A 72,089-nucleotide genomic window follows, 5' to 3' on the forward strand; every position below is an offset into this window, starting at 1 on the left:
TTTTTACATCTGTTGTTATTTTTATCATATATTTTAAGCAAACCTACAATTTATACTTGCTAGTTAAATTTATTTAGAGGCTAATGCCAGTTCAAGACTATTTTCTGTATAACATATGCCAGTATTTAGGGATTAAGTCTAACACACCTAGATTCCTAGAATTACTAACATGTGACAAATTTATAGTTCTGTCTATTTGAAATATTTTAACTATTTTTAAGAAAATGCGAATCACTCTAATGTGGGTGAGCAAGGGGTCGGAAAGGCAACTCAGATTCGTCCCCAACTGATTGATGGCTACATTCGTCCAGGTTACTATACATTTACCGTAACATAGTTTATTAAGTAAAGATCCCTTATTTATTTTGTGTGTACTTTGATTTTGTATTATGACTTCAATTGCTTTATTTTTAATTAGTTTTCTAAAACACTAGTAGAAGTGGCACCTGTTATATGTTGTGTGTATATAACATAACTATATTTGTTTTATGTTTTTTAAATCTTGTAGTAATTATTGTTACAAAATGCCTGCTGATATGTTAAATATATTGCTAGGCAGAGAAAGATATATTAAAACTTGTCAAAAACATAGCGATTCCTTTCCATAAAAACAATCCTTTCACATAATTACAACAAAATACCTGTCTTTTAAAAGTTGCCTAATTGATATCCAAATTACTTAAGGTAATGTTTTAATTTTAGCTTAGCATTTTGCTGAATTGACAAATTGAAGGTGTATTAAATACAAGGAAATTTTGTCTGACCCTAACAAACCTTACTGGTTTATATGTTGTTTTGCAGGATGTGCTCTCATTTTGACACTAATTCAGACCTAAATCTTTGTTTTTACTGTATATATTATGAAACTTTATTTTACTTTTGCTTGAACCATGAAAGTACAAGTAATTTCTTAATTTTCACTGTGACAACTTCAGAATGATACCTTGGAATCTTGGAATCTTGTGATTAAAGTTTAAATTAAACAATCTATATATTAAATTGTTAAACACGCTTATATGGCTACATATTAATAAGTATATATATTATTAGTTTTAAAAAAAATTCTTTATTTGTTTGTACAATTCTATTCTAGGTGATCCTCTGAATGTTCGCTTGTCTTTCAAGCAAGCTGAAGATTATCCTGTTGACCTGTATTATTTGCTTGATTTATCCAAATCAATGGAAAATGATTTGCAGTCATTGCGTGATTTGGGTCAGAAGCTTGGTGACAGCATGAAAAACATCACCCGGGACTTCCGCTTGGGCTTTGGATCTTTCATTGACAAAACTGTGATGCCATTTATTTCTACTGTACCCTCCAAGTAAGTGGTGAAAACTTGGTAATTAATTTTCGATAGAGCTAGGGAGTCGTTTTGGTACCACTTATGTCTAATTACGGCCTAGAAAATGTGCTATTTTGCAGACTCCAGCCACATAAACTCACTTCGTCCAGTCCTGAGTAGTAAGTATGTCGCCAGCCAAATAAACCAACTTTGTTGAACCTACATTTATATTAATAAATGAAACATTGTAGTAAACCTGTATTTAAAAAAATACTGGTAATATACACCACATGTGGGCAACTCGTATACCCATAATACATGGTTGGTAAAAAGTCACGGCGTCACACTATGTTATTTCACCTAATAATGATGTACAGTGTGTGCCTTTGTGGTTCTAAACTTGCTACCCAATTTTTATGTCTGACTCCAGCGGAATAAACTGTGTCTAATTCTGGCTGGCATCCCTGATTTTGATTATTGATTTTAATAATATTTGATTGCAGGTACTAATTAAATTATCAAAGAATTTAGCAGCTTTATATATTACACTTTTATTTTTTTTCAACTTTTTGTGAATGTTGAACCCTTGCATTATATATCATAATCTAATGTAAATTATAGGGAGATAAAATACTGTTGTGAGTTTTTATTTTACCTTGATACATAGCTTATTGAGCTGCAAAACAAAAAATATGTTTTTAGTTTTTCTTTAGACGTTTCTTTTAGATTTGATCTCATAAAACTTTTAAGATATGCAACTATTAAGCCTATGTAATGCAAACTAGCAGGCACTTAAAAAATACTGATACACCCAACAATATTCTAGCTTCCTTCTCTTGTGCTATGATTTTATAGAGGTCTACAGGTACACCCTGAGGTAAAAAAGATCCAAGAAATACTGGTTTAATATGATATAAAGCCCCAAAATAAAACTTTTGTATCTTCCTTAAATAAACCATAAATGTGGTATACAGCCTAGGGCTATTCCAAATTGTCTTTCATTTAAAAATGAGCATAAATACTGTTTGGCAAACCTTTATTGAAGTGAATTTTAAACAGCAATTCTTTGTAGAGTGAAAAACCCTTGTTCGGATCAGGCTCCATGTGTCCCAACATACAGTTTCCACAACGATTTGCCCCTCACCAGTCACATAAATGCCTTTGTTAACTCTGTCAAAAATGTGACCCACTCCTCTAACCTGGACAATCCTGAAGGTGGACTTGATGCAATGATGCAAGCTATTGTGTGCAAGGTAGAGATCTTATAATGTACAACACACAAATATGTTAAAATATCTATTTTAAACTTTCTAATAATATTTGAAAAATAAAAATAAAAATTGTTTTAGGCATCCTGTTTGTAATTGTTTACTAATAATATTCTTCAATTTGGTAAGTTGATGGCCGAACATCAATATGTTATAAACTTTTTGTGACATGATTGTTTTAAAATTTGTCAACAGAATGAAATAAATTGGAGGGATGATGCAACACATTTGCTCGTCTTCTCAACAGATGCTGGTTTTCACTACGCTGGTGATGGTAAACTAGGTGGCATTGTGCGTCCCAATGACGGCATGTGCTATCTGGATAATGCTGGCCGCTATACAATGGCTAATCAAATGGTAACTTTTACCAATGCTTTTAACTAACTCTAGAAAGTACTTTAATAATTTATCAGCATTTAAAATAAGAAAAAAATTTCCATTCTCATAAAAAAAGTTATTATTTATACTTAAAAATAAATTTCTTGCCTTTTTTCAATTACACTTATATATTGATACATATTGAAGCAGTTATACTAACTTTGTAAAATCTTAGGATTACCCATCTATTGGACATTTGGTAAAGAAAATTTCCGAGTACAACATTCAGCCTATCTTCGCTGTAACACAAAACGTTGTGGAAACATATGAGGTATTGCTTTATGATTGATTTACTTTTCAAATCTATGCTCTGTAGTTTCAGGTTAGAATAGTAATTTCATTTAGTTAAATAGCAAGACATAAACTTTATTTTTTGCCTGTTGAAACAGTTATATTTATTGAAAAAGAATATATTAGTTACAAGGTAGATATATCATAACGTTTTAATTCTTGAAATTCATTTGAAGCATGAAGGCCCGAAATTGCCAGCATTTTTTTGTTTTATTGACCTTCTCTAACGTTTATTATTACTAAGTACACATGCTTTTAGAATCTACAACGAATGATTCCAAAATCAGTTGTTGGAAATTTGACTTCCGATTCATCTAATATCATTGGTCTCATTCAAAATGCTTACAATGATCTTAAAGGCCAGGTAAAATAAATCTATAAATAATCTACTATAAGCTACTGTACAAACTAGTTCTATTATTTTTTGTCTCCATATTATGTAGTGATTTTGCATTTCTTGTGACGTTTGTGTTGTTTTTAGAAAAGTTTTGATGTATTTGTTTTCTCATGAGTAAGAGTAAGTTTTTTAACCACGCACAAGGATTAGCAAAATAAACAAATCGTAGAATACAAAACAAAACTGCACCCGGTCTAATAATTTCTTCAAGTCTGTTTGATGATACCAATTAAAATAGAAAACAAAGTAAAATTGAATAGTTAGTTATGTAGAGTTACTATTAGCTGATACCCATAATTAATAAGCACAACAGTCTGTTGATAACCAGGGACGAACTCCGGTTTATTGTTTCGGCTGACCATAAAACTATTCAAGAATGACGTCAAAAAGTTATGTCATACCGTGGCATCATTAAGAAATAATTCTAAAAAATTGCATTTGCTTGGGTAATATTAGATAAACTTAAATATTTAAGAATAATGTATGTGACGACATTGTCTAATTTAACAGAAATAGATAAAAAAACTAGACGGGGGTGCGGTTGTTGTTTATTTTGTCAGGGGGTATACTTTCAAGGTTTAGTGTTATTTTTTTTTAATTTTTAATTTTTTTTTTTTTTCAATTTTTTTTTTAATATTTTTGATTGACTTAATTATTTATTTTTATTTTTCAATATTTTTATTTTTTAATGTTTTTATTTTTATTATTTATTTGTTTTATTTAGTTTTTTTTGATTTTTGTTTTAATTTTTCATTTTTTATGTTTTATTTTTATTTTCATTTTTTTTTTATTTAATACTTTTTATTTTTTAATATTTTGCATTGTGTATTTTATATTATATATTTTGTTTTTCATTTTTCTTAACTTGTTTCTGCAAGCAAAAACAGATATGGGCCGAAAAATTCCCCACTTAAGCCTTTAAATTCCCCACTTAAGCCAGAGAGGCGTACACTGCCTTAAGATTTCGCATTTAAATTTGCAGCGGACACTTGATTATTAGGCGAAGCTTATCGCAAAGTAATTGGTCGCCCGAAAAAATGCTGACGCTGCATTTAAAGCAAGCATTATAAATGTGTCGCCGATATTCTGCTTTGAACATCTCTACTCGCTTTGAACATCTCTACTCGCAATGCTTCCCTCCGTTAATTGTACGCTGGGTGAAACTTTATTCACGGCCTCACCTCTTTGTGTATTACCGCGACAATACGATGAAATACGTATATATTTTGTATTGTGTACTTTATATTATATATTTTGTTTTTCATTTTCCTTAACTTGTTTCTGCAAGCAAAAACAGATATGGGCCGAAAACGTCCCCACTTAAAATATGCCTTTGATGCGAAAGTGGTTCAAATATGGCGTAGAATTTGGGGAATGATCGAAACATATATTTGATAAATAGAATTTACTTAGATAATGCATATGGCTATTTTATTAAATTTTGACCAGCTTACGTGTTTGAAAATCAAATATTATCATTCTCTTAAAGACTAAAAATGGTTTAACGCCTATGGTTTGCTATACTTTTGCAAACTTTCACTAGGTAATTTTTTACCATAGCTTGGTCCGAGCAATCACTGTTAAAACAGGCTTTAAATCTGTCGTTTCAAACAATATGAAAAACACTATTACGTGCCTAATACGCAAACTATTAAATCGAAAGTTTTGCTAGATAAGTTTAGGCCTGATGTTGGTATGCTGGTTGGAGCAAGATGCACAACAGGTGCTAACAGAGAGGCGTAGACTGCCTTAAGATTTCGCATTTAAACTTGCGGCGGTAAATACACCCTATTGACACTTAATTATTAGGCGAAGCTTATCGCGAAGTAATTGGTCGCCCCAAAAAATGCTGACGCCGCATTTAAAGCAAGCATTATAAATGTGTCGCCGATATTCTGCCTTGAACATCCCTACTCGAAATGCTTCCCTCCGTTAATTGTACGGTGGGTGAAACTTTATTCACGGCCTTACCTCTTTGTGTATTACCGCGACAATACGATGAAATACGATTTGGAGAATATTGGAAACATCGTATTTGGAGAATATTTGCTATTTGCACCTGTTCTGTATGTTACTTCAATCCAACATATCTACACACAATTATAAGTTGTGTATAATAATATAATAACTTATGGCTTTGAAGCGAAGGGGGTTCAAATATGGCGTAGATTTTGGCAAATGATCGAAACATACATTTGATCAATAAAAATTTACGTAGATAATGCTTACGGCCATGTTATTACATTTTGGTCAGCTAGCATGTTTAAAAAGTCAATATTTTCATTCTCTCTAAATGATTTAACGTCTATGGTTTGCTATACTTTTTCCAACTTTTACTGTGTAAATTTTTACCATGCCTTGGTCTGAGCAATCACTGTTGAAACAGAGTTTAAATCTGTAGTTTTTAGCAATATGCAAACACGTTTATGTGCCTAATAAGCCACGTTTTATATTGAAAGTTTTGCCAATTTAAATCCAATAAACGCAAGATTTATTTATTTATGACGCCATGTTAGACGTAGCTTTGTAACGTCGTCGTTAAGAATGCGTTAAACTTAAGCTTTTTGTTGTTGCGGCCCTTGTATAATTATATTTGCTTAGACCTGGTGTTGATATGTTTGAATGGTGCAACAATTACAACATGTGCTAACAGAGATGTGTACACTGCCTGTAGGATTCGCATTTAAATTTGCGGTGGTAAAATATTTTGTGTTGTAAGAGCAATAAGTTTTTTTACTTAGAGAGGCCTCTTTATGAAAGGCAAGTCGCATGTGCATAGTTTTACTAGGCAAGCCACTTCCAACACAAATGTTGCACGCGCGGGACAATAGGGCGCAGCAGGGTTGCCAGCAGCCGCCTCGTCGCGACGCGAGCTGGACAAAGCAAGCGAATATGAACGAATTCTGTATGAAAGTTTTTCTGCTGCTAGATGGCTGTCGTTAGCTACAAAGTGCTAAAACGCAATATTTCAGGTTTTTACCCCCCAAGCAAAGGCCCCTGGGAGTGCAGCCTCATAAACTTTTACAAAGCACCTACATACCACTCTACGCCATGTCTGAAAATTTGAAGGTTCTACGATGTCTACTTTTTCTATAAAGCTTCGGACAAAACTCGGTCTGAAACAAACCATAGGAAACCATAGGAAACCATAGGAAACCATAGGAAACCAAAAAAGAATAACGGCAAAAACAAGATATGTCCCGAAAATAAATTTTCGGCCCATATAATTAATTGTACGGTGGGTGAAACTTTATTCACGGCCTTACCTCTTTGTGTATTACCGCGACAATACGATGAAATACGATTTGGAGAATATTGGAAACATCGTATTTGGAGAATATTTGCTATTTGCACCTGTTCTGTATGTTACTCCAATCCAACATATCAACACACAATTATAAGTTGTGTATAATAATATAATAACTTATGGCTTTGAAGCGAAGGGGGTTCAAATATGGCGTAGATTTTGGCAAATGATCGAAACATACATTTGATCAATAAAAATTTACGTAGATAATGCTTACGGCCATGTTATTACATTTTGGTCAGCTAGCATGTTTAAAAAGTCAATATTTTCATTCTCTCTAAATGATTTAACGTCTATGGTTTTCTATACTTTTTCCAACTTTTACTGTGTAAATTTTTACCATGCCTTGGTCTGAGCAATCACTGTTGAAACAGAGTTTAAATCTGTAGTTTTGAGCAATATGCAAACACGTTTATGTGCCTAATAAGCCACGTTTTATATTGAAAGTTTTGCCAATTTAAATCCAATAAACGCAAGATTTATTTATTTATGACGCCATGTTATGACGTAGCTTTGTAACGTCGTCGTTAAGAATGCGTTAAACTTAAGCTTTTTGTTGTTGCGGCCCTTGTATAATTATATTTGCTTAGACCTGGTGTTGATATGTTTGAATGGTGCAACAATTACAACATGTGCTAACAGAGATGTGTACACTGCCTGTAGGATTCGCATTTAAATTTGCGGTGGTAAAATATGTTGTGTTGTAAGAGCAATAGGTTTTTTTACTTAGAGAGGCCTCTTTATGAAAGGCAAGTCGCATGTGCATAGTTTTACTAGGCAAGCCACTTCCAACACAAATGTTGCACGCGCGGGACAATAGGGCGCAGCAGGGATGCCAGCAGCCGCCTCGTCGCGACGCGAGCTGGACAAAGCAAGCGAATATGAACGAATTCTGTATGAAAGTTTTTCTGCTGCTAGATGGCTGTCGTTAGCTACAAAGTGCTAAAACGCAATATTTCAGGTTTTTACCCCCCAAGCAAAGGCCCCTGGGAGTGCAGCCTCATAAACTTTTACAAAGCACCTTCATACCACTCTACGACATGTCTGAAAATTTGAAGGTTCTACGATGTCTACTTTTTCTATAAAGCTTCGGACAAAACTCGGTCTGAAACAAACCATAGGAAACCATAGGAAACCATAGGAAACCATAGGAAACCAAAAAAGAATAACGGCAAAAACAAGATATGTCCCGAAAATAAATTTTCGGCCCATATAATAAAACGTTTCAGCTCTGAGTACGCAATAAGTTTAACAAACAAGAGCGCGTATAAATATATTGCTAGGACTTTGTTTTCAGCAACATATTGATGTGCAGCTTAACATTTCCTCATCGCCCTTGTTATAAGTTCTATGGTGTCACATTTCAATTAGCCTCTAACATACTGTTCAGTTTAAAACGTTTAATCTAAAAAGGCTAAACCAAACTAAACTTATGCTTTTAATAAATCTTTTCAAAATAAAGATAGTTTTACAGATAATAATATTGATAATTGATATACTGGCCAACATAACTTAGACAGAAAAAGAGTATTCCTTAATTTTTACCTTTTTAGATTGTATTGCAAAGTCTACCCATAAGCCAACAAAAGTTAGCGTATAGTTTACACGGCGACCATTGTTCGACTATATAAATTTGTTTGTTTTAAGGTAATTTTGGAGGTCACTGCCCCACAAGAGGTTACCGTAAGCAACTTTACTGCCCACTGTAGTACGGGTACCGTCGATGGCCTTGAATGTGACGGACTCAAGCTCGGTGATGTGGTAAGTAGAATGTATGATGGTCGTTTATTTTCAGTGGTTAGCAGGATTTACTTAAAATATATTTATCAATAAATAAAAGTTGATACTCAAGGTAAATTGAATTTGCATGATACATAGAATTTCGCGTTAAAGTTTGAAATAGTAGTTTAATTAAAAAAAATAACATTTATAAAGAATGTTACCTATCTTGATCGTTGCAGACACTAATAACTTGCCGTTCAGAATGTTGTTAAACACCCTTAGTTTGTGTGTTTTAAAATAGGTCAACTTTACTCTGAGTATATCGACCGACACCTGTCTTAGCAAGCCGGTTACCGTTAAGGTTTCTCCATATGGGTACAACGAGGAGGTGATAATCCAACTCCAACCCCTTTGTGATTGCGAGTGTGAGATCAACAAGGCACCCAATAATTGTTCTGGTAAGAGACGAACGCCGAAAGGCACTATTGATCTAATGATACAAAGATAATCAGGTCAACTCCCGATCGCCAATTTCTATAATCAATTTTTAGTCTTCCTCCTAAAACGCGGGATTTAACAAAAGCATGAAATTCGGCGAAATTGTAACTAATTACATTGCACAGATTTTAATAAGAGAGATTTAACAAATCGTTTTTCAAACTGTCGCGTCAAGATGCAGTACGTACAGTATAGACTAGCGATTCTAAAATGTTTGTATTAATATATTGCATTTTTCCTTTTCTGTTAAATATATTATTAGGGCATGCGCCATCCTCTTTGTTTATATACACGAGTCGTTTCACCAGGCCTTTGCCTTATATAAGACTGCGCTAATTTTCCAGCTAAATACTATGTCGCCTTAAACTTGGAAAACGACTGACTTTGTCCCGGCGAGGTAAAGTAATTACCGTTGGAATATTAAGAATCCCATATGCCCATTTTCTTATACGTTTTTTGGTAAAGACTATGAATCTATGAATAATTAAATTTAGAATCATTTTGCAATCAAAATGTTTTATATTTTTAGTTATTTTTAATGTTGCCGCTTCAAAACAAAAATCTCATTCCCAGAGAGAGTGACAAACTGACACTTGACGCCTAAAAGCTTTACCTTCAAGAAAACTTAGTTTTTTGGCTTATAGTCCAATTTGGCGAAACAGTTCACTAACCTCGTATAAATGAAGCTTCCAGCAATGCTTCCCTTCGTTGTACGATGGGTGAAACTTGGCCATGTCTCTTCATTACCGCGACAATAAATTCAAATACGGCGAGGTATTTGGGGAATATTTAAAAAATATATACAAATAGAATTTACGTAGATAATGCGTACGGCCATGTTATTATATTTTGGACACCTAACATGTTTAAAAAGCAAATGTATTCATTCTCTTGAAATGGTTTAACGCCTATGGTTTGCTATACATTTTCCAACTTTTCCATTTTTTTGTCTTGATACGTTTATTGTAACAACATGCAAAACAGGTGCTAAGGTCTACATGACCACCAGATTTCGCGTTTTTATTCAGAAGTAAATTATGTTGTTTTGTTAGCAATAAGTTATTATACCAAGAGAAGCTTTCTAAAAGGCAAGTCGAACGCGCGGCTAAAAGCGCGAAGCATGAATCCGTTGCTTATCCAGCAGAACAAACAAGCGACTTACAAACAAATCTCGCATTGGAAATATTGCTCCCGCTGGATAGGAGTAGATAGCTGTAAATAATATAATAATGACATAACACTATTGGTTTAAGTCCCCCAATCAAAGGCCCCTAGCCCTAGGGGTACCGACTCTTAAACATACGCACCTACATACCATTCTACATCATGTCTGAAAGTTCTAACATTCTAACGATATCTGCTTTTTCTATAAAGCTTCGAACATAAAATCGGTCTGAATCATACCAAAGCAAACCAAAAAAGAATAACGGCAAAAACAAGATATTTCCCGAAAATATATTTTCGGCCCATAGTAATGCAATCTTTTTCAGAAATACAAAAAATTGGTAGCTTTGTCCATATTTTTCTTGTTGCTTTCCATGCTTATTGCTTATCGACTGTTTGCAAGAGAGTTTAAATACGTGTTAAAAAAGCGATTTTTTCTAACCAATAAAAAATATGGCGTTTGTTGTCCTCAGGTCATGGTCAGTACCAGTGCGGAGCGTGTGTGTGCGAGCCCGACTTTACTGGCCTGGACTGTTCGTGCAATCAGCAGGATGTCTCTAGCATTGAATCGTATTTGGTCAATTGTACCGATTCCAACACAGGCGTGGTCTGCAACGACCGAGGCTTGTGCCAGTGCGGCAAATGCCTCTGCCGGTACGTTTTCTTAGTTTTATGTTTTATTGCTAAAAATTGCGAAAGTTTTTAGGCCATTGATGTATCTAATAATATTCGTTATACTTCGTTTGTATTCGACTTTAATAGATCGATTTACGCATAGACAGTGTTTTTTTTAAGATGTTTTGGGGACTGAAACGGTCCCCCGCATTTCTCCAGCGGTTTCCCAAATTTTGGACTTGTGACTTTTTCGTATTTAAATGAAACACTTGCGGTCTCTTAAAACTACTTAGCGGTCACCCAAACCAAACCTTAAAAAAACCCTGCGCATAGATACTTTATTTCTGAGACAATTTATTGCTCCTTAAGCAGGTCAAAGCTATAGGAAAGTAATATGTAATTTTTGCCTAGAGTTTAGGGATGTCTGATACTCGGACATTTTATTTCAATACCGGTACCCCATAATCTAGACAAAATGTATGATGATCCTATCTTATAGCAAATGACGGCATTACGATTCTCAAACAAGCAATTGGCAAATTGAAACGTTTTAAAGTAATTTATTATTCCAGGGTATTAGGCCAAATGTTCTTTAGTGTTAAGAAGTTCTGTTGCAAATCTACTATTTTTTGACAAATTTACCTTTCAAGGTAGAAATCCCTATTTGGATCGCGAATTATGGTTGAAGTTCCCATATTATTTGGTATCGGATCGGCACTGATACCTCCTTAGTATTGGGCAAGTGCCGGTACTTCCACTTGACATCGGGTATCGGCTCCGATCCGATATTTTTGAACATACCTCGAGTTGAAAGGTGTGTAAAACACTAAAGCTTACAACAGTCTACATATTCTGGTTGGTCTGGTAGAATAATGTATTTTGATGATTTTTATTTGACCAGGTTATTGCAACAGCTGTGTGAACAGAAAGCTGCTTTGTTAACCCAAAACGATAAATAAGTTGTTTTTGTGAAAAAAACACATGATCAAACATATTTACAGACTTATCTAACGCTTTGTTTTTTTAGCCAACAACCCGGCCATAAGATCGACGGAAAGTTCTGCGAATGCGACAACACGACTTGTCCCAGAAACTTGGGAAAAGTATGCAACAGTAAGTTCACATTTTAATTCGATTGTGCAAGTAACATGGCTTGGATAATAACACCACTTAGCACTAAGTACGAATAAATCGGTCTGTAGGGCTAACCCTGGAAAATTACTTAGGGTGTGCTGTATCGCGCCGCATGTAGGCCAGGTTGTACACCGACTAGTAAAGATTATAGTGTTTGCTACGATCTTTCGCTTTAAATCTGTCTGTGTGAGTTGAGGTATGAATAGTTAGCGTATATAACATAACCCACCTAGTTCAGGGATGGCCTACCGGTCAGAGACTAACATCCACATTTCTTACTTGTTTTTTCTTACAATGTCCAAAAGCCACACCTTGAATATAGACCGAAATGAATTCACCCAATTTCCTTCCTCATACAAGCTACATTTATTCTAAATGCTGCACACTAACAATGTTGTGTAGGCTATACAGTTGACGATTTTTATTTCACACTACAGGACTTCTTGAGAAATGCTTAGTAGGAATGGGGCCGGTAATTTTGTTTGACGTGGCATGGTGAGAACGTCACACATAAAAAAGGTCCCGACTCTTGTTCGCAAACCTATACCGAAAATGCAGAATTTACAATACATGTACGCGGCGAAGCTTTCGCCCTCCGCCCTGTAAAATATAACAAACAGACATAAGATGCACGGCGATTTATTCTGACAAGATTTCTGAAAAGATGCTAAGGTATATCTGTATTAGAGTTTAACGCTAAGCGCGAATATTTTTTTGCTCTTGATATATAAAATAGGAAGAAAATTAACTACACGAAAATTGGCACTGGACAATGGACATCCCAAAAACTATAGTACAGCCTAAACATGAGAGCCTCGTAAAACAGTTTGGAAGAGTCGCAGTTTTGGTGAACTAGTTGATAAAATTAGCATTGAGCGTTTGGTAAACCCGTGGTTGGTAATGTGCCGCCAACCTTTATACGGTGAACATTTGGTTAGTTATATTACCCACCATTAATTCCAGGGGAAAAACGTGTTATTAAGTCGCCAGAGTGGAACGAGTAGGGGGTTTGTATTTGGTCGAATCCGCGAAACTTTTCCTAACTGGCTTCTTTTCTTATTTCTTTGTCCCCGATCAGACTTAGGTGAGTGCGACTGTGGCACCTGCCGATGCAAGGAGGGCTGGGAGGGAAGTAAGTGCGAGTGCCCTCTCGACCAAGCCCCCTGCTTCGACCCCTCTAACCAGGACAACAGCACCGGGGCGTGTAACGGCAATGGCGTATGCAAGTGCGGCAAGTGCGACTGCAAGACGAGCGTCACCGGCGCCAAGGTGAGTTGTGTGTTGAAGGTCGACTTATTTTTTGGAGAACCTACCCCCCACCCTTGTATTTTAAATGTGATGTGCATTATTTGCTTATTTTTGTCGCGGTTAGTGTTCTTAAAACTGTAGCCCAAAACACTCACCGAAAAGCATTGCTTAGCAAGTTTGTGAATTAGATCATGTTTTATTTGAATCGTGTAAAATTATGGTAAAAATAGTAATGAACGCAATGTTTAGACTTTCGCAAGTCCAGTTTTATCGACATGTTGACTCTCTCTTTAGTTTCGAGGAATCTTTTGTGAGACGAACCCGGGTGGCGCATGTAACCTTCACCGAGACTGTGTCCAGTGTAAGGCATTTGCGACTGGCACCTACAACACAACCGATCTATGCGACACCAACTGCGTCAAGTACAACGTCACTACGGTAAGCCCTTACGACCGCAAATGTCATTACTAATAGGAAAATAAAAATATTTTGTTATAATTTAGTATTTCTCGCAAGGAGGGTAATACAAGATAACTATTTAAACTAGCCTGTCTAACGTGGCTGATATTTACCCCCATACATGCTCCAACAATCAACATGTTAAATGCCAAAAATAACCATTTTAATAACAATGTAATTGTAAACTGAAGACATACAATTTTAATTATTGTTTTTTTATAACAATTTACCACTGTCAGGCTGGTAAAATCCCAGGCCCAGGTCATATGTGGCCAACAACATCTTAGTCTTAGGCTTGTGGAATATTGTTACGTTAAATGATTGCGAACTTTTTTTTATATGCGCATCGACTATATTTCAAATAAATCTCACAAAATTAAAATTAAATATTTAAAACGTTACCAAAGGTCAAAGGAATATCAACAAGGGGTTAAATACTATTTGATTCATGACGCTTATATGGCCTGCAAAGAGAAAGACAAAAATATTGTGACTAAAACAGTCTTGTTTACATACTTTTGTTGTTTTATAGCTGGACAACAACGAAGGAAGCGCTTATCTGCAGGAATGTCGTGTAACCGACTTGAGTGACGACTGCGCCTTTAACTTTTACTATGCGGAAGTGGGAGACGACAACGTGATCATGGTGGACGTCGACCCGAACAAAAGTAAGGCTTTTCTGTTTCGCGATTTATAATGCAAACGGTGAACAAAAAAATATTATTCTGCTAACTTTTCAATTTACCCACCTGTAATACGAAACTTTTTTCGGAAAACCATCGAGGCTACTTGACACATGTGTGTCGTTTTAACAATTGTGTAAAACATAAAGTTGCTACTGGATATGATTTACATTGATTTTTCCGAAATTTTTTTGACAAAAATAGGGATTAGGAACCTCCCGTAATTCAACAGATTACGATCTGTTTATTTTTCCTATTGTCGAAGTTTTTACTTCCATGTGCATGAATTTTTGGACTTGACATTAAAAACCGTTCAGAGCGCTTATCGTTAGCCTGTTCCACTTTCGAAATGTCTGATCCTATATAGTTGAACAATATACACTTTGTGACAAACTGATTTTCGTAAAAACACTACTTGGCGTTTCGATGTTCATGGTAATTTTGTAATGATTTATTTTCTGTTTAGTCTGCAAAGTGATTACCAATCCGATATATATCATCATCGGTATTATCGCCGCAATCGTTGGCATTGGTCTCGCCATTCTCCTCATTTGGAAGCTGCTCACGTCCATTAAGGACGCGAGGGAATATAGGAACTTCCAAAAAGAAGCGCAGGACCCCAAGTGGGAGGGAGTAAGTGTTTGTTTTCCAGTTTATTATAGCAATCGCCTTTAAACCTTGATCCCACTAATGAAAAGGCATTGACTCTCTTTTTTTAACCTAGATCTGAAATTTGGTTTAATAAACGCGAAGAAGATACTATATAGCCGCCGATTGCTTGCTTAAAAAACTAACTCTGGAGTAAAAAACCTAAAAATAAATGGTTAATAATAATTATCTAGGAAAAATGAAAGGCTGATGCTTTTAAAGCTTAAGGGGTGTCGTCGGTGGTATAACGTTTTTCTTGTTCTTTACAATGTTTTTTTGTATCATTTAGGGTGAGAATCCGATCTTTAAGAAGGCCACGTCTACCTTCCGCAACCCGATGTACACAGGCGGGAAGCCCAAGGCTAACTAGTATGCTCGAATCTTATTTTTGACAGGAAGGAAAATATAAGCTAACTTTCGCTTAGTCTATGGTTGCAAATAAAAAAATAGTTATATTTTAATGATTGCGTTTTGGCAACGTTTGCCATTTGTTTACACTTATCACTTCTTAATCATGATGCACAAGAAAGATTATGTTTACCACAAATTACGTTACAAAACTTTTTGAATATGATTAAAAGCCACTTCTTAATGCGTTTGCTATTGTGTCGACTTATAAATCGGATAAAACAAAAATTACCGAAATGTGTGATTTTTATGGTTTACAAGAACATTTACTTTTTCCGCATGTGGCTTGTCTAATGTGTTCGCATCCTGGCAGGAATTTCTTATTTCCTGTTGCACACCACTTAATACACTGCACTCCATGTAACGTTTTTCTTTTGTTAATTTTTTTGCCGCTGTATTTGCTTGCGTTTCTCTACTCTGTTTTCATTGTCGAGTTTTGTTTTACCGGTACAATTAGGTTTGCCAAGTTCTCCTCAAAACAAGATGCGTGTTTTCGTTTTGTGCATAAGTTTTTGTGTGCATAATTATTCCAAATGTAACAATCCTGTTTCTTGTCCTACTTGTTTATTGCTAACATCAAGCTAATATTTTGCGCCTGCATCATTTTATGACGTTATTCGTTTTGTGTTGCTGATAGATTAACATGATGACATCATAAAACTTGTAGCAACGCGACTGTACAATTCCATGTTTTAGTAGAAATTTAAATCTTTAATTACGATTTTTTTTTCAAGTTTTCAAAATCATCCCCACTTAAATTATTTGATTTTTTTCTAATCCATTTTATTTCTTATCCGTTTCCGTTTTTATACTGTTTCACTATGTACTTGTAATTGTTGCAAATCCGTAACAAAGGGTGCTCTTACTGCCTTTTCTGTTTAGTCCGTTATCCGCCTTTGGAGAGGTTTATGTGTCATGTAAGCTTTAAATTTTTGTTTGACAAAAAATGTTGCAAATCTGTTAGAGTCGTTTACTTTAGACAAGAAAGATTTTAAAGTAAGAAGTGCATATTCATGGGGCGGATAGGGAATCATACTTTCCCTTGTTCGGGCCTAGTTGTCCTACTATATACGTGTATATGTACGTGTATATGATGTTACCGTGGTTTTGCAGTCGCAATAAAATTGAACCTTAAAATTGTTCGACTCATACCAAACGTTTTTAATGAAGTAGAAGTAACCAGAATTCTAAGATTCGGTAGAAGTAACCACAATTCTAAGCAGAAAGTGTTGACATGCTGAAAAATAGTGAATAATATACAGTGGGGCAAACTTATGTCTGATTGCGATCAACTGAAATATTTTTTACATAATTCTCACCGGTAATGGTCGACAACGCTGAAAATAGTGTATAATATACAGTATAGCAAACATGTTTGATTGCGATTGACTGAAATATTTTTTAAGAGACTCTCGATCGAATGGTTCGATGAAAAAGTCACAAAAACTTTTTTACTTTTATGAAACATTTTGAGTGTTAATTGCATTCCAAGCCAGCGATGGAGGGTAGGCTAATTTATTACGTCAAAGAACACTTTATTCGGGTTGTCCAGACAACAATTGGTCATTTTAATGTTCCGCTTTTTCGCGACAGCTACTGTAATGATGTAAAACATATTCGACGCGATCGACGTGTTGGCTACCCCTGGTGTATAGCACAATATAAGGGGCTCGCTTAAAACCAAACTAATTTACGCCTTCTAGAAAACGAGACATCAATGGCAATTTAGCAAATCTATGGTGAGGGAAACTGAAATAATCATTTGTACGTCAATCAGGCATCGTTGGCTGTGCTTTTTTTACAGGGGTGGATCCATGGGAGTATGGTTGGGACAAAGCCACGCCTTGCGTCAACTATATTCTTTTAAAGTAAGGTTTTGCCAATGGAAACCATGTGTACGCAAGCATTTTAGCGCTTTTTGCGATTTACTATACTTCAATAACTTCAGTTGGACAACTGCAAAACAGATTTTCGATCACAGCACACACATCTCAAGATTGCTTGACTTATATATGATCCCACGGAATAAAGCAACTTGTGATGTCATAGGGGAATTGTTATGTTCTTTTTCTTTACCCTAACTAAGATTTTGGATCCTATTCCTGTTAAGCAATTCAAAATGTGACAGACATTTATTAAGGGTAGCACAAAGTCTAAACTAGTATTTTTAACCTTTTTTTACTTCGTGGCGTATCTGGCGAGCAAAAAGTGCGCGAATTGTAGTCTGCGTTTCTCTTAAAATGCTTGCAAGTTTCTTTAAATACACCTCGATGATGCATTAGTAGGCTACTGCACCCTGGGGTGCCGACAGATAGTCGAAAATCTTTAAGAATCTGATTTTTGCAACTTTTTGTGTAAAATTAGAGTGAAATAAATCATTTATAACTTCCTACGTTGTGTAGAGTTCGTGTGTGTTGTTCCATTTAAGTTTATTGTGACATTCTAGTGCAGGGATGTCCAACCTGCGGCCCGCGGGCCACATTGCGGCCCGCCTGAAATTTTTGTGCGGCCCGCTAGTCATTTTCACTCCCAAGTAGTATTTTAAACGTTCAATGTTAGCCTAATTAAAATGTACCAGTCAGCTTTTAGGGGCGCACTAATAGTATAATATGGGTAAAAAAATATACATATACCTCTAAAGGCCCGTTATAACTTTAAAGGCCAATACTTAATCTTGAAACTTGATAGGTTCTGCGGCCCATTAAATTATTTCAAGTGTTAATGCGGCCCACTATAATAAAATGTTGGACATCCCTGTTCTAGTGATTTACCTATGGAAAAATCTTGTAGAGGTGCCGCAATCTATTTATTATTTCTGAGGGATGCCGCAAGCCATATAAAGGATGAGAACTGAAGCATGCGTGTTGATTACAAGCCTCATTAAACTAATTTGCCTCGACCAATCAACCTCACTATTACTTCAAGGTATTGTTGTAGTCTGATTTCAAATCCACACAGTTTTTGTTGGCTGGTTTAGTAAGCCAGCCAGAAGCCGGCGAGCAACACAACCTTTCTGTATATTAACTGACACCAACTGGTTATATTGATATAAGCTTTCGCATATATAAGTTGAAAGTTTGCATAAAAGTTAATCTTGAAACTTGATAGGTTCTGCGGCCCATTAAATTATTTCAAGTGTTAATGCGGCCCACTATAATAAAATGTTGGACATCCCTGTTCTAGTGATTTACCTATGGAAAAATCTTGTAGAGGTGCCGCAATCTATTTATTATTTCTGAGGGATGCCGCAAGCCATATAAAGGATGAGAACTGAAGCATGCGTGTTGATTACAAGTCTCATTAAACTAATTTGCCTCGACCAATCAACCTCACTATTACTTCAAGGTATTGTTGTAGTCTGATTTCAAATCCACACAGTTTTTGTTGGCTGGTTTAGTAAGCCAGCCAGAAGCCGGCGAGCAACACAACCTTTCTGTATATTAACTGACACCAACTGGTTATATTGATATAAGCTTTCGCATATATAAGTTGAAAGTTTGCATAAAAGAGAAAAGGCAACACCAAAAAGCGGAAGTGATTTATAACCCGGAGCCTTTTTGGCAGCCGGGAACTTTAACAATAACGCGTTCACACAGATGAAATACTTTTATCTGTTACGGAAATATGTGTCACGATATAAGATTTATCATGTGTGAAACAGCCGAATGCTCTGTTCTCAGAATGACAGCGAGTGTTTGGTAAAAGGCGTGAAAAGGTGACAAATCATAAATCGTAACATATTTGATAAATACACAATACAATAAATTCCAAATTATCCACTAATTATTACTTATGACGCGACAGAACCACTACCGGTAACCTCGATCGGCGGAGAGACAAAATTGTAAAAAAATATGGTAGAGTACAGTTGTTGTACACATATGTGTGTGCATTTTCATTGAAAAATATATGCTTTCATATATTTTTTAATTGTCTCCGGTGTAGGCTACCTGTAAAACTTTCTTGGCGCACCGATTGGAAGGCACAAAGTGCTACGTTAAATTAGGGTGGTCATACGTCAGGATTTTGTTGACTGTCTCCTGACATTTGTAAGTCTGAAGGTGTATTAAAAATGTTCTTTAAATTATTAGATTTGTATTAACAACTAGCGTATACGTAGCTCGATCGACTATGTTTTAAGCCAGTATTGGCGAAGCTTTTTATCGCGCGAGTAACAAACACGACCTTAATCTTTACAAAATACACAAGTGGGTAATTTATTTAATTAGTGTAATATAGTCTGCGTTGGTAATTCCAGGTTTTTGAACGATTTCCAAATTCGGATTTCCACGCGCATTAGGAACATACAGTTAACAAATGCTGCAGCATTTTTTAAGGGATTACAGGAGTTCAGCAGGAAAGCTTTCAGATGGTTAAACCAGGGTTTTTAGAGTTTTTAGTGTGCCAGCTCAATTTCCCTTGGATCGCCACCCTTTACGTTTTACACTTACAGCGATAAACAAAATTATTTTAGTCATCTGGTTTTCTGTTCGCATTTGTTGAACAGCAGTTAACGTAGACCTAATCATCATCACTAAAACACTTGTGCAAGACCCGCAAATTAGGCAGCCTTGATTTAAACAGTAAAGTGCTATCTAACGGAGAATTGCATGTTTTGCATTTATCGTTTTCTGAAAATGATTGATACCATTTCGATATTTCTAGAGCAGTGTTTCCCAACCTTTTTGACACTAGTTTCCCCTTGGGCTCAATATTATTTCATATCGCCCCCCTCATATTGCTTTAGAGTAAAGTATTGTAATAATCGTTGCCTAACATCATATTGTCTTCACTTTCGTTTCGATAAGCTGTCAGTCTTATTTTAGGTTGTCTAACATACATTCACTATAGGAATTTATGGATACATTAATTCACCAGGTTATGTCATTACCAGGAAAAACTCAACTTTCTGTACCAATACTTTAAATCAGGGGTCGGCAACCTTTTTTTGTCACGGGAACCAATCAAACTCTGAAAGGTATCTGTGGGCCGCACAAAATGTTAACTAAGAATTGCGTTATTGGAATGTTAGAACAACTGTGAATTAGGCGGACCTCGGATTTTTTTCATTCATGCTATATGAAAAGTGTTATAAAACTAGTTTGAGGAAACGTGATAACCTTAGTGTTTATAGCTAGTGTAATTGAGTGTTTGTTAAGCTCTTTAAGTCCAGGTGAGCGAAGCGAGCGCGATTTTTTTGGTGTATACAAACATTTCTTTTAAGTTTCGTGCTAGTATTAACTACATTGCCGAAAAAATAATGAAATGTTAAAAAATATATGTCTCATATTTTTGAATACGTTTTCCGTTTGTTCACAACGGTAAAAAAGCGCTAATATATTACAAAGACAGCATCAAAACGTAAACAAACTGGACTTTGTAAGATCATTCGCGCGAAGCGCGAAAAATTTAAAAAGTATTTAAAATGGACTCGTGTCTAGTTGTCAAAGAGGTGGCGGGCCGTAAGTTGGCGACCCCCGCTTTAAATATACAAACATTTTGCCGCATATAAAACTGTGAACGCAACAACAACCAACAACTTTACATAAGAAAGTCAATTATTACGTAACAATGGTCGGAAAACTACTACAAGTTCGCAGTACGAAAATTGACATTTAAGGTTAAAAGTTACCTACAGTCCTGTTTGTTACTATTGTTATGTGAACTTTTTATAAAATTTAGCCTATAAGTACTTTTATGTAACGCCCCCTTATGTGCATTCAGCGCCCCCCAAATTAGAAACAGACCCAAAACGCCCCCCTGTAACTCGCCAACGCCCACAAGGGGGCGGTACCGCCCACGTTGGGAACCTCTGTTCTAGAGAGACCAGTGGGTCATTAGAAATCTATGGTGTCGTCACTTTGTGACCCGCGGGTCGCCATCCCTGTTTTAGGCCTATTACCAGGGTTGCCATACCGTGCTTTAAGAAACGTGCTTATTTTAGAGGTGTGTGTTTAGTTTGTCTTTTAGTTTCTAAAAGTGTTCTTTATCAATTCTTTTACAATTTTCATTAACGGAGAATGAAAGACTTTTTTATGGATATTTGCCAGGTTCTTTGACCCAGATTATAACAACAATGCATTAAATTACACAATCACACTGGATTTTTTTGCTTTAGCAATCAAGTAAACTTTCGGCTTGACGTGAGGACTGGCAATTTAGGTTAGGCATACGTATGTCAGTACTGACAAAATGTTATTAAGAGAATGAGTCAGCATAAGCATTTTTTTTGTGATAAACATGAAAACGAATTTTCTAATGTCAAATGAAGTCGAAAGGCAAATAGCTACGATGATTGCTGTTGTTGTGATTGCGAAATCAGCCGAGAGGCTATGGAAAACACAATAACAACAACAAAAATTGCTAGAAGCAAATTTTTATTTTATTACAAGCCAAACTCCGCCAAAACTAAACTTAACTACCAGGTAGCGTCGGCTGCAGGAGTTCCATGCTGCCATCATGCACCACGTTTTAAAAGGTGTTGGCCTACGTACATGTGCGCTCTGACACAAAAAAGTTAACAAAGCTTGCATTAAATAAGGGTGGTAAACTTGCCAATTTCAAGCAAATAAACGCATTTTTTCGTGCTTCGCGCGATTAAGCTATGTTTTGCGCATACAAAAAAAGGTGTTTTTAAGTTTTTATTTCATGACATTATTCCTAAAAGCTTGGATTTCACCTCCTCAATCCTGGATCTCCTCCTGGTCTTCAGTAGTGCGCTTTTTTGAGTCGCGTGCTTATTTTTTTGAGTAGCGTGCTTATTTTTTGGTTTGAGCAGATGGTAACCCGGCCTGCTTATTACTTTTTTGGTATGTTTGTTTACTCTCTTTAAGTCAGTTAAAAAGGTTGGATACCTAGTTTTGCCAAAAGACAAATTTTTGTCTAAAAGTTTAATATTAATTTGTTATAGCATTTCTAACATTAAAATCGCATCTCGAAGGATATACTCTTGTATATGCATGAGGCTGCTATAACTGATAAAAATAATTCAAATTATCATATTGCGTGGTAAATATATAGGCTACTTATTAAGGTACATTTAGGATAGGCCTATTGCCCCTTTCTGCAAATATTCTTAACAACATCCATTAACTATTAGGCCTATATGTAAACTAATAACTGTATGAAAGTTAAACTAATAACTGTATGAAAGTTATTTTAATTTTAACAACAAACCCTAAAATAAAAACCAACCTATGAGATTGAAATTTGCTTAACCCGCTTAGCAAGCGGTTAAAAACCTGGACTATACCTCTTAGGAACGTGCGGGCCGCCAGTCGAAATAGCGCAAAACCAGGTTGTCAAGATCCTGTTAGAGCTCAGTTTGACTCCGTGGTTTACTAGCCCAGTGGTCTCCCAACCTGTGGGTCGCCACCCCAAGTGGGGTCGCCTAAAATTTTTCTGCGGTCGCTATAACTCACCAAATTTCTGCTGTTTTAGTACGATTTATATATTTTGTTTTCTTTACAATGACGTCACGCTAATAAACGTGACTGAGTAGCAAAGATAGCTAACTTTGTTTCTTCTAAATCAGTGGTTCTCAACCTTTTTTCTTTCGTGGCCCATTTACGTTGCAAAAAAATTCTTTTGCCCAATACATTTTTATGAAAGAATAAAAACTGTATAATAGATTTAGAACAAAACACAGCAGAACATATTTCAAAACAGATTATTTGTTCAACCGTGCATCAGTAAGATACTTGCGGCTGAACAATAAATTTACATTTGTAGAAGCCATTTTGTCATATTGTGTTTACACAGAGAATTTTTGTTTTAATCGATGTGTCGTAACGGAAAATTTTCAGTAAAAATCTATGGCCTAAATTCTTTGTAACCATATGTAATGTTTACGTCACTCCTTGCAGCCAATGTGCAAACGATAAGCGGAAAGTTTTCGGTAAAATTCCGTTACGTAGATTTCTTGCAACGAATGCCTTGTTACACCAATTTTTATGCGTCAGAGCTGAATGTGATGTTACGTATATCCGTTTAATGTGAGCGCTTTGTTTTGAAATTCGCCTTATTGTCAACAATCCATTATTTTAGAATTGAACGCCAGTTACGTCACAATGTAGATCGAAGCGCTTTTGTTCAAGCCATATTTGGACAAAAATATTATTTCCGTCTATAAGAGTCGAGAGAAAAAGGTTTAGACCACGCCTTGTTGTCACGTGATTTATTATTGAAAATTGTAAGAATATCTACGTCAATATTTCCTGTGCATTTTAGAAATATTTTCGCCAATAAGTATAGTGACACAATCGAATAAAAAATAGTATCAACCAGTATCAACCAGTACTGCCTAGTGCAGGGAGAGGCTTTTACAGCTTTGACTGAAGACAGCAAAAATTGACTGTTCATGTATCTGAACTAAAGGAAAGAATTGGACCTGTCTGGCCTCACGAAGACAGGCCATCTCAAATCTTGTAGGAGTGTGGTCGATTCATCTTGGCAATTATATAAATGACGACTCATTAAACTAGACCCATACCCCTACAAATTGGTGCCCCGAGTGAGGAACGAACCACCTGCAAACTACTTTCCCAAGAAGACTGAAGAAACGAAGCTCAAAAAAAAAATATGTGCCTTAATCTGTATGGACCACCTACAAACGGCCGCCTAAAAACTGTCATGTTTGGAACTTGCAAGAAGCCAGCTTTAGAAGAAATTAATCTCATCGAAAGATACGTGAAGAGACGCTCCATAGCGTCAGCAAAGCATTTGCTTGGAATTCGAAACACGAAATACAAACAAGCGTTGCCGATAAAGACATCACCACCGTTTGGAATCATGGAAAACGAAACGGAATTATGGATTTCACAATAACTGATTCTGCCTAGTTTATCAGGTGAAAATCTTATACTTTTAATATATATATGTATAATTATTAAAATACCGACCGAAAGGTCTGTAAATTGTTTTAGTGCGACTTTTTATTAAACCATTATGTATCGCATTTCGCAAATTATGTATAGTCTATATCTATGAAGTCTAAGCTTAAACATCGATCGCACGATATTTTGATAAATGTTAAAAGAGCTTAATTTTTGTGCTTGGAGCTCAATAGTTTGAAATCAACGCGTTAAACTTGTCAATCACGATTTAATTTTGTTGTGCACGAAATAATTTTGTGTTAAATTTCCGAATTCTTTTAAACATTTGGTACGTTTTGGGTTTTTGTCTGTTTTTCTCTCATCACGCAGCCGCGTTTACACACGAGTTTAAACATCTCGTATCAAGCATAATGATTTATCCACACGCGAAACATTAGCTTTCAAATCACAACTTTAGGAACACCCCATTTCCTGCCTTTTGTTGAAAGCAATAGTGAATAAGCAACAACTTCAAAGCGTATTTTCTTGTGATGCGTCGTTATTTTAAAACTTACATTGAACGAATTGTGCAAACTAAAAAAAAATGCAAATTTTTAAGGAAATGTTGCTCAATGTTAAAAATCAATAGAATTTAATTTTGTATTGAATCGCAAAAGATGTAACGTGAGTAATTACAAATTGCAGTACTTAATTGTCTCAAACTTTAAGTGTAACCTGTCGCGCCTATATATATATATAAGTATAGAAAATATGTGTGTCTATAACCAAAATGTTAATAACCTAAGTTTGAAGTGTTGCAATAAAAATGTTCCAGACATACGAACACACATCTGCCGAAAAATATTTCGCATTTTTCAGAATACAAAAGCACGTTGGACAGCGAAAGGTCACAGCACAGCGCAGCGCACAATGAATGGCTTTCCGGTGACGTCAAAATTACAACGCACCAAACAGGGAGTTTCCCCTGCTGCCGCACAGATCGCCTGAAAAGCTCAATCCACAGCAATGCAATGGTGTGTCAAGCACACAACAATTTCGAGCAACTCAGCGAACGCTGACATCAAAGTCCTCGGTTGCTAATTCAGGCACCAAAGAGAAAACTTTCTCGAGGAATCAGGAATCTGACTAAAACAATTGCGCAAATGCGTTATGTGATCGAACAATTTTCGCGTCCACGTGTCCACACACATTTCACAAACAAATAACCAGCTTTTAATATGCAAGCTGTTCCAAAATCTAGCGTGGGAATATTTGTAGAAGCCATTTTGTCATATTGTGTTTACACAGAGAATTTTTGTTTTAATCGATGTGTCGTAACGGAAAATTTTCAGTAAAAATCTATGGCCTAAATTCTTTGTAACCATATGTAATGTTTACGTCACTCCTTGCAGCCAATGTGCAAACGATAAGCGGAAAGTTTTCGGTAAAATTCCGTTACGTAGATTTCTTGCAACGAATGCCTTGTTACACCAATTTTTATGCGTCAGAGCTGAATGTGATGTTACGTATATCCGTTTAATGTGAGCGCTTTGTTTTGAAATTCGCCTTATTGTCAACAATCCATTATTTTAGAATTGAACGCCAGTTACGTCACAATGTAGATCGAAGCGCTTTTGTTCAAGCCATATTTGGACAAAAATATTATTTCCGTCTATAAGAGTCGAGAGAAAAAGGTTTAGACCACGCCTTGTTGTCACGTGATTTATTATTGAAAATTGTAAGAATATCTACGTCAATATTTCCTGTGCATTTTAGAAATATTTTCGCCAATAAGTATAGTGACACAATCGAATAAAAAATAGTATCAACCAGTATCAACCAGTACTGCCTAGTGCAGGGAGAGGCTTTTACAGCTTTGACTGAAGACAGCAAAAATTGACTGTTCATGTATCTGAACTAAAGGAAAGAATTGGACCTGTCTGGCCTCACGAAGACAGGCCATCTCAAATCTTGTAGGAGTGTGGTCGATTCATCTTGGCAATTATATAAATGACGACTCATTAACGCAGACCCACCCCTTCACATTCCTTTGTAATTCTTCTCTAAACCATTATTCCTGTAAAATTAAATATCATGACACAAATGAAACTAAATCTAGCTTTTTTAAATTGGTCTGTGGCCCACCTCAAATGTTCTTATGGCCCACCAGTGGGCCGCTGTTCTACATAAAATAGGTGTTTTTGCTCTTAAGAACTGGTAGGTTAAGATTTCAGCAAAAAATATTACCTTTTGGATTTCGATGCAGTTAACTTACCCGATTCTGTCTAATTTTGTAAGTTAACTTCTATTTCCGTTTTCAACAAAATAGCTTTGTTTTTTAGCGAAATTCAGCGCAACGAGCATATTAAAAACGAAATACCATAAATCGCTTGAAATAGAGCATAACCGTTTTGCTTATGCAAAGTGGAGCCTCGTTTTTATAACTGGTGGACACTAAGCTGGCCCACCCACCACACTAAATGCAATTTATTGTTAAAACAAATTGAATTTTTTGTATTCGTTCGTGTGATTCAAATTCATAATTTAAATTAAACTGAATCATTTTGGTGCACATATAGCGACAGTACTCTGGAAATTTGTACTGTATAATTTACGCATATTCGCTCGTGTTATTTAGTTCCAGCATTATTTTTTTATTTTTAAATATTTTTATTCCTATCTAAAAACAAAATAGGGTCGCAATGTAAATTCTGATTTATTTTTATCTAAATTGGGGTCGCTTATTGAAAAGGTTGGAGACCACTGTACTAGCCCATTTTATTTTTGTATGTATTCGCCTCTGATTGACAACATTGCTTTATGCTGTATCGTGCAAGCATAGAGCACTTTAAAAAAATTTAGTTTTGTTCACCCCTAGCATCTATCTCCAGATTTCATTCACCCTTGTCTAATGATATGATAAAACTATCTCGTCTATATATAATAGCACAAAATGAACACCCGGAATATCCCACCCTGCTCGCAAGCTATTGTGGGGCACGAGTTTAGTTTGTTGAACTCCTGACTTAATTTTAGGTTGCGTGCGTATAACTCGTTATAGCCAACCACAATGCTTTCAGTGATTAATAATTGTATTATCTGATAAGCGAACACCCAGTTCAAACTATAGTATGCGGACAAGTTAGCATATAGGAGATGCTACCTGCAAATGTTAAAGTGGCGAACAGCAAGATGTTAACAAAGAAGAAGTTATTTTACAAGCGGATAGCGGCGGTCTTAAATAGCTAGAGACATTCCCACTGCTGACCGCAGAGACAATGGCAGAACAGGCCGTTTAGCATTTAACACTTGGGAGTTAGCGATGCTTCGCATAGAATAATTCTCTCACATAATCAAGTAGCCTACATCATAAAACTTACAGTAAACAAAAAAACCTTCTTAGTCGGTAATTATTCCATATTTATGCACTCTACACTATCAGCCATTTCTGACGGTTCACCCTTATTCACCCCTTTTGGTTGGTTCACCCTTGCAAAACATTTATTCACCCTGGGGTTAACCATTCACCTGATTAACAAACACTGCTCTATGGTTAGGCTTGCCATTTTTTAGAAACGTAAATCCGGGACGCATATTGGAAACTGCAAATAAACTTAATGTAGACCTAATACAAAATAATTTAATGCAACTATAATTAACTTAACGGGGTTGCGGTTGTTTTATATTTTGTCAGGTGGTATTTTTCAGGGCTCTATTTTTAAGGGTGGTTTGTATAAGTAATTTGAATTGTAACCGAAGGTAATTTTCTCCATTGTGAAACAAATGAGTTGGGTAAATACTTTCTACCATTAAATTAGGATGCGGCCCTCGTGAAAGCAGCAACAATATTATGCCGTACATGTTGGCAAAGGCGCTGCGTCCATAACAAATTCGTATTTCCCGCACCAAATCAATCTGAAGCATAGATTAAACAAAATGTAAGGTTTGATCAAGCTGGCCTCTTAAAACTATTACATGTTATGTTGTAGGCCTACTTCGCGTCATTTGCTTGAGCCGCGTGTTATTGCCGATGATTTAAAAAGGTAATTTACCATGTTACTAAATAGTAATGTTACGGATAGGGTAATATCCTGGCTTGAGTGCTAAATAGTGTGTAAAGTGGTTAACATTTTTAATTCTTCTAAATAAAACATTTCAATTTCTCTAATCGTTAATTGTTACAGCACAGATGTTGGTCGTCCCTTGACTATTTTTTTTGCTTTGTGCATGGAATGGGTTAACTAAATACTTCCCCACAAATGGAGTCACATTTTTTAGCCTGTGTGGAAGCAGCATTTAATCGGATGGCGTTTTATAAATTAACGCATTTATCTGCGTGACTGTGAAACATCTAATTGTTCGTCTTCGCAAACTAACATTTTACATTTTGTTGAAACAAAATTGCTTTTAATGTGTGCTTATTTGAAATAAAACGATTAAATACCCAACCGCTAAGCACGTCAAAAATCTTTTCGCAACGAAAACCAGTGACATATATCAATAGGGAACCACTCACTAACGCAAAACCTTAAGTCAGGGTTTCTAAACCGTGGCCCTTGCACAAAAAAGAAGAAAGAAACTAGCCCCAGCAACCTCACCCCCAGAAAAATATTCTTACCACCCGCTGGAAAAATAGTTAAATTATGTTTATATAGTATCATTGCTCCAACCATGTTTAAAAAGAGCCAAATTTGTGTAATTTGGCGTCAAAAAAGCCAATCTGGCAACCCTGGTGCAGTCATGATTGTTTCTAAAGTAACAACTTTCTAACTGATGCGAACGATTTGCTGTCAGCGAGTAAAACAGCATAATAGATGCTTAGTGACAAGAGACATCATAAAACACTCTATATGATTTAATAATAAAGCATAACTAAAGACAATAATTATGACAAATAAATGTTTAAAAGAACCGCTGCTTTAGATCAGTGCTCCGCAACCTTTTTTCACCTACGGCACACCAACAGAGCTAAAAAAAAATTGGCGGCACACCTACGAAATATATGAAGATCAACAATACACAAAAAGGCAAACATTAGGCAGCCCATAGATAAAGGAGCGATTAATGATTGAACACGCGGGAAATTTGATGTATTACATTTTTTTTATGTTTTAATTTTGCTATTTTACGGTTTTCCTAAAACAGGGGTCGGGAACCTTTTTAGCCAAGGGAGCCATAAAAGCCAAATATTCTTGGTTGTACTTCCATGAGAGCCATATAATATTTTTTTACATCCTGCAAAAATAGCAAACTGAGCAGGGCCGTTTATTTTGTTCTTATTTAAAGAACAGAACATGCTATGCAACAAAATTAAATTAGCTAAGTTTGTACAACTTTGATTACAAAGTTGCGTTGAAAAAATAGGGGCTTTTGGATATTAAGAGACACTTTCAAACAAATGGAATTCGCGGGAAGCGACAAAAGTTTGCTACTATGTGCAAAAAAAGGTAATATAAGGTTAGGAAAGCCGCCGTGGCCGCATCCAATTTCAGTTGAGATCATGCTAAGAAATAATGGCTTAGATTTTTCTACCTGACCTTAAACCCCACCCCTAATTCCATCACTAACTTCACCTATCTCCAACCATACCTTAATTTCTAACCCAACCCATAACCCACCAATAACACCAAACGGGGACAAACAAGCCAATGCTTATTCAAACTAAAGGATTCGAAACGTCGACACCAAATCATCCGATGCCAGACCAATGGCCCCGGTCGTCTAATGCACTCTCACTACAGTTCAAGCGTTATTTTGTCTATTTAGGCCGTATTCCCATGAACTTAGGACTTATTTGACTGATTATAATTATTTAAGAGTGTCCTTAAAAACGCAACACATCTCCTGGAACGTCGCGGCACACCTGGCATGGTCTCGCGGCACACCAGTGTGCCGCGGAACACCGGTTGAGGAGCACTGCTCTAGAACAGGGGTGGGCAATTATTTTTGACCGCGGGCCGCATGAGAAACTTAAAGTGTTGTGGCGGGCCGGGTCAAAAATAGGATCTAAAATACACGCGATATGACGTCATACTCTGACGGTATAACACAAATAAGCCAATGAATTTGTTATTACATTTGGAGTTGTGCGAAAATATGTAATTTAAGTCGAATTTGAAGAAGGCCACAAGACGTCACGCGAAGCGCGAAAAAAATGGGACTATATTGTTTTAAAATGTAAACTTTAATTTAGATTTAGAGGTGGCAATATGGCGCATTGACCACAGATAAAAAACATACATTGCTTAATAAATTGGCGTTTATCAAGTTGTGGGGAGCGTTGACCCAAAGGTTAGGAATAAAATATGTAATTTTTTTTTCGCTTTTTAAGATTTTAAGGTACCGATGTGTTACTTGCGTTACAATGGCCATATTGCAAAGACGATATACATCGGGAGAAACACACAACATGGCATTAACTAAGTTAGGTTGACAAAATGTAGATCAGTATATTTCAAAGTTTAGAAAAACGGTATTTCGTTCTTATTTTATAGACGGAATACTTTCGACCGAGGCGCAAAATTGAGAGTAAGTTTGTAACTTTCGTTGGGGAGATTGCCACAGTGCATAGGACTCTATTTGTCTGTAAAGATGCCCCAAAATCGCGTGTAAGTTACGAGAAACACAGAAGAGATTCGCGCGAAGCGCGAAAACAATTTCTGTTTTAGTGTTTAAAACAGTCTAACAATATAGAGTTTTCGGGGTCATGACTAGATCCGTCCCTGGAAGAGTATTTACGATACAACCAAATATATAAAACCTCGCCCTTGTTTTAGCCTATGTATTGTAAGGAAAATAAGCCGCGGGCCGGATTGAATTGCTTGGCGGGCCGGATGTGGCCCGCGGGCCGTATGTTGCCCAGGTCTGCTCTAGAATATAACTTTTATACAAAGATAACATCAGTTGGTCCTATCAAATTGTTAGTAATGGGCCTATTTTTGGGTGGGCCTGGGGCTGCAGCCCCCTTAGCCTCCGCCATAATCCGCCCCTGCTGAAGGAGTTTAAACGAAAGCGTCAATTAGAACCAGGGAGTCGAACCGGAACCGAACCGGAACCGGTTTTTATAAGATTTTAAGGAGCCGAACCGGAACTGAACCGAATAATTTGAAAGTACTTGAACCTTAACCGAAGACTCCCTGATTAGAACGCACTTCCGTTGAATAAAACTAATATAAGTTCAACAACTTAAACTCGAGCCCCACACTTGCCTTAATTAATGATATATATGTTTTTTCTTCTTTGTTTTTAAAGCAAAAGGTGTATAAAATACAAAAACACGCCGCACGCGTGCGTGATTTTTTTAAGACATTTCCCTATTTTTTGAATTTACAAATTTTGGATGTGAGATTAATATGCTTTCTTCACCGCACGCGGTAGTGGACTACAGATTACGTGACGTTTATCACGTGATTTAAGCTATTGGCCTTTTCTGAAATAAGTGCGTTCGTGCGAAGTTATTTAACTGTAGTAAAACTTGATGAACTATTAGTATTGTCTTATACTTCAAGGAATTGTTTTCTCTTCAGGTGCTGCGCGTTTTGAAAGTCGTTAAACCTGAATAAGAATAGTGAGTCGGTCGTTCATCACTATTGAAACGAAGCCAAAAGTTTTGTTTTAACTGACCGTGGGAAACTTGACTATCACATTCAATTAGAGATCCGCTGACAGATTGTTATAATAACAATGGAAAGCGATCAACAGGTGAAATAATAAATTATTTCTTGTTGTTAATGATATTAAATGCTGTTAACGATTTGCTCGGATAAAAGTGTATAATTTATTTGCTTTGAGGAACGAGGGAAATTATAATTCCGAAATTGTAAGTTTATCTAATTAAAGTTAAACTGGGCGCTGTTCTAGAATCTTACCCCAACAAACATTATTTGGGGTAGGGTGCTGTTTGGGTAGGTTAAGCAATATTATTAAATTATAAACCTTGACCTACCCAGATGCTATCTCACCCACTAACCAAAATAGTGTTAGAATTATAACGCCTTGTCAAAAATATTCCCCCCCCCCAAAAAAAAAGCAAAAACTAAAAAAATGGTGGGATTCCAGACGTTGCCCTTTTTACAGAAATAAAAAAGTATGTTATGCAGACTAGTTGTCAAAATTGAAATTGCAATAAGTAAATTAAGTGACCAGGAGATTTGAGGATAGGAATAAAACATATATGCCAGATTGGAAACTTTAGATTTTGCGTGGGGAAGACTATTTTTTAGCTTAAAATTATGCGGCAGTGATAACGTTATTTGTAAAATTTGCATGGCTGAAAATGGACTACTAGGATTAAAACCTTTAGCGCCACGAAAGTTTTGCGCGTTTGATCAATTTTTTGCGGCATACCGCATTTTATGTTTAATTTACATGAAATGCGCGTCTATGACCCTTGTCATGAATATTATTATCAGTTTTGCCGAATGAAACCCTTACTCCCCAACAGATTTATAGCAAGCGAGGAATCATTGGAAAGGTGAGATCAATGTCTATGCAATGTGTTTGGTTTTATGGTTAAATGAAAGTTATTTGTGCCTATTGTGGTCGGATGTTTTTGAGGTGAAAAATCGCGATATCGGGACTATTAAATAAATATGAAATTTTTAAAACTTTAAAATTTTTAAAATGTTTTTTTGTTCTTTGACAAACTACACCTTTGAAAATGAACGTGTGAAAGTTTCGTTCGTTTGTGATTTTTAATGAGGGTACTGGAGACTTTCAAAAAATTTTGTGGTAAGTCATGAATATTAATATTGGTTGTGCCGAATTAAACCCTTATTCCCCAACAAATTTATAGCAAGCGAGGCATCATTGGAAAGGTTTACTCCTGCGCTACTCAAAAAAATGAGTTTCAACCTGGGATGAAATTTATTTTTTATGGCGAATATTAATATATTATCGAATATTAATTTTTTTTTCAAAATCTAAAAAATATAGACCCTTCTAAAGGTGGTAAAATTTTTTTTCGAAAAATTATACGTAAATAAGTTTATTTCAACGTTGAAATAATCTGCCAGAAATTATTTGCTGACTAGCTTTTGGTGACCGTGGCTGAGCGGGAAACTATGGGATAAATCCCCGCGCAGGGCTTACTTCAACCTGGCATATATAACTGAACGCTTCGATTGCAGGCTAATAAAAAATAAATTTCAATTGTTTGTTATTTTGATTTGATTTTATCACCGATCCACAAAATAACCTTGCAGCTCACAACTACACAATAAAACTAAACCACAAAAATATATATATTGTGACCCATGATGAATGGAATGCAGTTCGCTGATCACTGTTTGCAATAGGCTACCTAACACAAGAGTTGTGAAATATAAAAATTATGTAGCTTAGCTCTACAAATTTAAAATGTCTTCCCTTCCGCTTTCTAGATTAGTAAGTCCTGCAAACATGTAGTCCTAATCAATAAACGGCACTGGTCTAGAATCCTACAACAATTATTAAATCAACGCACAACATTTGGGTTATGGTGCGAGTTAGCGTTTGTCTGTGGGTGGTTCAAGCACTACTATATTAATTATTTAATAATATTACTTGACCCAACCTAACCCCCAAAATGTGCATTGTGGTAGGATTCTAGACCAGCGCCCAATAAACTATATAAAGATACATTTTTTCTATTAAAATGATTGACAACTATTATATAAATGCTATGCTTCAGGGCTCAAAACCGGTCTCCGGAGTTCACAAAGGCTATAAAATTAGTTTGCCACTAAGAAGTACTTTCTTGTACTATGCCTTGGCCCAGAAGAATTAAATTACCTCCACAATACAAGTTATAGGATTTGTGGCCTGTCCCACGACAACCTGAAATTTTCTGCTTTCTCTTCTTTTTGATCAAGAAAATTCTTAACCTGCTTTTATTCCATCCTCATCACAAAAAATTATAAACTTTCCCATATGTTATTGGACAAGTCTGGAAAACTTTTCCAAATCTACTATGATTTACACTTTTTAGGTTCTAGGACACTTGTAAAACCATGTTTTTATCAATTTTACCTTTCTACCTTTTTGATGCGTAAACGCTATGAAGTGGTTAAAAACAATGCACTTCTGTTCATAGGCTTCTACGAAGACGAATCATGAGGTTATCATCAATGAACCTGAGCAGCAAAGAAAATTGTTTATTGGTGGATTAAGTTTTGACACCACAGTAGAGGGACTCAACAAGTATTTCTCACAGTTCGGCAATGTTTTGGGTAATTTTTTGTGTTTAGAAGTGTGGTGGATATATTTTAATACTATTACTTTTTTGTAGACTCTATTGTAATGAAAGATCCTAAAACCAAGAATTCCAGGGGATTTGGATTTGTTACTTTTGAGCGTGTTCATCAGGTGAGTAAATTAGCCAGGGCTTATCCAGAAAAATATCAAGGGGGCTCCCCAAATTTTCAACTAAGGCAATTCAGAGGAAAAACTACTCATAAACAGTCAATTAATGTAAATGCATGTTGGTAACATTACTGTGAGCTGCAAAATGCTCAGTGTGCAATCGTTAATGTGGAAGCCTGACTAAGACCTTGGAAGTTTGTGCAAGTGATTATGGTACACTAGAAGAAATACCTGGCGTTGCCCAGGTTAAATAGGGTATTTACTTATAACAATAATATGCAGCATTTTGCAATAAGCATGATATGTCATGTGCATTCGGGCAATGCCCGAATTTTGCGTGGTTAAAAAGTGCTGGGTCAAGTAAATACTTTCTCACAATTCAAAGTAGGATGCGGCCCTTATGAAAGCAGCAACAGTAATAGGTCTCACTTTTCTCGCGACTTTAGCAAAACAGCAGCAATTACCAAACAAACGGTATTTAGTTTAAAAGTACCTAACCAAATAACGATTCTGTCGCAGTGTTTAAACTGTACGGCAATATAAAGCCCGTAGTTCAGCTGCGTTTTTATATAAACTGATAAGCATTTAACAAACATAACTTTCTTCGACTTCGTATTTACAGTTGTTACCGAACAGCGATCAACCTTACTTTGGAACTTAGTTCCGACAAAATCTATTTATACAAAAATCAAGTATAATTAACAAACTATTTTAAAAATTTACAAAGAATTGTACAGCGGGGTTAATATTTCTAATCTTGCAACTTTAGCAAAACTGCCGGTTTCGGGATGCTTTAGTAAATAAGCACTAACCCAATCGGCTCAAATTTAATGACATTTTGTGATATGTATATCGATTGGGAATCACTAACTAACCTAAACCTTATTTTGTTACTTGAAACGACTAAATACCCAACGGCTAGTACGTCAAACATCTTTTACGTAAAGAAAACCTGTGACCTATATCGGTAGAGAACCACTCACAAACGTAAAACCTTAAGTTGTTGCAGCCATTGTTCGCATTGCGTGGTATTCAAGCAAATACGTAATCCAGGACCTTACTGCGTCTATCATAAGTAAAATCTTGTAAAAAACTGAAAAATGGTTACCGGTACTATTAAAACCGCCGCAATAAATGCGATATTTTGCGAACTCTATATACCCAGATTTGCGCAATAACATACTTCAAGGAGTTCTTAATTATAAAAGTCTTAAGTTCGAAACATAACAGTTTATTTTTATTAAGCCAACTTATACTTAATGTCCATTAATAACTATGTGACTTAACTGCGTGGCTTTAAAGATGTAATTCTTTGTCTCTCTTGAGTTCCCAGTAGCTAAACGTCTTGCATATTTTACTTAACGAAAACCGGGACATATATAAATCAAAAATCATTAACAAAAAAATGTCGTAGCAGCAATTGTTAAATTGCGAAGTCAAATCAAATACGTAATCCCGGTAGGTACAATACGTCATTCAATGAAAGAAAATCCCGTTTGAAAAGTAAATTTGCTTAGTTTTCTAACCGCTGCAGTAAACGCGAGAATTTGCTAATTCAGTCCAATTGTTGCGTAGTTTGTACTCGGTTAGGGTTGTTGTACTTTCACACGTTTTTTTTATGCACAGCAACAAAATATGTAGCGACATTTGTCGATCCAGAATTGATAACAAACACCTTAAAAATAAAAGTTGCTCATCCGTGACCGATTTGGGACGGTGCTCGCTTAAGATGCAAGACTTTCTCTCACAGAAAGAAACAAATTTATTTCTGTCTGGGAGCACTCAAGTTTCTTTCTATTTTCCCTATTGCTCTGCGACTCGCTTAAGAGGGAGCAAAATGAGCCAAGGTTGCTCTGTCTGTCTCCCTAAAACATGTGAACATGACTCACAAACTTTCTAAAATATGTATAAGATTTATAAGTTCACTATTAGCAGCACAGTTTATTAAGTTTCATTCACTGGTCGGTCTAGGCTTCATTCAGAGTTATCATCTGCTGAAACCCCCCCAAAAAAAGATAATGTTACTCATAACTCAAAAGGTGAATCCAGGATTTGGGGGTAGGCAAATTAGTCATTTATCTTAACCTTGGCTATATTACAATATAAGCGTGCCATTTGCAATAAAAACAAAGATATTTATCCGGGTGTTATTGTTTCCTGATTATCAAAGCAGCTGAGTGTCAGCTAAATCCAAACTTTGGGCTGGTCAAGCAAACAGGAATTATGTAAATTCTACAAAAACCACATGGTATACAAAATATTTTTGCTGTAACTATTATTACATAAAAATGGAGTTGTTAAAAAAAGGCGTATGACGACCACAGTTTGTTGGAAATTAGTGTGGACAGCAAACAGCCAGCTGCGCCCCCAATTCAATGTTTTTATGAGATAAAAATAAAGAAGGTTTGATTTGGTGGTATCAATTGTGCACTGTTCTTATTCTGTAAACATAAACTCCTTTTTTATTTTTTCTGTGTACAGAATAAACCAGGGATTGTTAATCTGGGGGGCTTGCCCTTATAAGGGCGTGAAGGGTTTGAAAAGGGGACCTGAAAGAGCTCTCCGGTCGTAAATAAATTTTTTTTATTTATTTAAAATAAAGCTGTGGTACCATTATTATAATAACTAACACATAGAGGAATTGCACAAAGCCATTCTTTAAGCAATAAAAAAAGTAATTGTGATGTAAAATGCTTACTTACTATATCTACTTCTCAAATAGAGTTAGCTAAACTTCGCATAATTTGCGCAACTTTGTGTCCGGTCCATTTGTAGTCACATTCCAGTAAAATACTCTAAATATTACAATCGGGGATCCGAAAATCTATTTAGTATTTTTGAGGTGTGCCGTAAGCCATAAAAGGTTGAGAATCACTGGAATAAACTATTCTTTTCACTGATATGTCGAATGCACACTTGAGTATCAACCAGCCTGGACGAATAGAGAAGTTTGATTGTGGTTTCCCATTAGCTTAAGTTGTTTGCCACACTTACATTAAAAAGCGAAAACATAGCACTTACAAAAACGGGTTGTCCGAACCTAAATCCCTCTGGATACACCACTGAAATTACCCATACAGTTTTAAAACCATTATAACTGTTATTTTAATTTAAGGTTGATGCTGTAATGGATAAACGGCCACATAATTTGGATGGTCGACAAGTAACACCAAAAAGAGCTGTATCTCGTGAGGTAAACATAACTTTATCATTTTGTAAAGATAAAACTATTTACATGACATTGACAACCTAAGACTTGTCAAAAAGAGTGTCAATCGAAAAGATCCACGTGACCTAGTTACAGTGCATAAAAAAAATGTTTGCATGAGGGCAATGCATTCACTGCAACATTGTGTTTGTTTAGGATTCTGAAAAACCAGGAGCACATGCCACTGTAAAAAAAATATTTGTTGGTGGAATAAAAGATGATGCTACAGACCAACAGTTACGGGACCACTTCAGCAAGTTTGGAACAGTTGAAGTTGTCGAGGCATGTTTTATTTTATTTATTGTGATGTAGGTCTTTTAAAATAACACTTTATGCTGCCTGTAAATTTCTCGTTTTTCTAATTGTTTAGCAATGATTTAACTTGCATTTTCATAGTTGGCCTCTGGTACAGACTATTAGATTGTAGGACTTTTTATTATCTTTGATGTGCTTGTTTAATTACCACAGTAATTGGCCCTAAGTTTTGAATTTAATTTGCCTTAGATAATAAATTAAGTAAACTACGTCTGATGAACAACTAGTTTTTGCTTTAGGCACTTGTCAATTGTGGTCACTGTTTTTAATCTCACAACACAAGGGTTAAATTAAAAACTAATTTGGGCCTTTTTTAAAATAATATAGGAGTACTACATTTAAATGTTCTTGGAATAAAGGAATGCATGGGCTCAGGTTACAAACCGCATTTTCTAAAAAAAAAAGTGCTTGTCTCCAAACATGTGCTTGTGTGATTTTATTATTTTAAATAGCAGTATATATTTAAATTTGTTCGGAATGCTTTAATTTTACAATCACTCCTTTATTTAGATTATGGAAGACCGTGTTTCTGGCAAGAAGAGAGGTTTTGCTTTTGTTACATTTGCCGATCATGATTCAGTCGATAAAATTGTTGGTAGGTTGGTTTTATAATATTTGTGATTTTGTTTTTGTTGTGTTATTTAACAACCCTTTTTTAAGCACAAAAGTATCATACCATCAACTCTCACAATTGCGAAGTCCGTAAAGCTTTACCAAAGAATGAATTGGACAAGTTTAAAGCGAAGACTACTGGTGGCAGGGACAGAGTTGGTAAGTATTTGTAATCTGCCAGGCTTTGCTGCACACTACTCAACTGAACGAAATAACATTTTGCAATTTGTAGTAAAACATAATCAAAGCCAACAAAAACCTAACCCCTGAGTCAGCAACCTTTTTGCATTCGTGGGCCAGAACCAATCGCAAATTCTCACAATTTTTTGTTATAACGTGTAGTTTTTAAGCATTTTGTTAGAACTATTATTAAGGGGAGGACCTAAAAAATTTTTAGTCCGCACAGAGATATCCATGACGAAGTACAATGGTTATAATTTCATTGAGATTAAAATCTAAATATCATGTTCTTGATCGTATTTCAATTTTTTATTTACAGAAGACCGTGGACACCCTCCTCCAGAATATTATAGAGATCGTGAACGTGGTAAGTTATATTCTATAATCAGTGACTAATTTTCATTCTTTTTTAACTTGGTTGTAAGAATTGGAAAATGTTGTGCACTGCACGTGTGTTTAAATGGCGGCTGTTACCCCACATACTGGACACCCCTTGTCTGAAATTAATTTACAAAATGAATTTTTTTTTTCAATAAATATTTAGGTTAACTTTGTTGGCAGACAGTGTACAAGCCTTAAAAGGATACTTTTTATTGCACAAACAAGACAAAATTTTTTTTTTATTGATTGCTGAAAAATAATTTGTTTTTAAAAGGTCTTGCTCGTCGCACAAAGTGTCCAAACAGATCCATGTTAAAAATGTATGTCTTACTGCACACTAAAGTATCAGTGGTTAATTTTTGACTCCATTGTCATAAATAGTTTTAACTAAATAAGCAAAAATCACTGAATTATGCAGGGGTATACTTGTCAACAAGATTATTATTAAGCTGTTTATGCTGTACAGCAGCATCTTTTAAACAAGTATAAATCTGGAGATCGACCGCTATCATGTTTTTGGACCAATACCTGTTTTTCTACAATTTTGTCTACCGATACCGATTTTTTTTATATACCTGAAAAATGTTTAAAAGTTTAATTAATTGAAAATAAAATCCAAATAACGTTTTAGTGTTTAACTTTTTTAAACTATTATTTTGCATATTAACTTGGCCTGATCCTAAAAGCCATCTTTTTTTATTAAAAATTGGGTAAGTTGTTTGTCGTACAGGAAAAATCATATCATTTGTTCATACGAAAATATTCCCATTTTGTTAACTGATATGCTTCAATTTAAGTTTAAAGTCATTCAAAATAAACAACTTTTTATTTTTGTAGAATACAGAAGAAGCCCACCACCACCAGGTTTGCACATTTATAAAGATTGTATAATATTCTGAAAAAAATGGTTGTTTTGGAGTCTGTGCATCAGTATTCCCCTTAATATTGGATTGGTCATGTGCGCAGGACACCCAACATTCTGTGCTTGGGCCAAAAAAGTGACCAAAGGGCCCATTAGGACACCTTAAACTTTGGTTAAGTAAACCTGGGACTGGGGTACTAAATATTTTTTGGATAAACTTAACTTGCACAGTTAGGACAGAAATTGCTTTGATGCCTAAAAAATTCGGTAACACTGCCAAGCTTATATACTAATGATTTGTCTAATTTATCTTTTTTTAACAGTTCCATCAACGTTTATTTAAGCTTGTTAATTTGTTTTACAGCTTATGACCGCTATCATTCAGGTAAATATTTTTTAAATATTTTATATATTAAATGATAGTTTCTGAAGTTGAACTGATACAAGATATTCTGGGAAGAATTGAACGCTTCCCGGCTCTGTCTGTGTGGTGTTTGGAGCGCCTTTTTAGTGGCGCATAGTCCTAATCACAGTATCAAAAAGCGACCTACTCTATGTATTTCTAGTTGCACATAATCAACTGCTGATTGCTGAAATTAGAAGAATATAGATCATAGGCCATGGCATATTCCTTTCACTTTACATAGATACTATGTATTGCTTAGTGTGGAGTGAAACCATGCAAGGGACAATTAAAATAAAATATTTACATAACACTATATTCTAAGTATTTTTGTCCTATTATGTGTTATGTTTTTTTCAGCTTATGATCGCTACCCACCAAGCTGTAAGTATTTTTTTAACTATAATATAATTCATTGTGTGAAATATATCAAATATAACTTTAGACAAATGTTGTTAAATTATTTTATTTATTTACAGCTTATGACAGATATGGACCACCAAGTAAGCACCTTTTCTACTTGTATTTAATTAACGTTTGTGGCATGCACTTTTTCGTAGTAAATATTTCATATTCAACTTAATCAACAACAGTAACTAAACCATAAAGCAAATTTTGGCATATTGGCCTAGAAAAAATTACTTTTCATGTTCAAATATTTTGCTTGTTTGAGCATACAAATGACATCAATTATCGGACCGGATTGCGATACTTTTTGTCACAATATATTGGGTATCAACTTTATGTATATTTTGTTTTATAGGCTATGAACGATCATCCTATCCTCCTCCAAGAGGTAATTAATTATTTTGTAATGAAGTTTCAAAGAGCTTGCAATCAAATTATGAGAAAATGTGTACACTATTGTTCCATTTTTTTAAATATTCTGTGAACTATTCTAGAGTAGTGCTACTGCTACGCATCGCTTTTAACTGAACAAAAATAAAAAACAGTTTAAAATTTGTGGCGTTAAAATTTGAAACTATATATTATTGGGTTGACCATGGCTTTACTGTTGTTTCTCACATACTGTTGTTTTCTCATATTGATAACCAGCAGTGACTCATTCAATTGTGTGGCAAATTGAACACTAAGCCGTTTCTATATAAGTGTTTCAGAAAGTTTTTTTTTGCTTTCCAAAGTTACTGTTTTAGACGTAGTAGAATTAAAACTCGAAACACATTTTTACTTGAGTTAGTCCAGCTGAAACAAACTTTTTTATAACATTTATTTTGTACCAAATTTTTGCCTCACATTTTTTAGGTAAGAGTGGTGTATTATAAAATGAAATACCCAGATCTTCTTGGAATACTTTGTAATCTAGTTAAAAAACCTGCTACTTTGTATAGATCTGTTTAAGTTTACAGAGGCAAAAGACTAACATTAACTTTATTAAACTTTGTTAGAATATGAAAGGTATGCCGCAGCAGCTGCTCCACCACGGGAATATGCTAGTGAATATGGTAAGAAGCATTTTTTTCTTTCCTTAGAAATAATTAGTGAAGTTTACTCTAACCGGTACACATTGTGGATTAAGGGACCTCATTTACTACTCTGCAAATCATTAAAGTGATATACCAATGAAATGACGTAGTAATGGCATATCTTTTGTGGTTGGAGTGATTAATTCCCCCTACCTCGTCAAAAAATTGAATTCGCCCAAATAGTTTTAAGTAAATCATTCCTATTTTTACAAGCATCATATCAGAAAAATTTCTAAATAAATCTACTTTTAATTCTCAGATCGTTATAGGGAATACAGAGACTACGTTCCCAAAGGTAAGTGTAAATTAATTTGTTATGCTATTAAATTAAAGCTTGATACAAGGAAACCCGGAAAGTTGAACGTTTTCTGGCTCTGCCTGTGTGATCCTTGGAGCGCCTGTTAAGTGGTGTAAAGTCTTTAATCACAGTATCAAAAATCATCTCTTGGCCCACTTCTTTCTTCATTGGCTCAACAATTGTGTTGGCTGCTTGTTGATTGAAGGAAGTTGGTCATTGCATATTCCTTTCACGTTGCATAGATGTTATACATCTGTTAATGTAGAGTGAAACCATGCAACGGACATTTCAAATCTTAGATATTACTTAATTGCCAAAATATCTTCTATTTTTCAAACTCTGTGATTGTTTGTTTTAGAATATTCAAGAAGCTCTTCAGATTACTACAGACGAGAAGGTAACTATATTTGCTTTTCCATATTTTTAATTATCAAAAAAGCTCATTTTTAAAACAATAAACTTGTTTATAGGAAGCTTTCGTTATGGCAGAAGTAGTAGCAGCAATAGTACCAGCAAATACTCTGCATCAACCGGTGGTTACAACGATTACCTGTACCGATACCGCTACTATCCCTACCGTTATGACTATTACCAGCGCAATTATGACAGCAGAGATAAAGCTGAAGAATCAGTCTTTCCATCGAGGCTAGCTCTTCCTGCACCAGAAAGTGAATGTCCGTATTCACCAGCTGGCAGCTCCAAGCAGTCGCCTTTAGAAATTTGCAAGTCGCTTCTTATCAGTACAACAGAATGCAGGTCTAATGTTTTGCTATCTTCCAAAAGGAAAAGTGGTAGAGAAGGTTAGTTCAAGTTTAGCATAGGTTGCCAGGTGAGATTTGTGCTCTGTTAAGTTTAGTTATGTGAAAGTGTTTAAATTTGAATTTTAGTTGAAATCAGTTTTATTGAAGCCAGTCAGTTTAAATGTTTTAGTGTCAGTATATTTACTCTAATACTGTCACGCCATGCAAATGCTTTAACCTAACCTTCCGTTTGTTTCTGTGCACTTACATAGTACTTGTATGGCCCACCTCGTTGATTTACTGGACGTTTTATATTAAATGTTTTTACAATGTGCATTGCGCTTGCTTAATTTGTTGTTGTAGCTGCACAAGTGTATATTGTACACATTTATGCAATAATTGCCTTTCGGTCTTCACACATAATTTGTCGCAGGTCTATGAATTAAGACTACCAACAGTTGATGGCAACAACATATTTTTGGTGTAGGCCAGTGGTTATTCCGTTTAGGCCAAACATTGTTACCCTGTGAAACAAACAAAAATCGGAAAAACTGCTTGCTGCACAACTGCTAAAATGATTTAAAAACTTAAATTGCCTAAATACATGGCATGATGTAATGTTTTAACATTGTTAGTGTACCTCCAAGGCTAACATTCTTGCAAGCTCTTGTGTGTGTATTAATGCTTTATACTTGTCCAGTCGGGCTCACTTGCTGAGGGCAAATCGTATTGGGGAGGGGTCAGTGCAAATCATTAACCCTTTAATATTTTGCTTAGTTTTTATAAAGTCACACTTATGATGTGATTTTATATGCCTAATATTTGTAAATTTTATTGGCAGCGTATGCTGATAGGCCATCATCGTATGACTACCCACCACGGGAAAGTAAGTACTTGCTTAAGGTGTAAAAGATATACAAAAAAAATGATTTTAAAGATACTTATGTTACTCTCCACGCTTGATAATTTAGCAGTTGTTGATGTATAGTTTCATTGACCTACTTTGTCAACCTTTAAACAGTTTTCTAATAAATAAATAGCAAAGCTTGTTTAATCAAACAAAAAACACTTTCTAAACCTTCTCATCTCGTATTATTGATTGATACAAGGTAATTCGGGAAATAAACACTTCCTGATTTGCCTGTGTGTTGCCTGGAGCGTCTCTTTGTGGCGCAAAGTCCAAATCACAGTATCAAAAATTATTCCTAGGTTGGTGTTTTTAATTCGTAACAATGCTTTCGAGTGTTCAGACGTAAAAACATTAGCTGTGGGCCACTGTATATTCCTTTCACTTGGCATAGAGGCTATGTTTCATTTAATGTTGAGTGAAACCATGCAAGGAACAATTTAACTCAATGCTGCCCCGTGCGGCAGCTAAAATCAATTATAAAAGCAACCTGTAACATTCATAATTACGACAAAATATCCTACAATGAGTACAACGCTCGGTAGGCCTGGTTTTACCTTATTCATTGTATTAATTTAATGTAATGTTTTTAAAGGTGAGCGTGAAAGAGCTGCACTACCACCATCATCTTTAGAACGCAGCACTCACGAACGGTCATACAGTAGTGCACACATGCCAACAGAAAGGTAAGGCTTTGTTAAGTGTCCTACAGTGGGTATTACTGATATTACGATTTCACAGCCGGTGTTAAATTATGTGAGAGCTTGGTCATGTTTTTATAAAGCTAAAATCCAAAAATGACAAACAAAGATTTATTGGATTAAATTAAACCATGGCTTCTGGTGTTTAGGAATACTTCATCAACTAATAAACATTAAAATGCTCATCGATATTAGGCTTGTGCGAAGGATATAACCAGGCAACTCACTTCACAATGAACACTCATTCACACTGAAAAAACGAGTTTGGCAAAAAACGCAATAACTTGCAAAACATTTTTTACTTGCCCTAGTGATTATAATAAAAAAAATGGAACATACAATTTTTTCCCGCCAGCAGTCACCGGGAGGTGAGAGAATCTCGTGAAGTTCGTGACCCTTACGCTCGATCCAGTGCCACTACAGCCCCAGAGTATGACCCATATTCACGATCTAAAACTGAATCAGGTTTGTTAGTTTTGAACGATAGATTTTCCGGTGTAAATGTTATATCACAAGTTTTTACAAATATTCAACCAGTATTGGTGCACCTAACATTTTTATTTTACCGCAAGCCTACAGTGTTCAAAATTCAACGAACTATTGCTTCCCAAAGCATTGTTATATTGCCGATAGCCTACAGTTCTCGCCTAAAAAAAACCTTATTTTAGGTGGTGTTTCCTTTTAATATTTTTACAATTTATTTTCAGGCAATGGCTACGACTACTCATCTTACATGAACAGTAGTAGTAGCTATGGTCCAATGAAGAGCAGTTCTTACAGCTCCCGTTCAGCTCCATATGGTACGGAGTAATTGCATACAACAACAAAAAACGCTAACCTATTCTGTATTTAATTAAGTACGTTACGGGATTACTTGAAGGTCAACTTTAGGCCAGTATTGTTTTCAATGTATTGTACAAACATAAATTTCATTTTGTTCCAGCTTCTTACCCAAGCTCAAGTGCTGCTCCATCTGGTAGCTCTGGCGCTTACTCTTCAAGCGCTCGCTACTAGCTTGTTGATTATGGTATGTACAACCACAGGTGAGTTAATGCCCTTTTTTGGACCTAGTAGAATTGGCAGACGGCGATGTGTAGCTCTATTTTGGTTGAGCCAAACTTGCTTTTATGTTAGGATGCACTGTAGAAAACCACACACGTTGAGTTACAATATTAGAACATTTATTTATTCACAAACTAAAAAATGTAGCCATAGCCAAAGGCAAACAGCTTGTTTATTTAAATCAGGTAAGAGTTTAATAGTTGTGCACAGCCCTATTGCATTTTGCAAGTAATGCAAACATTTTAAAAAAAAAGCATGTCAAACACAATTCGGCAGCTGATTGTAGATTTTTTACAAACCCTAACATTTTCTTTAAAATGGCAGCGTCATTAAAATTACCCAAAGTTTAAAAAAAAATATAATATAACTCTTGCTTTAAAATTGTCGAGCTGTAGCTAAAATGCGTTGCTAAACTTTATTGTTTGACGAGCTCTACATCAGCTCTCCATTATTTCAGCTATTCGTTTTAGCCCAGCAACAAGTTCTAAGTGTGCTTGCCAGTGCGATAGCTTGAGCACTTGAGTTTATATCCCTGTACCCTTGGCTAGTATTGTTTTGTTAAGTGTTGTACTTTGAGACACAGCGTTTAGAACACTCTTCAGAGAACATATTCTATTTGTTTTGCTCTAACAGTATCTCAAAAACGAACAATAATTCCTTAAGGATTAGTCCCCTTTCCAGTTATTGCGCACATTTTTCAATAGTAGCTGTTTTACTGGTTTACGATTTACTGGGATTTGGGGGCTCCGTTTACGAATTACTTGGCGTCCAGTTGTTTTTTATATAATCTTTTAGAGCAAAACAAAAAAACAGTTCGAAGATTTAATTTGTTTTCATAACCTAGCTAAATGAGTAATTTTGATCAGAAAATTCTCAGTGACTTAAATAACATCAACAGATCTTACCAATGTATAACCCGATTTAATGTAAGCTTTATTTGCGAACTGAGACCATAGTTCAGCAATGAAAGCTACTCTCTCGATAAAAACACCAGCCTCGAAACTCCCTGTGTTTTTCACTAGTTGTTCTAACTAGCCCTAATTTGTTTTTCTTTCAGGCAGCCAGAGAGACAGAGAGAGAGAAAGACAGTCTTGTAAATATGCCCTCAAACAAACGCAAACAATGCCCTGGTAGCAGATGAACGTTATTTTTCTTTATCGCGACATTTTTTGTTTTCGGATGAGCCCCCCATCATTGAAGTTTTTTGTCTTGCCGCCAAGTTTCTCATGCAAAAGAGGTTGCGAATTTTACAAACCAAATCGACGTATGGGTGTTACAGACAGACCTTTCCATACCGACCAGGCCAATTCAAGCGCAGTTACCAACAAGACAAACAGCCTTTGCCGCCAAAGTACGGTGTTGAAAGATTAAAGGCCCAATTTTGACGACTATTTGTGTACAGGTTATGATCAAACATCGCGTTTTCCCCGATAGTGTCCAAAAATCTAGACATGGTATGCAAAGGGTACAGGTTTCAAAGGTCAGTTTGGCGTTTTTGCCTGGGTTTTTTGTTTTGATTAAATCGTGTTCTCAGATACGCGTTTATGAAAAGGAAAGAAGTGCTGGTACTGATGGTAAACGCATCATATTTTCAGCCAGTTCTAATAGTAAGTCGGGGATGGCCTTTAAAAATACTGTTAAATCTGTAGCGTTTTTTAGTAGTTCGAATCATTTTGTAATGTGTATTAAGAACCAGTTATCGTGTCTTTAGCCCAGATTTGTTTAATTCCAAGGCAATGCTCGTTAGTGTTCAAAGTCGGTTAAAAGTTATACCCTTTTTTCTAACTGTTCTTTGAAGTTATATCTCCACAGGTGCAACGGTTTCGATGTTTCGATAGTCGTATTGTGAAGAGTTTTTTTAAATTTAATCAGATTGCTCCAAATGCCAACTACATTATCACTTGTTACGACCCATCATTTCTCGCTACCCGATTTATTTCCCTCAACGCCTGTATATAACCGTATGTATATTTGGTGAATTTTTTCTCCTTCACATCATCCAATGGACAAGCTCCAGCGACTGCTGTGCCTCGCGTGTTTTGCATTTTTCGTTATTTTAATCATTCCCAACAAATGAAATCTGGGTGATCGAAACAATAAATCAACTACGCCTTTGTATCTAAATGGTAGACCTAAAAGACCAAAGAAAAACACATTTGAAATGAATATTAAAAGCAAGTGAAGGATATTACAAAGCAGCTGCTTGAGAAGAAAGGAATCCACAGGAAAACAGGCCAAACTTTGTTTCACGTCAGCCAATATTTTGCTCTTGTGTTTAACCAGGACGTTTTTTATATAATCTTCCGGCACCAGAAGTAGTTTTATTAAATCGGACTTGTTTTGCAGAGTTTATTTGTAATGTAGTAGGGCTTAAGTGAAGAGATCGCATTGATTAATACTAAAATAGATTTTCGGTTGCTTAGCAAAGGCAGACAGATTTGCTCATTTATTTCCTTTAAAAACTGTTTTTTGCAATGTAAATAGAAGGAATGAAGTCGAATTGTAACTTTAATTCTTCATTGCCGATTTTGTACGTTAAAATAAAAAGCGTAATTTTATATACAGAGACGTAACCTTCGGCCAGATTTGTACTTAACCTATTGTAGGCTAATTTAATCCAAACACTTTCTACAATTCAATCTAACAGTAACCGATTATTTTGACGAAACGTTACCTTTAACTGAACTTTTATTAAATGGTGACTGTACAATGTTAGTGCTACTAAGTACTAATAAATACATTAAGAATTTGGCGCCGATTGCGTAATATTTCGAACAATAGTTAATATGGGCCGAAAATTTATTTTCGTAACATATCTCGTTATGGGCCGAAAATTTGTTTTCTGGACATATCTTGTTTTTCCTCGCATTCTTTTTTTGTTTCCTGTGGCATGTTTCACACCGATTTTTGTCCGGAGCTTTATAAAAAAATTATACATCGGAGAACTTTCAAATTTGCATACATGACGTAGAGTGGTGTGTAGGTGCGTTATCGCTTCAGGAGTCTTCACCCCTGGGAACTTTACGAGTCTTCACTCCTAGGGGCTTTTGACTGGGGGGCAAAAAACTAAAATATTGTTACGTCATCGTTTTAGCTTTTTGTAGCTAGCTACTCCTACCTAGCGGCAGAAAAACTCCACAAAATTCGTTCATATTGCTTTCTTGGTTCAGCTCGCGAAGCGACTAAGTGGCTGCTGGCATCACGCTGCGCTTCATTGTCCGGCGCGTGCAACGTTCTTTGTGCGAAGTGAATGCGTTAGTAAAACTGGGCGTGTAATTTGCTTTTTCGTAAGGGGATTTTCTTAGTAAAATAACTTACTCTACTCTTGCAAAACAACATATTTTACTGCCGCAACTATAAATGAAATATTTTTGCACCAGTTGCGCATGTTACTTCAATCAAACATATCTACACCAGGCCTAAACAAATTAAAATTCTACAAGGGCCGCAGTAAGCAAAACATGAAGTTGAATGCATTATTAGGGACGACGTTACAAAGCTACGTCATTACATGGCGTCATACAAAAATAAATCTTAAGAACACTGCGTTTATTTTGGTTTAAATTAAAATTTTCGATTTAAAAGGTTGCTTATTAGGCTCGGAAAAGAGTTTTGCATATTGCTCGAACAACAGATTTAAAGTGTATTTGAACAGTAATTGTGCGGACCAGGCCATGGTAAATGATTAGCGAGTAAAATTGGCAAAAGCATAGCAAACAATATGCGTTAAATTATTTTAAGAAAATTATTATATCTGCTTTTTAAACATGTCACCTCGCCAAAATTCAATAACATGGCCGTACGCATTATCTACGTAAATTCTATTTATCAAATATATTTTTCGATCATTCCCCAAATACCTCGCCGTGTTTGAATTTATTGTCGCGGTAATACATGAAGAGGCAAGGCCAGCATGTAATAAAGTTTCACTCATCGTATAAAGCAAAGAAGCATTGCTAGAAGCTTCATTTATATGACGTTCTTAAACTATGTCGCCAGATTTGACCTTAAGTCAAAAAAAAAACTGAAAATTTTCTTGACACATTGTGCAAAAAATGTTCGCATCCCCGCCTCCCAGCCCCTGGTTCCGACCCTGATAAGGACGAATGTAGGCTACAGTGTGTATAGTATCCTATAAATATCGTGTCACATTCAGATTAAACCGAATCTACAAAATAGGAAAAACAAATTCTTATCACTGAAGAGTACTAATAAATGATTGGTATAAAACGATATGTGTCAGTCACAGCAAAAAGTAGCCATACTGTATTCCTGTTTTTAAAACGAATTTCGTTGAAAAAAAGACTAGAATAATGGTTCTCACCCTGGAGTCCGCGGTCACTAGGGGTCTGTGATTCAACAATAATGCTCTTAATCGATGCAAATAAATAAAAACACGCTTTATGTCAACGCATATATGCACCTACCAACACGGGTAACAAAGATCTGGCTGAAATGATGGTGTGTCTCTCATCCAGCTATAACGAGTGCGAAGATACTAAAGAAAAGAGAATATAGTCGTAATACGGCTCACGGACACACCATAAATCCGTTGTTCTGTCACAGTTGATAATATGTTGGTATTTAGTAGGTTTTATTGGGCAAAAACCACCGATAAAAGTGCTAGTTGGTTATACGCCACTCATATACTCTTCTGATTAATTATTTTAGTTGTAGGCCTACTGGTAGGCTAATACAAATGTAACTGCATTTGAGTTTGCATTTACTGTTAAGGGCATGTAAATTTATACCATTTCAGAATGGGCATAAAATAAATTTAACAATTTATATTTGCAGTTTGGTTTTACGATAATTGACCGAAACGCTGTTGTCGGACCGTTTTTATAACCCTAAATAATATCGTTTAAAAGCCTATATTAACTAGGCCTAAATCATCCGGCCTGTCATGGCCTGCTACCCATTAATTGCAACGAATAGCGAATAATACTACGAATAGCGAATAATATCGTAAGCATTAAAAAAAATAATTCTCTTTGCGCCAAATAAATTACAACCTTCTACTTAAATGTAGCCTAATTTGCAATTACAAAAAATCCAAGGTGCGTCCCCGATCAACAGTTGTTATAAATAAACAATTGTCCGTTAAAATTTAGCACGGCTTGCCGAGATCGTTCTCAGTTTGGCTTTGGCCCGCGAATAGAGAAAGGTCACCTTACCCCATATAGACGGTCGCCTGTGCAACATCGCTTTCAAATGTTCAAGTTTACAAAAAATTTGTTATCGATAGTTTAATTGTGTAAAACAAATTATCTGGTGGCCTCCGCAGGTCATTTTGTCAAACCAAACAGTACACGGAATCGATCCCACGAGATAGTAGAAGTACGGTCACGACAGGGTGCTTTGGTGCCTCGTAGAGCCCCATATTCCTACGGCTGCCAAGTGATTTATTTCAACGAAAGGAAAAACAGGGTGACGCAGCACTTAGTCAAAACCTGAACTTTAAAAATCGTTTTTTAGCTAATTAAAATTTGGTTCCAACAATTTGAGCACTATTGGAAGCTGTTCCGTTTCACCCATATTGGACAGACATTCGATATCATGTCCGACTGCCACCGCATCGATGACGGACATGGCTCGTCTTTATCTTTACAAAAACATTCGCAGCGTCCGTAAGAGTATCTTACAGCATCAAATTACGCCAAGTCACGCCGGCATACAATACACCCAAGCCTCTCAATACACAACAGCTGAGTTACTAACTAAATATAAGTAAATCATTAACACAGTGAGGTGGTGTGATACTTGTGCAGGCGTGATTTCCGTTTTTCCTGCATTTGTTGGCTCTCCTTAAACTAACTCGTGACGTATACAGGTGTATAAGTGGTTTCTGTAGGTTTTTCTGTACTGATGCTGTGGCCAGACCACCCTTAAGGACACTGCATCTGAAAACATAATACATTAATTAAAAGTAGGTTCTGTGCTTTAACTTACCTTATATGTGGTCTGCACTGTATTATTGCAAAATTAAAACAAACATTTGCCAACGCGTGTGAGAATAAATGTTTAAAATATTATGTTTGCAACAACAATATATTGTCTATGAAGAATATTCCATTACCGATTTAGTTCAATCGGGCGTAAGTCAAAAAAACACCGTTGCTGTTAAAATAATTAATAATGAACAAATTACCATATAATTAGCCATAATTAGCCGTAGACAAAAACTTTCCTTACCCGATACAGGCGTTTTGTTTGTGGTGACTGTAATTTGCAAACGCTAAAATTAAATCATTCTGTCCACTATTTTATCTTTATAAAACTTGCTATTAAAGCAATGATTTGACGTCTTTTTGCAAACGCGTGAACCAAGCCTAGTTTATTTTAGCACGTGTGGAAATTTAGTTGCATTGTGAGTTTGTTGGCTATAATAGCGGTCTTTATACGCGCATCTTGTACGCACCATTCAACAGAAAAAAGTTATCTAACTTACGCTATTCGTGCTTTGTTGACGAGCTACGCAGAACTACGCGGTCAGACTGGACATAAAACATAACAGTTAACTTCACAACATTTAGCTTTCCATCCCGCACAATTAGGAAATTTGACAATATGCGTATTACTATACCATTTTCTAAACCAATAGAATACCACGACCCCCCAGATAACCTCTTGCGACCCCCTAGGGCTTCGCGAAACCCGGGTTGATAGCGACCATGTAGACTTTTCATATTTGCTGGAAATCAAATCACTGTCAAATTCGTCCTTCAGTACTTCAATCCGCTAGAGGGCTAAATCCAGTCACATGATTATTTTCACGCACGCCGGAACTGTGACGTCAATAGCGCGTTTAGCGTACTCCGAAAGAAAGAAAGTCAATAGTAAAGAGCGGAGCGCGCTAAAAGAGGCCCCTACCTTCTCTTTATTTGTACCGCGATACTCTCTTTATGCTAGAGAAGGCTAGACACAGCAGGTCGAAACAGCAACGTTATCAGCTTTGCTTGTTTCCAGCTCAGGTATAGCAGGCAGTTTAAAAACTTTTAAGGGTTCCAACTTTTTTACCACGAATTTTAGCCAAGTTAGTTAACGAAATAATGAATGCGACAAGGTTACAGTACACGTTATAAACAGTTCCAGCTAAAACTGTTTTAACTCTTTCAGGTAGCACAGACATATTCGCAATGCCCCAGGGCGTTGCACAGCAAAAAAGCACAACTGAATCTATCTTCGTAATACAGACTTTCAAATCGTTGATTTGATTTCAATTTATAGTTAACAATGAACTAAATTCGTGATTTTGGTATTGTTTTATAATAATAATCAACTTTGCGAGACAAGGGTGGCAATTTTTATTTAAGATATGAACGTATGGTTCTGTTTAAACTTCGAACAGCCTACAAATCAATGCAGTACAAACGGTTAGTTAAATGTCAAGTTAGGCCGGTGGTTCTCAAACTTTTAACAGGTGGGGGCCTGGTCTAGAATTCTACCACCGTGTTAAAACAATTATTAAACCAACGCACAATATTTGGGTTAGGAGGGGGGTTAGCGTTTGGGTGCAGGTGGGCCAAGCATTATTATTAACTTGACCCACCAACACCAAAACGTTAAACCGCACCCTAACCAAAATAATAGGGTTGCGGTAGGATTCTAATGAGCATAATTTGTAGATGGTACCTTTTTAGTTTGTTTTTTTTTCGTTACTTTCTACGTATCAAAACGAAAGAGCACCGCATATTACCCTAGTATTAAAGGCAATCCTAATTCAGACTACAGCTGTTTTACAAAGGTTTTATAATCATACAAACTCAGTGAAAAGGTTTTGCTCAGGCTAGTATAATTTACCAGTCATTATGGTTCTAATGTATTGCGCGGCACCCTAGAAACTTCTTCCCTGACTCCACAGGTCGTATCCCACTTGAAAAACATCCGGCTTAGGCAAAGGCAAAATTGTGTGATGCTCTGCATATGTATGTCCGATACGACGTTTTGTTAAAAACCTAAGTTTTGAACGAAAGTAGATCCGATGTTAAATTACTTTATTCCTAGGCCCACACAACGCAACATAGACAAAGTTTTGTTTGTAGATTATTAGGACAAAATTTACTTTAGCGTTACTATAAGTTTAACATCCCCGGTTGTTAACCTGCTGTTTTTTGGTTAATTTTACTTTTCACGGAATGAATTGTTGGGTAGAACTTCAAATTATGCCTGAAAATCCCATAGTATTTGGAACCGTTACACCCTAGTATCGGACGAGTACCGATACTATCACTTGGCATCGGATATGGGCTCCGTTCCAAATTATTGGACATTCATAATTTGTATCATAGCTATGCTTAAGTATAAATTTAACTGTTTTACAAGATAGTTTAAAGTGAAATTAGCTCCCAAGCCCAATCATTTGATTATTTGACGCGTACGTTGACCGTCGACGTTTCTGTTCGAAATATATTTCGTCCTCTATAATAGCCAAACTTGTGTAACTAACCACAAATTTTCCCGCAGATAATTGTATAAAAACACAGAGAAAGTATTTTAGGCCCCGACGAAGTAATTTTTGTTGGTGTATACAGTATAACGAACCAATATAGACGTAGCCTACAAGCCAAATATCGACATCGGCTCACAGAGCAACGATCACAAAAGTAAGTCAATGCGTGACAATGTTTGTGTTAAATTTTTGATTTGATATACCTTGCGTAATACTATTCGGTATTTTATTTTGTTGCTTTGTGACATTATGGTTAGGAAATGGCTATTTGCCTGGGCGATCGGTTTACGGCACGCATACCAACTAGTAATTGTTTGTGAGTTTGAAATTTTCGCCCAACGTTTATAGAATTCTTAAAACATTGCACCGTGGTTAAGTTGGGTTTGGGGTAGTATTTGGGTTCGGATGGGTACAGGGTTAGTAATATTAGAGCAAATTCTCTGTGTTTTATTTTTGTATGCTTTGTTGACTTATCCCCAATTTAACTTACTATTAGCTGTGTACGCATACATACAAACATTAGTTTATGCATTGCTTTAATTTGCTTTGCCATCCTGGTAAATATCCTCTTTTTTATTGCTTACCAAAAAGATATACAATCACTCACCGCAACAGTTTTCGTTTTGCAAAAAATAGAGCTTTTAAGACATGACTGTAGTAATTTTTCTTATTTAAAGCTTGAACGAAACTAATTATCATGACCTAGTAGCATAATTTTGTAATTTTGTTTTACAGTTTTTTATCATGTTTCATGCTCGTAACTATACACTTTGTTGAAATAGTTTCCCTATTGTTTGCCAGTGGTTAATCTTTTCTGCCAAATAGACCAGGAATTGGCTTGCCAAAGTTTTGCATTTTATTATGTGTAAACTTAATTTGGCCCAACGAGAATTTTACAAATTGTTGTTGATTAGCAAAGACGTATTTTTGTGAGTTATTTGATCGTTTTTGCGAGTTATTTGATCGTCTAAAAGGGAGTTATTAAATCGTATTTTGCAAGTTTTAGGGACTTTTATTGGCTTCTGGGCGTCCAACCAGCATATTGTCGCGCCCACGGCTATTCGCCCTCCTGTTTTTTTAAAATAACTCGAATCGTGCTCACTTCTGGAGCGACTTAGTTGCCTCTGATTACGTCGGCATAGCACTGACGATTAATGAGTCTGCATGAAGTCGTTGCACGTACTATAAAGCATTTTCCGATCAGTAGCCAACGGCTTTTGTGGCCTGGTGTTTGTCTCAACACTTAAAAATCGTGATTTGAAAAGGCATCGTCCGTCCCTCGCATTCATTTTTTTTCGTTAAACTATTTTCGGACATATTTCGAACTCTATTAGTTTACGCCTCACGATTTCGTTACAAATTTTCCCTCTGTCTTGCCTGACCATCTTTTTATTTTGCAACACATTGCGGTACACACACGGATGCTGTTTTTGCCGGCATAGTTTTTTACGAAGGCGTTTATTTTTGTTTTATTCTGGTGGTACGTTGTCTAGCGAAATATGGAAACGAAAGTTACGAGACTTAGCACGCGAACATTTTCTATTCTTAAAGGTATTAAACTATATATGCGCATTGCGCAATTTTATGATACGAAGATAATAAATATGATGTTGTAAGAACTGAACAAATTGGTGTTGGTAACGTTGTTTGTTGTAGTAATGACACCATATGGATGTCTTTTTCCCAATTAGGAGATTGCAAAAATATGTATGATAGCATGTCAAGCATCGCGAGTGTTTGCTTTTTTACAAAGTTTGTAATGTATTGCGTCTAATTAGATATGTAAATGTGTGTTAAATTGGGTGAAGATAATTTGCTAATCTACTTCTTGTTATAAACTTTTTTATTTACTATAATATTGTTTACTTAAAGGTCCACGAAAAAGCAGAATGGCAACCGACTATCTAATTAATATGGAGGTAAGATTAACTTTGCAATTTTAAATTTAGTATTTCTTGTGACAGTTTGTAGTCTGGCTGTTGTGTGTGTTGCATACTACAAGAAAGGTTATGGTGGATTACAAGAAATGCCATCGATCTGATTCGTCACACTTGTTGTATAGAAAACGTGAACTTTTAGATTTTAGAGTTTCAAGAAACTCTTTAAAGTTGTGTTTTGGGAATATCGGTTATATGTTATTATAGTTACACGTAACTCTTGCAAAACATATCAACCCGTGGTTGAAGGCAATTTCCAAGTTCAGTTGGGCGACGTAAAGTCTTCGTAGTCTGTTTTATGTCAAGGATCTCGTCGCGTTCTAGCTCTATGTGGTAAGGACTTACATGCCTTACAATAATGATATGTTAAACAACATGCTATATGTATTATCAAAGCTATTTAGTTATCCTATCGGCGACAGGAAAACAAAACCGATCAATGAAGTTGTTCAAGGCGCTGTATGTAGGCACTAACGCACTTTTTGAACCGGTGGGTAATTAATAACCTCCAGGAGTTAGGTTGACAATTTTAAGTAATATTTCGAAAACTATTGTTGAGTCATTCTAGTGGTATAATTTCATAATATTAGGGAATTTTTAAATACGTTAGATCTTTTTAGAGGTAACGACACTAAAAATGATAAGAAACATTATGTACACGTATAACTCCTATCTTAGAACAATGAAACATGTGATTTATATGCTGGAGTAAATGGTTCAGTGAAGAGGCCTTTCAAATACGTCTGTGCGATTGATTACCTCCAAATTTACTTTAAATGTTAGTTTGTTGTGCTCGCCTGTTTCGGTTTCATGTATATAATAGTGAATACCGTGTCAGTTATTAAATCTTTTGCATATACAGCAGTTCTAAGGGGCTTAAAGACTTACGATTTTGACATATTCGGAAACCCTTTTAACGCAAAAACTTTTTGGAACTAACTTGTTTTTTACAAAAAAACATGTTTAAAAACATTTTTGTAATTTGTAAATGCGCTTTTTACGTGTTTAACGTTTTTAAACGTTTTTGTGGTCCTGCTAAATTATATATACGCCATTACAATAAATTAGCGATATAAATACTAGCAAACGTCGAGATACGAAGGTAGACGAAATTCGCACGGGTTTATCTACATTCTACAACAGCAGATTTATTACGGTTGCCTGTTTATGACGTCACGTTATGGCGTAATTTTGTTGCGTTATTTTGGAAAAAGCATAAAAATTATTGTAATTCACACCTGACGGCAAACTTGCAGTTATAACGAGGTCACAATGCCAAATTAAATGCTCCTATTAAAGAAATGTGAAGTGGTTATCTTTCGTAGTCGCGCAATGCCGCATCAGGTCTGGTCTTGTAATGTCACTGCGCACTTGAAAGCCGTATTGAAAGCGCCGAACACTGCCCTTTTAGCTTGTTATATGTTGTTTGAATAGTATTCCCTTTCTAAGACTTTACATACAAGGCGTCTTTGGTACCATAGTGGATTTTAGTCCTTACAAACTCCAGCGCGGTATCATCCACTGAAAAATTTAGCAAATGTAAACTATTTTTTGTTGAAAGTAATACATACTTGGTGTTTAAACACACATAATATACAAGCCAGTCTTCATTTTGAAAGACAAGTCGAGTTTCACTAGCCGAAGTATTACGTATCTGTTAAAAAAAACGAAACATGTAGCAAATTTATCTTAATTATTCAAATTTTAAAATTCCTTTAAAAGTTTTGTTTAGTTGTTTAAAGAAAAAAAAAATAATGTGCCGATTTGTTTTTCAATAAATATTTTCCATCCTATCAAAAGCACTACGATTAAACCTATATTTAACATTAAATGAAATTATGTAAGCCTTTATTCGAGACCAGTTCAAGCAATTAATCAATCACTTAGACACTAAAACTCTATGACGCGGTTCGCATTATACAGCACCAGGAAATGACGAACTGTTTCTCTTCGTAGAACTGTTCATTTCATGGTGTGTGTTTTCAATGCCAACTTTTGCCTTACAATACGTTTTACAGTGAGTAATGTAGATCTTTAAAGATATACGCCCAAACTTACTAATTAAGCTCTGGAGTGTTAGTAAACCTAAAAGCACAGGGAAAACATCGAATTAGCTAGCAATTTGCTACATCTATCGCCGCGACAGTCATGTCTTCTTTTTTATATGGCATCTAAGGTATTTGTACAAGAACTATTGCTGTTTTCACTACTAAGTTATTTCAAAGCCTCCTATTTTTTCTGGTCCATTTTTAAGAGCATTTATATTGCAATATTTTATATTAGCGAGCCTAAAATGTAGTAAATGTATATATTTAAATATCACGAAGTAAAAGCATTACATTTTAGGCCACAGATTTATTCTTAAAGGATTTTAAAAAACATTTTTAAACCTGTTTTGAATTTTTTTCTCATGCCACAGTTGATCTGAGCGTATTTTGGCTATGGTCTCTGAATTGCGTATTAGTGGTTGAGATATGATGCAAGGGATTGCCATTTCTGTATTTTTTCTGTTTAGCATATAGAAAAACAGCCAAGTAAAGTAAATATTTTTCCACATGTAGAAACAGATTATTAAAAAAAATAAATATGCTAAAATGGGTATTACTTAGTTCAATGTACCATCGCAGGCTAGTTTTTCCTTAACCTTATGATAATGCCCGAACTTTGAACGCATTAAATTATTTAGGGATGCTAAAAATCGAAAATTGTACAAATCGAGACTATTTAAATTGGCAATTTAAAATTTGTTTTGTCCATGACCTTGTTAAAGGTGCACCGTCTCTGATGGTTAGGCTACCGTTCGTTTATTGATATTTGACACAAATTTGCGCGCTGGTTTATTTTGCCAATTGTTAGGGTTATTCACAATTGGATTCTATGAAAATAAACGCGACACGGTATATTGCCTCGTACAATTGTTTCCTTTTTTTGACTGCGCACTTCGTTGTAGACTCCAGCCATAGGAGGCCCAAAAAAACAACATCAACAAAAACACAGTTCGGAATAAGATCAAAATACGACTAATACCTAATAGTTGCAATAACGTCTAAATCAGAATAAATCCTAAATCTCTCGGAATAAGACCTAAATTGTTCGAATCAGGCCTATACAGCCTTTCACCTAACCCTAAACCCCACTCCTAAGTACATCACTAACTTCCCTAATAATTTTAACCCTAACCCCATTTCTAACCTCTACCATTACAGCCCAATAACCCCAAACAGGGGCAAAAAATTCGATGACAAAACAGCTGCGCCCTAACGGCTCCGGTCTAGCTAGGACGTCCAAACGTCGACACCAAAACAGTCCGTGCCACTTACAGTTTCAGGCATTATTTTGGCCATTCAGGTCGTATTCCGATGAATTTAGGACGTATTCCGACAGGTTTAGGTCTTCTTCAGCCTAATAAATTTTTATTCTGTCGTGGATATTACTGCGTGTATAGTTTTACTATGGTATAATAGATTATCCTGCTTTAGATATTGTTGCCTTTTTGGTCTTATTGTGTGTTCCCTTCATTGTCTTGTACTGGAAAAAACGTAAATTCTGTGACATATCTGTGGAAAATGATTCGCCTTCTTCCCGTTATTACCGAGATAATTTTTATTTTTATTTCACTTTTTGAAGATCGACAAAGATGTGACACATTTTTATTATACCCTAAAAAAATAAAACCATTGTTATTAAGGCGCAGGTGAAACATTTCTAAACCCGTTTTTTTAAAATGGCAATATGGCTACCGGTTTTATTATGCAAAGTGCTAGAATGAGAGGTCCATGTCGCCACCATTTAACATCGTATAGAAGGGCGTAACTCTAAAACTTTACTGATTCTATATTTACCAACTGGCCGACCGTTTGATAGGTATATGCGTCGTGTTGTTTAAAATCCCCACTGTTTACCATGGAACTAAGGCAGAGTTCGAAATTTAAACACGGTGGTGCCAATGTATAACCAACGATCTTTGAAAAAGTATTAACAATGAAACCCATTGTGTTGTGCTTCTTTCAATATTTGCCCGATCTCTCCACGGGAGCATTGCCGGTCGCATGCGTGCCGATTGTTAACCTTTAGGCAACCTTGGATGGGAAAACAAGATCGATAGCATTTTCTCCTGCCTAACCTATTGGTGCTCGTAGTCTCATGATAAGCGCCTCGTACAAAGTCTTTAACGTGTGCAGAGCGCCCCTAGCGGTTACCTAATGGTTTAGTCGTACCGTACTTTGACTATTATTGTAGTGATTGTTATATCCCAACTATACATAACGTGCGGTTACAATTAGTGTTTAAAGCGGCTGCAATTTTAGTGTTTACCATCTTGCATTTTCTCTACATCTTTGCGCGCGAATTGTAATTCAGATTAGTGTTGCCCCTTCTAAGATGCGCAACTGCGCGAATCACCAGGCCATTTGGGCAGTAAAATTTGCGACACTTTCAGAAACCGCTACAGCACGTTAAGAAAATGCTAAACTGGGCTATCTAACATGCTACATGCTTAAGTAAAGTGTATGAACGTAAGTAAAGTAAAAAAGAAGATTGTGGATTAGTTGAGTAACCTACTTGTTTATATTGTGGTAAAAATTGTACTAGCCCATTTAACAAAGTTTGCAATTCATCTCTGATTCTGCTAACTAAACTAAGCTTTAAATTTTCATGATTACTTAAACAAACATTTTCACAGTAGGCTATAAAAAATCTTTAAGAGGTCAGACCCTTCACATTTCGTAAAAACGCCTACTTTTTATCCTTAATATCGTTTATGTGGGTTAATTGACTTTTAATAACATTTTATATTTATTTTGCAAGAGCACCGAAAGGTATTTAAAATCAAACAACATTTTGCTAGACCTATCATTTTTGTTTTAACGGTGCTAGCATTTCGAAGAAAAACCTTTAAAGTTTTCCATGACGCGTCGTTTGTCCAGCAGGCGTGGTACGCGTTACGTCACAACATACCCTCGGGCTGTTAGAGAGTCTATTTACTTTCCCAAAGTCTAATGTAGGCCTAGCCGTAGCCGGTGGGCACTACGTCTCTTAACCCCACTGATTGGGCAGATTTTGTTAATATTATCTTTCTGTCACTTATGTGTCTTTATATTTGGGTTTTTTCAAAAACAAATAATTTTTAAACTCTACTATACACCACTGAAAAAAGTAGGCTTAGCGGAAAACGTTAGCAACTTACGCGTAAAAAACGCTTTTGGTAGCGGAAAGTTAAAATATTTCAACTTTTACGCTCTCCGTTAGAGCGAAAAAATTTGCCGCTAACGCTGGCAACCAGTGACGCTGACGAGAAACGTCCCTAGTGTAAACCAACCTTACTGTCGACAATATGTTATGTCAATCTTTGCCGCGTAATATGGTAAGATTTAAATCTAACATTAGCAATGTATTGGAGGTTGTTAGACATTAATAATTCACAAAAAATTCAAGAATAAAACAACAAAAGCTGGGCTAGGATGCGTCCGCACGCTTTCCAGCCCCGTTCGCGAACGTTCTAAAACTACGTCACTCTTGATCGTTAGGCACGTGACGATACGCTCGGTTGCCTTCAATTTCGCGCAGTCATTTGTTTTGTTGTTTGAGATGGCGCAAGGTAAATCACAAAGCTCGTAGCTCGCAGTAAAGTGATAAAGTATTTGTTTTTAGATTGTAATATAACGATTGTGTTTATGACAATTGTGATCTATTGAAAAGAGGGCACATTTCCAATTACTAACGCTAGCGGAAAGCAGGAAACTCCGGATAAAATTTCGCCAGGCAGGCAGCAGGAAACAGTAATTTGTTTCACATGTTTGTGTCAGCAGCATACATTTTTTTGAGATATAAATATGGTAAACATTTATTAGTATTCAGTCCATTCAGACAGGCAATATTGTACGACACCTAAAAATGTAAAAGAGCTAGTTATTATCAAGCATATTTGTAAACTTTTTTAGCAGCAGCCAGCAATACCAGTGATAGTGAGATTCGGCGCTAATCTAGAATCTTTTTTTACAGTGACGAAACAATTTGTCAAAATTAAAATTGCGTTAATAATTATATCTTGATTTAAAACACTTTCTTAACCAGGGAAATAAGTTCTTATGCCACCTGCTTTATTTCCTTTTTGCTTTGTTGTTTTTGTAGAAAGTTAAAAAAACTAACCAGCCACTTTAATGCTATTAACTGATTTATCAGGTAGTAACATTGATAGTTTGGTATATCTTAGTTCAACCTGTAAACTGAACTTTTCAACACGCAATGAAGAAACAAGGATAAACAATGTCTGAAAACCCCAGCAAAATTATTTTAATCTACTTAAACGACACAAGTGTTAAAATCTGGTACAGTTTTAAAAGACATTAAGATGCATATTTTAAGACTCATGCCAGAAAAAAAGGATGTTGCAATTGGCTTATTGGATGTTGCCATTTTTCTGGCAATGGTTGGCCGGGTTAGTATTAACCAACCAAACTTGATTGAGGACTTTTTTACCGATCATGGCGCAGAAGGTGAAGGTCCCTTGCTGGGACTTTCCCAGATTCCCAGGTATTCTAACCTGTATGGTGGTGGGTTGACAAGCTTAAAGGCACAACTTGTTGACAGAGAGTCAGCTCTAAGTAGTTATGCCTCTATTATGGAGGATGCACAACAAAGAACTCCCATGGGGAATCTTTCATTGCACAACCATATGAACATGCATGTGCCCAACATTACTGCAATGGTGTTAGGAATTGCTAGCACTGCTGCTGCTATTCTGGAACATGAAAATCCTCCTGAGGTTGAAGCTCTTGGTGTTGACAATAATGAGTTTGATTTGTTTGGGGGTACTATGCTGACCACAGACTTTAATGACTTGCTAGTAAGCGAAGTCGAGTTTGATGAAAATAATTTTAATAATGGCGAAGATGTTCGGTGGCGTGATTTTTTGGTTGAGCAAAACTCTAAAAACTCTGAAAATACAAGCAATTATCACTGTGCCAACAATGAAAGCTCAAGTTGTGTCAACAGTTACTCAAATGACACAGAATCTGGCTTAGGCTTTCAAGATACATTTGAAAATTTACAAACAATTCCAAACAGCACAAGATTAAGAACAACTTCTTCAATATATAGTGAAGAGAGTGGAATAGGACTTGAGAACTTACCTGTTGAACTAGCCACAAACGACCACAACTATTCAGCCATAAGTCCAACAGTTACATTATCTGCAAGTGCTGCTAATTCTTCTATCAATTCAGAGTTCGATTATCTCTTTGCGAATCCTTTGCCATCTACTTCTCACAATTCCCCCATGCTTGAAAATGTACTAAGTAATTTTATCCTTATATAATATCATATTTTTTTAAATATAAGTTAATAACAACAGTGTTATGTTATTTTGCTATTGGGTCTCAGGAGTAAAAACACAATTAATTTGTTTCTTATTTTTTTCAGAATGCTGATCTTTTGCAGCAGATGTACCTTCAAGATGTTGACTTGGGTTACAACTGGGTTATGTCAGAACCTGTAAAGCAAGTCAAAGAGGTTGATGACATTTCTTTGGAAAAGAAAAATGCTGTGAGTTAGTTAGTTTTGACTCTATGATTTGATTTTAAGGGATGACACTATCATATTTAACATTTTGTTTACCACCTATATTTATAATTTAAAAGATTATCCTTAAATGTGTGTATTAAGTGTACAATTCTGGCAAATTAGCACTGGAACCTGCACACACATTTAAATGGACGAATACATAAATTATATTGAATAATAATCATAACTGTTAAGAAAATATGGTAAATTCTGTAATACTACAAACAATTTTTTTCCCCTATAGTTTTTGTTTTTTTACTTTATTTGTTTTGTGTCTTTTTGAGTTATCAGATAATAGTGAACTTTCATCAGCAATTATATTACCCTTCTTAATAATTGAATTATTTTTAAAAAATAAATAAAAATGATTTGTATGTGTTTTTTGAGCTAAACAAATGATATAGCATGTTTAATATTATTTGATTGATTTTTAATTTTAATTTGTTTAAGGAATCTGCAACATACATTGTGGATGGTGAAACTGGAGAATACATTCCTGTTCCACAAAACAACACTGCAACCGTTCAGGAGGTATATATATGTATATGTGTGCAATTCAATAAACATTGATTTGTGTAGTTAAAATGGGCTACTGTTTCCAACTAGCAAAGAAAAAGTGAAAACTATTTATAAAATTATTTTTTTAAGTGAGCTACAATACATAAAATACAAACAAATGCATTTGACAAAAATCCATTTATTCACCATAAAATAAAATTGTATTACCTTAATAATTTAATATATACCTCATTTTGTTTAGTGCAACACAACAGAAACTACACCACCAAGCTTTTTTAACATAGATGAATATCTTGAACTTTTTGATAACGGTGACGGCATAGGTCAACAGCAGCAACAAGTACAAAATCAGGTAATTTTTCTTTATTTCGTCAAAACATTTATTGCTTGATTTTGTATGAGCAATGTTGGTGTATAATTATAGAAAAACTATTGAACCTATTTACTACAAAACCTAGTAATGATGCCCATATGTGGGGTAATGATTATTGAGGTCTTTATCGTTTGTCATTCAGAGATATAGGTGGTTTGGTTAATGATTAATGGCACACCTGATGAATTGGTTAGCAAACATCCATTGTTTAAACTTTATTTTTCTTAACCGATTATTTTTCCGCAAACAATAAATATTTCTGTTGAAGTTTTGCTAAGAGCCCATTTTATAGTTTGTGGTTTGACAAAACTAGTTTGGGTTCTTAACAGGCATGATAATAAGTAAATTGCTATCATTATTGCAGCAAACCATCGAAAGTGGATCGAACACGCAAAATCTTACTTCCCTTCTCATTCAACCTGACAACAGTTCTTCTGGGACACAATTGGTAAGTATTTAGTAGTGGATTTCGCTTTGTATTGGTTTGTGTTCTTAGTATAGTCTTTAGTTTGAATTTAATGAACATAAACAGTGTTTGTGTTTGAGCCTTAAAACTAAATCCTGTTGCAAGCCACAGCTTGTGTGCAGCAGGTTGTACAGTACACTCTTGTCTCTACGGTATACTTTTTTCTAAACTATATCAAAATTTAGAATGAAGATATTTGGGAAGATATTGCTAATCTGTCAGAGCTAAGTGGGTTAAATCTGCCCACTAATAACAACTCCGTAACAATGATGAACAACCATTTACGAAATGCAAGGTAATATTTGTAAACTTGTTGGTAAAAATTAAGGACCTTTGTCCTAAAAAACAACCAATGTTATATGCATTTAGGTTATAATAAAACAGTGTTTTATGACGTGTATCTAAGATTACTGAGCCATGTTAATGGAAAGTTTATACGTTTAATTAGTAAGTATGCAAAAGCGTACAGTAGTTTGTTTGTTTTTTGCTTAAGTTTGAAGAAAATTATATCGTCTCTAATAGTAAAAACTGATAAAAATTTTCACAATTGTTTTTGTACTAATAAATTTGTTGCGCTTTTTTGTGAATAGTGATGTATCTTTAGCTTTTTTAGTTCTTTAAAATAAGAATTTCTTAAAAGTGTAGTAGATGCAATTGCTTCTTAAAATGTTTCTTAAAAGTGTTGTAAGTGTCCATTTACAACAGTTTTAGGATTTTGTGTTTTTTTTTATAAAGTTGCGACTGTTTTACAAAATATCCAAATTAAAGACTTTAGACGAAATAAGCAAAAAAAGTAGTTGTAGTGAGTGTCTGGAAAGTGTTGTAACTTCTTCAAAACAAATGATTCAATTATGAAAAACTGTTTTTTATCTATACAGTTTACTGCTTTAACATAAAATAATCCATGCTTAAACAGGCAATAATAAATTTTATTTGTACAACTATTTTTAGTATAGTACTTAATATTATATTAAAATGATTCTGTTTTGTCAACAAAACAAGAACGTTTTTAAAACAAAAAACATTAAAATGCGGTTTTCTCAACACCATAAAATTGGTCTTACTACATTTTTTTTAATAGCGACAATATATACTTTTTATGAACTGTAGAGGTTTCTCATATCGTGATTCAGCCTTCAGGATTAATAAAATAGGTTGTTAAGCTGTTACCTTCTTTCTGGTTGCAGAGTTCCAAGCAACCCCATGCCAGAGAATTCACCCTCAACAGTGGTAAATCAAACTCAAATTGATCAGCAATTGCCTTTGTATAACACAACAAACCGTCACTTTGCTCAAACTGGTAGGAAGAACATTCTGTTTTCTGGTCAATACTCCAATTAGCCTATTTTTTTTTTAAAATATGTGTTACTTTTGTTGTATTTAAATGCTAATGTCCAACATTTATTCAAAAAAAGATATCCATTTGATGAAGTCAAAAACATTAGTAAATTGAAAACCTATTAGTGACCAAACTACATAAAAAAAATATAGCTATGCTATCAATAGTATTCAGATCAGCATTCAATATCACCCTAGTAGTGGATAGTTCCGACATTGCTACTTGCTTAGGATTATTGCCTGCACTCTGCTCCTAATAGTTTAATAAAAAAAAAGTAAATTTGTTTAGCCGTTATAAATTTAAAACCAATGTGTTTAGGTAATCTATTGTTATTTTTGCATTGCATGATACTCCTGCTTTAATCTTTTAGCTGTTTAATTGAAGGCATTAAGCCAGGGTATAATTAGGTTTAAAATACAACAAATATGACTCATATGTAGAGGTTACAAATTTGACTAATTTTCTTTCTATCTCAACAGAATCTTTTGAAACCTCCCCAAGTAATGTCTATGAGCCACAAACACTGACAGGATACACATTGGGTGTTGCCCCTACTGCGCCTACACCCCCTCACTGCTCTCCTGCTTACAGCCACAATTCAGGAACAAATGAGGATGGCATTCCTATGGATGCGGTTAGCCGTGGTAGCAGTCCATTTAGTAGCAATGCTGGTGATATGAACGAGAACTATCTTCTTAACCAGCTTAACAATTATCAGGTATTGTTGTTGTCTTTACAAAATCTTAAGCATATCTAAATTGGGTATTCTAAAACATCTCTCAATTGGACGCTGCAAAACATTTAAATACTTATTTTATTTATAAGGTCGCCATGGAGGTTAATGAGCCATTTAGCAGTGGAAATGGTCAAAGCATGCCTATATCAGCAACAGAGCCCGGACAGTTTTTCTTTGATCAAAACTCCAACAATATGAATAAAATGCTTAATGATATAATTTCCATCAACACTGTAGCACAGTCGTATGACAGACATATGGTAAGTTGCATTTTGTTGGTAATTATACAGAATCTGATCTTTTAAATATATCTTTTTTATCTTTGTAAAATATCATTTATAAAAACAAAAGTCTAACTTGCCTATTTTATATATAGTAACAAAATATTTTTTTCAAGAATTCTCCATATCTTAATCCTGCTGAAGCGCCATACCTTCCACCTCCATTGGAAACAAGCGGTTCCTCAATACGTTCTTTTTCAAATGACTCCGACAATCACTTAAGCACCTTGGACAACGGCGCCATCTCGGAAATGAATGAATCCGATTCTGGCATCTCGATGGGACACAGCCCACAAAGTAAGCAATTACAAAAAGTCGCCATAATAAACTTTTTTTTTAATTTTAAATCTCTGAGAATTCATTATCACCTGTTTCTAAGATTCGTAGGCTCATTTAACTTTGATGTAAATGATATGGTTTATAAATCTATGTTTTTTTTTCTAGGATTTGGATTTGTAGGCGATGAGGTAAATTTGGGAACGCTCCAGCCAATGAAATGTGATGTGTTGACTGGCCAAGACCCGATGCTCTGTTTGGAGGAGGTGAAGCACATTCATCATAATCACACCTATGATGGAACATTGGGGGTTGCAAAGAATAAGACCAAGAAGTAGGTTAATTTTTTTTACTTACTCATCACCATTATGCCAACATCGCAGTCAAAGCTTTAACATATTTAGTTGTAAAAAACATCGTAATATTTTTGTTGCCCTCTAATGGGCCGTCTAGAATTTTCTTTCTATAGTTTGTTTTGTCCTCGCACCAAATCGTTTATTCTGCAACATAAGCTGCTGTTTTTCAAACTCCATAGTAAAATTAATGTACAGTATGTATTAGGACCTTTATTTTTAATTAAACTTTGTTGTTGTAAAAATCCAATGTTAGACAGTTTCCGCTAGTCTATTTAAAATAAAAATCTTGGTGTTTAGTGGTTCTGTGTAATATTGAAACAGTGAAACAAGATAATTCCGAAAAAGTGAATCTTTTTATAAACGATTTTCTTGTTGCATTGTGTGTTTTATTAAAACATTCCTGTGAAACAAAAATGTTCCGCTCAGGAAGCAGACCAAAGCTCCACAGAGCCGCGAGTCACGTGATGTTCGTCGCGCTCGTGAACTTAACATTCCTTTCACTCTGGATGAGATCGTGCTGTCGCCTGTGGAAGAGTACAACGAAATGCTGGCCAGGACCCCTCTCACCCAGCCCCAGCAAACACTTATAAAGGACATTAGACGGCGGGGCAAAAACAAGGTTGGTTTAGTCCGCTAGGCTTGTTATGGTTAACTTTGTTTTCTCTGGATACGACTTGTTTTTAATTAATTACACCATCTGGGAATGCCCCAAAAATGCGTGTTTTTTGTTTGGCGTTTAAATGAAAATCAAATATTATTTTCTGAAAAAGCTCACCTATTTTCATTTAAAACAAGAACGTGATATTTTGTGCTACTGTGCGGATAATTAGTAAATGAACATAACTAGCACAATTTAAGAGTGGTAAAATAATGTAAAAATAGTACTACATTTCAAAATTAAAATTAGCTATTGTGTTACGAGCAATACTAAAGTTCAAAACGACCAGACAAAATTTCTAAGAAAAATATTAGTGGTTGTAAATCCCGAACATTTTGTGGTGTAATACAAAATTAGTGCACGCTCATAATAATTCACTATCGAAAACGTTGTCCACTCATCAATTCTAAGGTGGCGGCGCAGAACTGCCGCAAGCGCAAAATCGAAACCATCACGACCATGGAGGATGACGTTGACGTGCTGAGAACGCGCAAGCAAATGCTGGTCGACGAGCAGAACAGCCTCGATGCCACCAAGGAAAGCATGAAGATTCGATACAACAATCTTTATCAACAGGTAGGTTGTACCATAAACGACGACGATACGATAGCTAGCTAAACAGCCTCGCTGGTTTAAGCCTACGCTGTAAGGCCAGTCTTCGTAATAGTGTTCTGATCAACATCAAGTTCACCTCTTTTTAACTAAATAGCAAAAATAGCCTAAAATTGATTTTCGATTCTTTATCTTGTTCAGATATTCAGCTCTCTGCGAGACGAAGCTGGCCGCCCGTACGATGCCAGTCGTTTCAGCCTTGAACAAGTCGAAGGCGCCGTGCTTCTTGTACCACACTCAGCTCGCACAGCCGGCAACGGTTGTCAAGACGACGGTCACTGCGACGACACTAGCAGCCAAACTGACAGCGCCAGCAACAGTGGCCGCTTCTCTATGGAACACGAGAACTCCATTTCCACCGGCGACGTCGTCGATTTTCGCAAAGTTAAAATAGAAAAGGAAGAGTAACCACTTTCTCTTGGCAACCAACTTGTTCGCTTTTGATTTACGGTCTCATTTTTTTTTAATAATACCTATCTAAGCCTTATTGCTCTGTCGGAGATCCTAGACTGCTAAGAACTGCCTAATATCCTTCTGAAGTTCCAAGCAGCAAGCACGAAACATTTTTCAGATTTTACAATATATTGTTACACTTTCGGTTTTAAGGGCTTCATTTTTATTGTGTTTTTTAGCGGTGTCCGCCACAAAGAAATGGGCTAAGGAGGATTGATTGTACCGTGACTGTTCTGTGTTCATATACTCGCTTTTGTGTGCAGTTCGCTCCAATGTTTTGCCACAAAGGCTTATAATATTGAATGTGACGGCAAAGAAAAGCGCAATATTAATGAATAAATACTATACGTTTTGAAATAAAATCCTAAGGAATAAAATGTTAAATCATTTAGTGGTTTTGTCACAATATTTTTGTATACTGATTTATTTTAAGACATCAATTGCAAGCTACTTTTTACCGAGTTTTATTTTTACTATACCGGTCTGGGTACGTCATCACTCAGCATTTTATATATACCATTTGGTTTAAAAACTGCGACATCTTGTGTCAAATAGAGATCTCCAAAAGTACATCGCTAGGCGGAGTAGGAGTCGTTTATATTGGGCATATGTGATTCAGTTTTATGAAAAGTTGTATATAATGCACTGTCGCCGTTGTCTATACCTGACTTGTCGTATGACGCTGCGGTTAATGCTGTACATTGTGTTGTGACAGGCAATAAACTAAGCCACAAAACGGGTTCTATCTATCCTGTTAATTATTTTATTAGATTAAGCAATATCCTTAACGTATGTCGTGTGGTTTCGCTTGGTTATTTTTTTTTATATAGAAATGCCCTGAGAATAAGAAAAATCAATAGGGTGATCTAAACCAGTGCTCTTCAACCGGTGTGCATGCAAGGTTCATCAAAATGTGAATGGGGTGCACCGGTACGAAAAGGTATACACGGGTTCATCACAAACTTTTAGTTAGCATGCAGCCATAATCGAATTCTCACAGTGTTTAAACTTCGGCAGCTTCTCTCGGTTTAATTAACATGATGATATTGTTCAGCATGTTGATTTTTCGGATCGCATTTTACCTCAGTTTATCTTTTAAGTGAACAGGGTGCATGAGTTTGTAACAAAAACTTTAAGGGTTCACCAAACCAAAAAATGTTGAAGAGCACTGGTGTAAACCTGTGCATATCAACCTTTTTTGAAACAGTACACGCCTTTATGTTTACTGAAGAACTATGCACTAAACTACGCCCCGTTGTACAGCAAAATGAACTATTGACGGTTATGAAAATCGATTTAGTACCTCACTATAACGATCATCGAGAGTAATATTTGGTTATGTTATGATGTCACAAATAGAATATAGTAGATTACAAGCAACGTACCCTTAAATACATGTTGTGCCATGTATTGTACACTCCAGTCAATTTGTTAATAAACCTTTTTATTTGTTATGATACCTGATCATAGGCTTAATGTATTGCGGTGTCTTGTCCACCCAATCAATGTGGCACACCCTTTAATAATTCTGGTACAAACTGGGTGTACAATTCACCCGGTTGAAAAGCAGTTGTCTAAAGCTAAACTGCAAATACTTTTTGGCGCTACATCAAATTAATTGTACCAAGATTTCGTGACCCAAATACTTCAAGGTGTTTTTAATTAATAGCTTTGTTAAAGAAAAACAGGGTAACTTATTATGTCTCTATTTATTAAGACAAATTCGTGTTACCGTATGCGTTTTGTTCATTTTAAAGAGAAATAGGTCTGTAACACATCTGAAAAGAAGCCTCAAATTTAATACTTGTTTTCTTCGAATGACAAATATGATTTAGAAACCAATATGTTTTCCTCGGGTTTCACTCCAATCAACTCACTGCCATATATGTTTAAAAACTTTTTGATGTTTGTTACCGCGCAAAAATTCGCATTTAATGCGGCGGTTTTAATAGTAACCAATTTTCAGTTTCAAACGAGATTTCACTTACGTTCGACGCAATATGGTACAGGGATTACGTATTTGCTTAAAGGTTTTACGTTTGTGAGTGGTTCCAAAATTGCTTTTTGGTTACATACTTTGTTGCATTGTATAAAAAAGTTTAATAGCAATTACCTGCGTGGAAATAAAAATGAAATAACGCATATTGCCTTTATTAAAATTGATTACTTTTAAGTTTAAGAACTTCTTGAAGTATTTTACCGCGCAAAATTTAGGTAGAGTTCGCAAAACATCGCATTCAATGCGGCGGTTTTAATCGTAA

The 72,089-nt window shown here is 35.6% G+C and overlaps 3 protein-coding genes across 6 annotated transcripts in view; all 3 read left to right on the forward strand.

Annotated features, from left to right (window-relative positions):
• Positions 1–16,633, forward strand: part of LOC146145134 (integrin beta-1-like) — a 22,503-nt gene extending 5,870 nt beyond the window's left edge. The window contains exons 4-18 of the mRNA XM_083389599.1: positions 222–311; positions 1,094–1,322; positions 2,356–2,536; positions 2,747–2,908; positions 3,105–3,200; positions 3,480–3,584; positions 8,572–8,685; positions 8,948–9,104; positions 10,782–10,962; positions 11,951–12,036; positions 13,136–13,326; positions 13,600–13,743; positions 14,297–14,432; positions 14,914–15,080; positions 15,385–16,633. Coding sequence (XP_083245725.1) covers positions 222–311; positions 1,094–1,322; positions 2,356–2,536; positions 2,747–2,908; positions 3,105–3,200; positions 3,480–3,584; positions 8,572–8,685; positions 8,948–9,104; positions 10,782–10,962; positions 11,951–12,036; positions 13,136–13,326; positions 13,600–13,743; positions 14,297–14,432; positions 14,914–15,080; positions 15,385–15,465 — 2,120 coding nt within the window. The 3' untranslated portion in view covers positions 15,466–16,633. The remainder of the gene's footprint in view (positions 1–221; positions 312–1,093; positions 1,323–2,355; positions 2,537–2,746; positions 2,909–3,104; positions 3,201–3,479; positions 3,585–8,571; positions 8,686–8,947; positions 9,105–10,781; positions 10,963–11,950; positions 12,037–13,135; positions 13,327–13,599; positions 13,744–14,296; positions 14,433–14,913; positions 15,081–15,384) is intronic.
• Positions 16,634–31,760: 15,127 nt separating this feature from the next.
• On the forward strand, positions 31,761–47,928 carry LOC146145135 (uncharacterized). Of its 3 annotated transcripts, none has more exons than XM_083390342.1 (22): positions 31,761–32,017; positions 34,389–34,524; positions 34,584–34,660; positions 37,773–37,850; positions 38,022–38,147; positions 38,691–38,775; positions 38,841–38,951; positions 39,292–39,339; positions 40,191–40,217; positions 40,580–40,600; positions 40,979–41,002; positions 41,098–41,121; positions 41,382–41,414; positions 42,025–42,081; positions 42,362–42,397; positions 42,759–42,797; positions 43,982–44,026; positions 44,643–44,733; positions 45,104–45,213; positions 45,456–45,548; positions 45,692–45,791; positions 46,868–47,928. In XM_083390342.1, exons 1-21 carry the CDS (start codon positions 32,000–32,002, stop codon positions 45,760–45,762), a joined length of 1,350 nt encoding a protein of 449 aa, XP_083246468.1. In that variant the 5' UTR covers positions 31,761–31,999; the 3' UTR covers positions 45,763–45,791; positions 46,868–47,928. The 3 variants fall into 3 exon arrangements, with proteins under 3 accessions (XP_083246468.1, XP_083246469.1, XP_083246470.1); XM_083390343.1 differs by having other exon boundaries at positions 45,692–45,775; XM_083390344.1 differs by having other exon boundaries at positions 45,107–45,213.
• Positions 47,929–54,256: 6,328 nt separating this feature from the next.
• Positions 54,257–70,577, forward strand: LOC146145136 (uncharacterized). Of its 2 annotated transcripts, XM_083390334.1 has the most exons (15): positions 54,257–54,416; positions 56,135–56,181; positions 63,619–63,741; positions 64,210–64,290; positions 64,520–64,630; positions 65,016–65,099; positions 65,303–65,412; positions 66,305–66,417; positions 66,936–67,174; positions 67,282–67,452; positions 67,590–67,770; positions 67,918–68,083; positions 68,532–68,724; positions 69,175–69,339; positions 69,517–70,577. In XM_083390334.1, exons 2-15 carry the CDS (start codon positions 56,152–56,154, stop codon positions 69,781–69,783), a joined length of 2,034 nt encoding a protein of 677 aa, XP_083246460.1. In that variant the 5' UTR covers positions 54,257–54,416; positions 56,135–56,151; the 3' UTR covers positions 69,784–70,577. The 2 variants fall into 2 exon arrangements, with proteins under 2 accessions (XP_083246460.1, XP_083246459.1); XM_083390333.1 differs by lacking the exons at positions 54,257–54,416; positions 56,135–56,181 and adding an exon at positions 56,254–63,487.
• Positions 70,578–72,089: the final 1,512 nt, after the last annotated feature.

Source organism: Ascidiella aspersa, chromosome 5, assembly GCF_963924565.1.
Source record: "Ascidiella aspersa chromosome 5, kaAscAspe10.2, whole genome shotgun sequence".
NCBI classification, from domain to species: Eukaryota; Metazoa; Chordata; class Ascidiacea; order Phlebobranchia; family Ascidiidae; genus Ascidiella; species Ascidiella aspersa.

Excerpts from the sequence above, each read along its gene's own strand:
- LOC146145135 (XM_083390342.1), top strand. Across the intron at positions 40,218-40,579 it reads AAGAAGCCCACCACCACCAG|CTTATGACCGCTATCATTCA; the intron begins GTTTGCACATTT and ends TTTGTTTTACAG. Across the intron at positions 41,003-41,097 it reads TGATCGCTACCCACCAAGCT|CTTATGACAGATATGGACCA; the intron begins GTAAGTATTTTT and ends ATTTATTTACAG.
- LOC146145136 (XM_083390333.1), top strand. The coding sequence starts at position 62,549 with ATGCATATTTTAAGACTCATGCCAGAAAAAAAGGATGTTGCAATTGGC. Across the intron at positions 63,488-63,618 it reads ATTCCCCCATGCTTGAAAAT|AATGCTGATCTTTTGCAGCA; the intron begins GTACTAAGTAAT and ends TATTTTTTTCAG. Across the intron at positions 65,413-66,304 it reads AACCATTTACGAAATGCAAG|AGTTCCAAGCAACCCCATGC; the intron begins GTAATATTTGTA and ends TTCTGGTTGCAG.